The 72,089-nt window shown below is 45.1% G+C and overlaps 3 protein-coding genes across 3 annotated transcripts in view; 1 reads left to right on the top strand and 2 right to left on the bottom strand.

The window, feature by feature from the left end:
* LOC142790048 (uncharacterized) overlaps window positions 1–20 on the bottom strand; it is a 1,552-nt gene extending 1,532 nt beyond the window's left edge. Inside the window, exon 1 of the mRNA XM_075885081.1 lies at window positions 1–20. This exon is cut by the window's left edge and continues 414 nt beyond it. The gene's annotated coding sequence lies outside the window, so the exon portion shown is untranslated.
* Window positions 21–11,584: 11,564 nt separating this feature from the next.
* On the top strand, window positions 11,585–39,712 carry LOC119169839 (NADH-cytochrome b5 reductase 3). The gene is made up of 3 exons (XM_037420852.2): window positions 11,585–11,793; window positions 36,718–36,983; window positions 39,462–39,712. The coding sequence occupies exons 1-3, from the start codon at window positions 11,608–11,610 to the stop codon at window positions 39,673–39,675; spliced, it is 666 nt and encodes a 221-aa protein (XP_037276749.2). The 5' UTR covers window positions 11,585–11,607; the 3' UTR covers window positions 39,676–39,712.
* Window positions 39,713–43,091: 3,379 nt separating this feature from the next.
* Window positions 43,092–43,649, bottom strand: LOC119169838 (palmitoyltransferase ZDHHC20-A). Its single transcript, XM_037420851.2, has one exon. The coding sequence runs from the start codon at window positions 43,647–43,649 to the stop codon at window positions 43,092–43,094; it is 558 nt and encodes a 185-aa protein (XP_037276748.2).
* Window positions 43,650–72,089: the final 28,440 nt, after the last annotated feature.

Below are 72,089 nucleotides of genomic sequence, written 5' to 3' on the forward strand. Positions count from 1 at the left end.
AGGCTTCTCCACCGGCTACAAAGATCTTCACGGTTAACTGTCGCCACTGATTCAATACAAGTGGCTGCTAATGCACATATTTGAGTTTCAGTCAATCATTTACATGGTGCAGCTGGTTGCACACTGGGAACAGCCATTCTTGTAAGCCTTGTGTGCCCAGGGTTCATGAAACTTTGAGCAGTAAAACGGTCGCTACATACCCTGTGCGTTGCGTACAATAGGCTGGCCGGCTTACTAAGGAGATCATCGCGTCCAGCATACTGCATCTATGCTTTCATCCTGCAATGGCAATGAACTATCAGCTGAAAGGGGAAGTGCTTGAATAGTGATTTTTTATTGTTACCCTCACTGAGCAAGTACGAACAGTAAGCCTAAAGACATGCAAACCATACAAAAGCTTTAACACACCTGCCGTCCCGTGGTATGCGGAAGAAACTCGTCCCAGGCTTCTTGTGGGTTCTGCCATTGTTGAAGCACCACGATACACAGCAGTAGCTGCTGTAGCTTGGACCGCCGGACGGCATGGCGTCAGCGCGGTCTGAAAATGTTAGTAAGTGGATGCTTCGCTGTGAAATTACGAGAAAGATATGTGCACGTCATAAGTGTACCAACAAACCCCTTTGAATGATTAGCTAATCGATGCACAATACAAAACCAGTGAAACATCTCTGACCCATAAAACTCTGACTTGCAAAGATATACGTCAGGACCACTTACAAAGACCTTCAGAAGTTTCCAGGCCGCTATCCCTTGTAATGCAATGGTATCGCGGCCTGGGAACTTTAGAACATCTTCGTACGTACGAAGTATCAGCAGTACCTTGGGAAGAAAAATCGTAGTTGAAATTTATGCGGTAAAATTATATTGGAAACGTCAAAAAAATTTGTGAGCAGCTTGCACTAGTGGCACAAGGCTAGCGAAACAACGAAGATGATGGCCACTTGGCTAGTCCAGATTTGCCTCCGGCCCACCAAGAATTATTCGTGTTCCGAGCCTTCGGGAAACGCGTCGTGAAGCATGCGAGGCCCAGCGAATGCTTCTCAATATTTTGCACCGAGCCTATGACCTAGCTGCCCAGCTACGCTCAGCGCACAGACGCTCGCGTCCGTGGCAGACGCAGCACGCGTCGCCTCGGCTTGACGCCGTGCCGCCTTTGCTATACTGCATACATTGCACAATGTTCCCGTCTAGCCGCCGCATAGAGCCACAAACTTTCTTTTTAGCGAACGTCCCAGTCCTTACAAGCTTCAGAAAAAGGTTACAACTGCGTGAATGAGACGCCACGTAAGAAACAAACTCGCACACTCGAAGCGCAACGTGTGTGTGTGCATCTTTCTATGTTTGTTGCATGGTGTCTTATTCGCGCAAGTGTAACCGTTTTCTGAAAAAAACACCCAACAAGACCAACACCATGTCATTCAACAAGCTTCGCTTGAAAACGTGCCTCACCTGTTATCTCACGCACGAAAACGCCGACGCAGCCGACGTTGACGAAAGCGACGAAAGCTTCTCGCTGTCAGTCATGCATGGGCTTGTCGCTGGGTAGATGGTGTTTATGACAGTACGGCTGAAGAAAAATAATCACGTAAGGTGTGTTGAATGAATTGTTTTTATGTATAAAGAACATACCAAATTTGGGCGTATAATTATTATTTTGTAAAAACGATTCCGTTGCAATGATTATAACTGTTTTTTTTTGCGCTTGCGCCCTTTGACGTTTGGTGAGAGCACTAGTTCGTTACGTAGTCGTGACGCACTTCCTGAGGCCAGGTTTTGCGCAGTGTCCGCTCTTGTCTTCTTCTTTCTCTATGCTAGCAGTGTGTACTTAGTCTTACATTTTGACTTCCAAGGTGGTGCCGGTGGGAGAATTCTTCTGTGCGTTGTTGAACAATAAAAAATTCGCAGCGTGCGCGTTAACTAAAAGCCGAATTCTCCTGTCTCTCATTCCCCCTTAGCAGCCATTGGCATGTACATTGAGCACTATCTGACAAGAAATGGTTGCTACGTTATACTAGCTGGGCGTAACCTCCTTGGTTTTAGAAAGGTTTAGCGAGTGTTGCGACACAGTGCCATGAATACAGAGAAACTAGTATATACCATGAACTCGAGGTGGTTAAAGGTGAGAAGTAGACACGAAGCGCAAGCCGTAAGAAAGTATGTGTGTGCCTCTTCTCGTTCAGTCCTTGGAATTTCCGCTGGATGGCGGTGCTTCTATACGAGGAATATATGATGAAATGATGCGAGATGGTGGTACTTCGAGTGTTGAATAGGTGGACGAACGGACAAACTGACAGATGCATGGACGGACGCACGGATGGACGCATGGACGGACGCAGGAGTGGATGCATGGACGAACGCAGGGATGGACGCACAGATAAACGTGCGGACTCACGAACAGACGCACGCACGGACGGGCGAATGGACGCACGGGGGCGACACAGGCGCACGCATGAACGGACGGAAGCAAGAACGAATGATGCTTCACCCTACTCTCTATCATTCACTCCGTGGATATGCTGCCATTTTTTTCGTGACGGAGAGACACTGGACGCGCTTCAACGTGCTTGTGTTAAAGCAACGCAGCGCGGCGCGCGTTTGCGAGTATGTGGCAGGACCGGCGCCTCGCATGGCAACGCCGGCGTGACGCGACGAAAGGAACGCCGGCGAGCACGTGCACAGCGTCACGTCGAAGTGTATTGGTGCCTTGACTGGGGCATGTAGTTATGTTCTCACATTACACGCATCTTATGATTATCGTGTTTGCACTAGTCACATACCTTCGTCATCTATTGACGTCACGTAATAGCAAAGTCGGCATATGTAGAGCTAGCGAAACGGCCGCGAGCGCATCAAGAGCGTGGCATATAGTCATGTTGTTACAAAACACGCATGTCATGATTTTCATGTTAGGGTCTGTTGATTGTGTTAATCATGCAATCATGTCATACCATACCAGTTTTACAACATGCCATGTGAACAAAACGACCGCAAGAGCTGCAGGACCATGAAATGTAAATCATGACATTCATAACACATGTCATGTTTTTCATGTTATGACTAGTCAAATATGTTTTTATACAGTCATGTTATGCCATACCAAGTTTAATATCAATACCATTATTGAAACGGGGCGGCTAGATAGATAGATAGATAGATAGATAGATAGATAGATAGATAGATAGATAGATAGATAGATAGATAGATAGATAGATAGATAGATAGATAGATAGATAGATAGATACGCTCAAAATCACCGATGTTCGCTAAGAAATGCTTCGCATTTAAAAGCACGTCGCATGTGCGCAGCAGGGCTCGGTCTCTTTCTGTGGCCGCGTAGCGTTCACCACATCAAACGCTTGACAGTCACACCGGCACCATCACAGCCTCGAGTTGAACTGGGGCCTACTCAGAATCAGCGAGTTTTTATCCGAGTTCACGCGTCCATCTCTTTGAGAGACGCCCGTGGCGAATATCGAGTCCGCCCACCACTTTTGCTCTTGCCGAGTAGCACTGCCCACGCCGCGACGCCAGCGAGCACACGGTTCATCTACCAGCTTTATCGTGCAGACTATGCATACACGCACGCAGAAGTAAAGGTTGTGTCCCGCCGCAAGCCCTTGTGGTGCAGTCCCTCCCACTGCGAATGCGTCGTAACGCGAGCAGCTGTTCGTGTTCGCGGCTCACCCGCAGAAAATTCCAACTAGCGCGCAATGATCGCGGCCAGCGAGACCCGCGAAGTGCTGTGCGTAGCTTCCATGCATTTAGGTTTGTGATCAGGGCGAAAGTCCCTAGACTCTTCCGTAGGGGGAGCAAACGCTATTCTAAATCTCGTATCGCACCCGCAAGTGAAGCAACGCCTGCAACACTTGCGAACGTTATTCTAAAACTCCGTACGTCTCGTTTCCGATTTCACCGTGCTCATGACATCCAATGACAGCCGCGTTGCCGACTAAGGTCTCTAGATGAAAGACGTTTCTAAGGTAGTGGCACCTTTTCCTTTTCTCCTCGCCCATGTTCTTGGAGCGTCCCCTAGAAGAATCGAACCTTTCATCCAAAAGCGAATGTTTGGGTTCAGTTGGTATGGTGAATAGGTGTAAATGAATCAAGGTGAATAGGTGTAAGTAAAACAAGATGAACAGGTGTAAATGGAACAAACTTGAACAAAATGAGTCGTAGAATAAACGGTTGCCTTTAAGGACATAAACGGTATAACACAAGAGCAAGCAGAATGTGTGTTAGTCAACTGACAACTTTGCGCAGTTATATATTTTGCACCATTAGCCATGCATGGCGTCTCACATCGTACATTGTACTTCATCCACTTATAACTAGTGCAGTTTTTCGAATGTGTTTTGTTGGTGCTGTGACACAGCGAACGCACTTCTTGCTGGATCCTGTTAGTGACCACAGGACGTGACGTTGGGACGAGTGATTACAACCCACTTTCGCACACACAAAGAAAAACCATGGCCAGACTAATACGAACGTTTGACTCGCAGCACTCGAACGGTTCTTTAAATATGCTCATTTTGACAATCGTGATGCCAGGTTTTTCTGGTGCAGTGTGGGGATTTTCCTGAAAAGTGAGAGTTCTACTGGTGAAGTGTCTCGAAGAAGCACGTTTCGACTCCTTTATGCCGCGTGGTCGTTAACTGGTCAAGCATGAAATGTTGCAGAAGGTGCATTATTCACATGCTCCTGCTGCTCTGTATACGTGCATACGCACAAGCATTTGCAACAACTGACATGCAAAAGATGCGGATTAGACGCGCTCCTGGCGTTTCAATTAAAAAAAAGTGACAGATAAACTCGCTCCGCAGAACCGCGTTGACGTACGTCGACGGCGTTGCACGAAAGCGTTTGCGTGAAATGTTTCATATAGCTTCACGGCGTGCTTAATTTCGAATAGCACACGGTAAGAGAGCGAAACTGTTTTATGTTGTTTGTGGCAACGAAGCATTGTTGAAAAACTCGTATATTGTATTTGACGAGCACCGCAAAACAAGCTTGGCCGATTCAGAGCCAACTGAAGCGCTTCTCCTCTTCAGGTTATGTCCGGGCTACGACTTCGTTTTTGGTCACGGTGAAAATCCAGCTGCAGCCATGGGCACATGCGTACTCGTTTTGAACCTTTTGCATAATAATAAATAACACCACCAGCTACTTGCAAGATCACGTGCAAAGAATGCGCCAATTACAGACGCGGATTTCAGAGGGGTAAGCGATAGAGCGAGGAGGACGGCTCGAGAACAAACAGTGACACTATCTTGGAAACTTGCTTCATCTAGGGACCTTGTTGCCGACAAGATGACCACCTGTCCATACATTTGTACGCAGTACTTCATAAACGCGAAACGAGCAGCACGAGCGTGCTGCGTGTGCAGCTTTGCTGCCTTCGAGAGTGGAAATTTCCACGCTGCTGGTGGAGCGAACGAACCTGTTCGAAAGAGGACATACGCACATGAACACGCCTGTGGAAGGCGCGTGTTGAGTTGGCAAAAATACAGCACGAAAATCACCCTGACGTCGCTGCACTGTTAAAACGTTGACTGACTGGCGGCGCTGACGTATTCTCACGCGGTGTTCTTTTGATAACCATGACAAATATCCCACATCCATTTCCAACGCCACGCGCGTTCATGTAAGCAATTTTATCAACGCTGCTACAGTCTAAGCCGAAATTCGGCAAAGTTGTACTAACCGCTGTCGTTAAACCAACGGACAAACGGTTCGTCCAACAAGGACTAAATGCGTGACAATGCGTGTCGTGCGCAAACGCCCGGCAATGAAGAGACCAACGGGGAGGGCAACTGCGCCGCGATCGCCTCCTGTCGATGCTGCATTGCAATGCTCGGCGTGGTCGGCGATCATGAAAACAAGTTATATAGGCTGTACGCCACTGTGAAAGCGAAGCACTATGAAACGAATAGAAGATGTTATGAGAGACACGTAGTACAACACGTTGTCAGTGCATACAGCAAGCGCCCTCGCGTTTCTACCATGCCGGCACGAGCGGGCCGAAACTAAGTGAAAATTGCCGAACACGGGCAATGCGAATAACTAGCTTTAATGTGCTGAATTAGTTCGAACTTCGATGAACACTGACAACGCTAATAAAAGTAAGCTGTTCATCAGCGGACATGTACCCACACAGTGACCACAACTTAAAAGCGATATATGGAAAAAGTAGGCTTCGTATGTCATCGGTATTAAGCTGGATGCCGGTGTGAGTGAATTCCCGGCGCAAGTGAAGGTAGCATCGCGTACACATTCACAGAATATGTAGCTCAAACAAACTTGAGTGATTTGATGATTGATATCTGGGGTTTGATTTGATTGATATGTGGGGTTTAACGTCCCAAAACCACTGATGATTATGAGAGACGCCGTAGTGGAGGGCTCCGGAAATTTCGACCACCTGGGGTTCTTTAACGTGCACCCAAATCTGAGTACACGGGCCTACAACATTTCCCCCTCCATCGGAAATGCAGCCGCCGCAGCCGGGATAGATATCTGGGGTTTAACATCCCAAAACCACTATAAGATTATGAGAGACGCCGTAGTGGAGGGCCCCGGAAATTTAAACCACCTGGGGTTATTTAACGTGCACCCAAATCTGAGCACACGGGCCTACGACATTTCCGCCTCCATCGGAAGCGCAGCCGCCGCAGCCGGGATTCGAACCCGCGCCCTGCGGGTCAGCAGCTGAGTACCTTAGCCACTAGACCACCAGGGCGGGGCAGACAAACTTAAGTCTTTTTCTCCACGCGACGATCGTTATCAAAAATTAAGCGTGCAGGCGATTGCAGATGCGACTAATCGTGCGGCCGGCGGTGCACAAGGAGTGACTTACTAGCACGATGAAAGAACCCTGCCTGCGAATGGTCTCGTCACTGTAAGTATACAGATATCTACATCACTCCGTAAGACACCGCGAACATGGGACACTTACCTATTGTTCATTTGTGACAATAAAATAATGACGACACAAAATTTCACGCGAGCCGCATGTTGCGATCACCGGTGGGCGTTTAGCCGTACTCGTCGTAAGCCTAGCAATGCCGTCGGCAACCAGACACGGTATGGCAGCGGCGGGGCACCTGGCTCATTCGCCAGCTTTCCTGCATAAGCGCCGCTGCTATGTTTGTGTTTGCGGACACGTGCGCCAGCACTGCGAGCGATGGTTCGGCCGACATGATCGAATCCCAGCTGATAATTCGTATTCTCGGGCTGGAGGCATGCTGAAGATTAGATGGATTCATATTAAAAGATCGGTGCGCATCGGTGCGCATCGGTGCGCATCGGTGCTACGAATTAGTCCATGTAAATTTTCGCGTTATGGTGTCAATGTTTATTGTTTTCTTAAGCCGAGTAAAACTCGCCCACTGGCAATAGATGGGAGGTCAAAATACTGTGCTATATATACACGATAGTCTGTTCTTTGTAGTATAGCGCGGGCAGTCATTGTTTGTGGTGTTTTACTTTAAAATAATGGTGCATATGTGTATGTGTGTGTGTGTGTGTGTTTTGCATGAATAACATACTATGTTTTTCGTACTATGCGTACTATGCGAATAACGCACTATGCTCCACAAACGCAGTGTCGCCATTTTTTGTCATTGGTCCAGACGGTTCAACTGTTAGTCCCACTGGAGCATTCTACTGGGACCAACATTTAAACCAAGTGGGGTAAGTGCTTGGGGTAACAGTTGAACCCTTGCAGTTACTCCCGCAGTTAGTCCAAAATTGGTCCAAAATCTGTGGCAGCGCATTTAGTCCACAAATGGACCAATGGCATACCCCACTTTAGTCCTTTTCAGCTTAGAGTGTATGACGCGCTCCGCGCTGTCTTCATGTCATGGCCACTGCTGAGCAGGCTCGGAACAAACTGAGAAGCTCGGGCCATCCGGCATCGCACCCCTGGTGTGGGTGGAATTGATTGCGAGTGAAAGATCGCCGTTGGTCTGTGAGAGAAAAGTCTGGATTGGTGCGATTACTGCAAGTGACAAATAATCAAAACCGGGTATTTGAGATGGCCTCAAGAACAGGTCTTCTGCATCGTACCAAAGTATTTTAACGCAAAGCCATGCCCGCTGCGCGCAGACGCGCGCCTTGCGGGACCACAATAAAATTTCGCAACCAACCGACCGACAGAGCCACGCCTCTTCTTGCAACAATTAAAAAAAACATACAGGCGGGCCGTAGTGCGAGCACAAAATGTAACACTATCACATCATGGGTCGAACAATTTGCTCAAGCACTTTGTCGGAAAGCGTTTAGCATGAATGTTTTCCTCCTGCAGTGCACAATTTAGGCATGCAATTTACTTGTCCTGCCCGATTGGCTTCATAGAATAGCTCAAATAAACGTGTACGCAGCTGCTTACAATCCGACCCTTTGGTCAGTGCCAATGGCGCAAGTTAGGCAAATATATATCACTTCAAGTATACCAAAGAGGGCTGCTGATTACACCGAAGCGACAATCAGTTTATAGTTATACTGATAGAGATTTTAGGGTCTGTGTTGTCATTTCATTTAAGAAATATGAGCATTCATGTGCTTCTTGCAAAATAATAAACCCTAGAACTGAAAAATGAAATCACGTCTGCCCTTTCTCCTTCTTTCCCATGGGCACACCGAAATGCATAACAGCAGAGTTTTTGATCGTAGAATCTGCCAAGGTGGTTTAGTGGTTACTGTTCTTGGCAGATAATCCAAAGGTCACGGGATGTAATCCCAGCCACGGGGGCCCCATTTTCGATGCAGGTGAAATGGATTCAGGACCATGTAGAAAAATTTATATGCATGTTAAAGACCTCCGGATAGTGGAACTTTCTGGAGTGGTCAACATGGCGTCCCTGATTATCACATTGTGGTTTTAGAATGTCAGATATCATCAATTATTAATGTAGATTGCTGGAACATCTGGAGCTTCCTTGCGGCAATCGCGACAAGCTGATTGCTGGGCAACTCATGTTGCCATTAGGTTTGCTTATATTTGAATTTTCATTTGGGCAGGATCATTTTATGACATGAATAGTGTATAAGAAAGGTCGAAAATGCTTGTAGGAATTTATGGTAGGTATGGTGGTTGTCACCCAAAAGACGGTGCTATATATAGTGTTCAAGTACGGCCAGGCCGAATCGAACATCTCAGCCAACTGTCATAACTTTAGTCTGCAAAAAAAAAAAAAACCTTGAGATTCAAAAAACCAAGTCTGGTACCTATCTTGTTCTGTCGCTTCCATTACAGTAGAATTATCTGCATATGTACTATCATTTCGTACTGCAGTGCTTTTCCCATCAAGTTCAACAGAACACACTTTGTATCACACGGTTCTCGGTTTAGCACCGTCGAACAACACCGCGATATAGAAAACGCAAGAACGCCATCTTGCTAATGCCTCGAATTTTCCGTTGTTCTGCATCATGCATTCGCGGCACACTTCAAGCAGTGAGCGCCATTCTCTATCAGCATTTGTGCTTCCACATTATTGCTACAATAATTCATCCGTCGAGGTTTCGTCACTTCAAAACTTCATCATTGTCTAAATTTGCGTCCAGGTTAGTTTTTTTACAATATTTTTATTGCCCACTCTTGCTCTGTAAGTCATGCTTGGTAATTTTGTTTGTAAATATCATTTATCAAGCAAACCACAGATATTAAGGATCCCGCATGTGTGTAATCTTGCTCTTTTGCAGCCTTTTCGAAAGCGTCAGCCAAATATGCCGAATAAAAGACAACATAACAAGACGGAGCAACCCCCTTCGCCGTTTCGCGATCGTCGCTTCATAATGCGTCACCCGCAGACGGCTGGCTCTTTTCACCTTTTAAAGCGTGCCCGTGGCCAGCTACCACTCGCACTCTTTTACTAGCACCTTGAGGATATGAAGCGTGGGGTGATGCTATTGATTCGGTCTTTATCTGGAGCCCAATAGTAATGGTGACGGTAGAAATTCGCCCATAGTGTCAATATATTTGTTATCATGATGACTGCTTCAATGCCAAAATTTCTGGAGCCCTTTACTTCGGCATTTATTATAATCATGTGGTGGTTTTCGGACGTTGAACCTCGACCTTTATTTGTTGCATTATGCATTTTGTCTTGCTTTATAATTCCTGTCAATCCCCTTTGTTCCCGAGAGGTTAACTAGAAAAGCACTTAGCAACAGTATTTATAGATATTGAACTTTCACCGAATAATGATACTGATATGTTTTAGGGGCGAAGCTCCTTATAGTGGCACCCGTTCGTCCCTCGAAGCCGTTGTAGTGTGTAACAAGTATAACATTTTGACCTCCAAGGTGGTGCCGGGGAGAGATTTCTTCTGTGCGTTGTTGAACACTAAAAAATTGTGCTCAATGTACATGCCAATGGCTGCTAATGGGGAATGAGAGACAGGGGCATTCGACTTTAGTTAACGCGCACGCTGCGACCCCCATTAGCAGCCATTGGCATGCACATTGAGCACTATCTGGCAAGAAAGGGTTGCTGCGTTATACTTGCTGGGTGCAACCTCCGTAGTTTTAGAAACGTTTAGCGAGCGTTGAGCCGCAGTGCCATGAATACAATGAACTAGTATATACGATAAACTCGAGGTGGTTAAAGGTGGGAAGTAGATACGAAGCGCACGCCGTAACAAAGTAAAAGCCGAATTCTCCTGTCTCTCATTTCCCATTAGCAGCCATTGGCATGTACATTGAGCACTATCTGACAGGAAAAGGTTGCTACGTTATACTCGCTGGGCGTAACCTACTTGGTTTTAGAAAGGTCTAGCGAGCGTTGGGACACAGTGCCATGAATACAGTGAACTAGTATATACTATGAACTGGAGGTGGTTAAAGGTGGGAAGTACACCCGAAGCGCGAGCCGTAAGAAAGTGTGCGTGTGCCACCTCTCGTTTAGTCCTTGAAACGTCCGCTGGATGGCAGTGCTTCTATATGGGTAATATATGATGAAAACATGCGAGAAGGTGGTACTTGGAGTGTTGAATAGATGGACGAACGGACACCCAGACAGATGCATGGGCGGACGCATGAATGGACGCAGGGGCGGATGCATGGATGAACGCAGAGACGGACGCACGAACAGACGCACGCACGGACGGGCGGACGAACGCATGGACGGTCACACAGATGAAAGATTGGACGGACGGAAGCAAGAACGAATGGACGGACGAATGCTTCGCCCCACTTTCCATCATTCACTCCGTGGATATGCTGCCAATTTATTTAAAAAAGTTGGTCACAATTTAGAGTATTTGGTACAGTGCTTGGGGGAGCATAAGCTGTCCCGTAAGCCTCGAGCTAAGTTGGTTCGTTTCATAATAGTGCTTCATAGTGCGATGTTCTAGCTCGACCACTACGCGAGGGGTCATCATGTAAAACTCTGCCGCTGACATCATGTGTGAAAAAAGTACAGCCCACACGGAAGGTTAGTACCAGAATTAACATTCTCATAGAACTTAGTCTGTATTGCTACTACTCTGAAACTTTGTAGCCTTTATTTGCCGGCAACATTCTGAGCTTGTAAAAGGACCCCAACCAAGTACCACAATTTCATTTCATGCATGACAGAGACTGGGTGTGCGTATCGGTGAGCACATAATGGTGCGTGCACTCGTCGGCCACCGGCTCATCGTGCGGCCCTACACTCCCGTGAGTCCTTGCGACCGGCGCGGAACCTTCGACATCATCGTCAAAGTGTACAGGGCTGGCGTGTGTCCCCAGTTTCCTCAGGGAGGAGTGATGTCACAGTTCCTGGACAGTCTAAAGCCGGGAGATGATGTCCAGGTATGCTCGCTCCTTTCGTGTTGATGAAATGTGAACTTTGGTCTTGTCATAGCAGCACATGCACAGTGTCGAAGCAGCCTCAACAGCGTATAGCTCAACTGATCACGGTTGGTGGGCGGGTGAGCTCTGTGTGATTTTGCACTTCACAAATACGACAGGAGGCCGGGGGAAATTCTCGGTAACACGTCCGGCAAGAGTTTCAGAACGTCGTGCGGCGTCTTCACAACTCCTTCGATTAGCCGCTGGTTCACGCGAAAAATCCCGCTCTCTTCACAATGTCACATGAATTTGCCGGGAATTAAATGTGAAGCCACCAGTCTTGTAGTTGAGCGTGCTACCACTTTTCCCGCAGTTGACTGTCTAGGCAGGAGAACGGAGACACGTAATCGTGATTTCCCTTTTAACAGGATCGACATCCATGTACGCTGAATCTATGCGATATCTTTTTAGATCTTCACACACAATGCGCACAACACAAAACGTTCAATGAAAAACGTGTGGTGACATGCCACGGTTGCACCTAATCACTCCACCCACCCCACCTAAAATGATCTGTAGTAGGCAAGTCGAGACACGTTACCATATTTCATGTTCACACGTAATATCAATGAGGCCACTATCTGATCAAAGATTGTGGAGAACCTGGACAGTGATCGATACATAGTCAGCATTTCCCTATCGACTCCAAAACTATGTAGGGTCATTGGAGTTGCCATGAACACTGAGTGGGAAAGGTGGTGACGACGCAGTCCCCTACCTGACTTCGTACCGCAATTAATGGATGGATGGATGGATATGGCTGTACCCTTTAGATCGGGCGGTGGCTAGCGCCGCCAAGCCGTAATACTTAATGAACCAAAAACTATATTTATTTTTTTTTCTTTAATAAGTGAGTTTGAGGATTCGTACTTTGCAGTGAAGAGTTTAATTTTCACTCGTACCTTGACTTTAGCCACCAATCAGATAACCTCCTTCTAGTTAAGTCTACCCACTTAAAGTATATTTTGCCCTCCCAGTCTTTAAACCCCAGTGCTTTGAAAAACTCCGCGCCATCATCCTGAGCTATAGGGTGAAGCCCTTTACAGAACAGTATCAAGTGTTCGGCAGTTTCTTCTTCCCCTCCACACGCACTGCATACTGTGTCTACCCCTTCGTATTTGGCCCGATATGTCTTGGTTCGCAGTACTCCCGTGCAGGCCTCAAACAGTAGAGAACTCCTCCGAGTATTATCATAGATCCTTTCTTTGGCAATTTCCTGGTTAAAAGTTCGATAGATCTCTAGTGCGGACTTCTTAATCATGCCCATTCTCCACATGTCAGTCTCTGTTTCCTTCAGTTTCTTCTTAACCGATAGATCTTTTTGGTTTGGCCACCTGCTGTTTTCTAAGTATTTACCAGTCAATTTCCTGGTTCGCTTCCTCCATTTTGTATCGACATTCTTCATGTACAAGTAGCTGAAAAACTTTCTAGCCCAACGCTCCTCCCCCATTTCTCTCAGTCGCTTCTCAAATTTTATCTTGCTGTTAGCTTCCCTGCCCTCAAATGATGTCCATCCCATATCACCTTGTACTCCCTGATTTGGTGTATTCCCGTGAGCTTTTAAAGCAAGCCTACCTATTTCACATTGCTTAATTTCTAATCTTCCTTGAACTTCTGATCTCATGCACAAGCCCGCAGTGCCGAACGTCAGCCCAGGAACCATGACCCCTTTTCATATTCCTCTCACAACATCATACCTATTGTAATTCCACAGTGCCCTATTTTTCATCACTGCTGCATTCCTGTTACCTTTAGTCGTCACGTATATTTCGTGTTTCTTCAGGTACTCGGTCCCATTTCTTATCCATACGCCCCGATATTTGTATTTATCTGTTACATCTAGCGTGACCTCCTGTATTCTAAGCTCAATACCTTCATTGTCATTGAAAATCATGACTGCTGATTTTTCCTTACTGAATCTAAAATCTAATCTATCTCCATCGTTACCGCAGATGTCCATCAATCTCTGCAAATCTTACTTGTTGTTGGCCATTAGCACTATATCATCTGCGTACAATAACGCTGGTAGTGCCTGATCAATAAGTTTTCCTTGTTTGACGAAAGAGAGCTTTAAGCCAAGTCCACTTCCCTCTATATTGGCTTCTAATTCTTGTAGGTACGTCATGAATAACAAGGGTGACAAAGGACACCCCTGCCTAAACCCCCGTTTCACCTCTGTGGACTTGGATACATGTTTTTCCCACTTTATAACTACCTTGTTACCTTTATAGATATCCTTTAAAAGATTAGTGACTATATGTTCCACGCCTAGTGTGTCCAGTATTCCCAACAATTCCTCTTGAACCACGCTATCGTACGCTCCCTTGATATCCAAAAATGCTAGCCACAGGGGCCTGTGTTCCTTTCCTGCTATTTCGATGCACTGCGTCAGTGAGAACAGATTGTCTTCCAACCTCCTGTGTTTCCGAAACCCATTCTGCAGTTCCCCCAGCACCCCCTCATGCTCTATCCATGTCTGCAGTCTTTCCTTTATAATCTGCATTTCCTTTATAATCTGCATGTACTCTAAATAAGTACTGCCATCTAGCGGACATTCCAAGAAATAAACTCCCCTGTGACACATACCTCAGATAGGTGCATGTTACTAGAGAGAACGATCGGGTGACGCCCTAAGGAACTTCGCTCTTTGAAAAGAAAAAAAAAAGTCCATGGCTCACTGCGCTATGCGAGTGGCGTCGTGAGTGCGTACTTTCTTAGGAGCATTGCGTTCAGTTAGTTGGGTGGCGGTCCCTTTAGTGTAGATGGTGGGCGGCTAACGTAAGAGCTCACGTGTCGCGGAAGCTTTTTTCTTTTTTGACCGACGGTCACGAATCAGGCATTGATGGTCTGGGCGGCTGTGGTGGGAACGACGGCTGTCGTCTTTCTACCATCTGAGACAGCGTCCCGAGGCTCCAACGAGGTGCCGTGGAAGAAAAAGTTTCTTAAAGGCCCGTAAACCACCCAGAAGTCGAAATTCAGTTGTTTTGGGGAAATTGGGCACAAGTTTACGACGAGCACGGAGCCGTCAGAATTTTTTAACGCTGCAGTAATAGCAAAATTAGACGCGTTTCATTATTGAAACCACGAAGACCACTCATTTACCTCTCTCAAGCGCTTCCCTCCACTGGTATCTTCTGCCAAGCTGATTTGCCGTCTCACTGAGCGCCCCTATCCACAGAGTCCCTACCAATCTCGTGTGGCATGCGTCATCGCTTACGCGCTGCTTGAAACGCCCTCTACTTCCGGTTGCTGCGACTCCAGCCGTGGACTCCGCCAGTTGCGCTGTAGCCGTGTGCTTGTTGTCGAACCACAGCTGCCGTAATTGTGCCGGTATAGCCGCTGCATTGCGGGCAGGCCTTAAAAATATTGTCATTGTGATGGACCCGATGGAGACATGGTTACTGCAGTAGCTGCTCGTGAGTGGGCGCATGCATGCGGCAACATGACGAACGACAACGTGGAGGGCTGCTTGGAGGCTGACCGGAAGTCGTGGGCTCTTGCTCGATCAATCAGCATATTTGGCTGGGCGGGTCAGAGATATGGCACGGCGCGTCACGCGGAGTCTGCTAAGTGGTTATAGGAGAGAAAAGAAAAAAAAAGCGGGCCCCGTAACTGTCTGCTTCAGTGAGCGACACCTCAACAGTAGCTCACAAGGGAAGGGGGTAAGGAGGGATTAAAAGGGGGGAATGAAGGTGTAGAGAGAGAGAAAAAGGCGTGAGGTGGTAAGCGATAGAGCGACGACATATCGAGGGGTCTAGGAGAGATAGAAAAGATGGAAACACGGTCACAGAAGTCCGACGACGGGGCGCCACTTGCGAGAGCTCTTGTCGGCGTCAGTAGATTTCGTAGAGCAAGTCCAGTCGGTCAGAGCTACGCTGTCGTCGAAGGTCGCCGGCGTCAGGAGATGACGTAGGGCGAGCCCAGTCGGCCAGAGCTACGCTGACGTCGGAGATTGCGAGGACACAACCGTTCGGCACGGAATCAAGCAAGTGAGTCCCCGTCACGCAGAGTCCCGAAAGGCTTGGAAAGGGGGAGGAATTGTTTCTCGGAATTTGTGGTGCACCGGCGGCTCGCAGCACTGCCACGCGTAGAATAGTTCATCGCGACGGCATTCTGCACACAATGCGTGTGTTTAGTTAAAATCTTTGCAAAAATATCGGAGGTATTTTACGCGCCCTTTCAGGACAAGTTTAGCTTTGAAAGGGAGCCAAACAGTACCACCAAAACATGGAAATGGGCGTTTAAAGTGAATGCTATTTTGTTTTGAGAATGAAAATTCGCGCTCGGGGCCTCTGAGTTGTGTATGCGGTGGCTGTTCTAGATGTCGGGATGACAACCATTGATCGGTTGGTAAAAAAGATAGAAATGAATGACAGTAGTACATTAAAAAGACTAGTTACACTGCAAGACGGAAAGATATTTTCAGTTCTTTAGCCTTTCTCGCAGTTACAGGGCCGCCAAATCTTGGAAAGTAGATTCTCCTTGAGCGGTCACAACGTGGTTTATTTCGACGTTTCGGCCTATAGTCTGGCCTTAATCAGGATTGAGGGTACAGTTTGTTGGTTCTCAGCTTTATACAATCCTGAATCATAGGGTTAGAGAGAGAAAGAGAGAAAAAAGCCAAAAAAAAGAAAAAAAAAGAATAAAGAAGAAAGAGAAAAAAAGAAAAAAAAAACAAGAATAGAAGGTGGACTCCCCTGGGCGTCCCCTTTCACTCTTCCTTCATCTTCCATCTCTCTCCCCTTTCTCCTTTTCACCTTTAGGATGTTTGTGGGCTGTGTTTCCTTCCTTTTACCAACGCATTGTTCCAGACCAGATGGCGCCTCTTGGCTCTGGTGGTTCGAGCAGCACGCCCTCGTCCAGCAGCATGCTTTGGCAGTTCGAGCAGCATGCTTTGGCGGTTCTCTCGTTACCCTCGTCCAGGTCGCTTCTACATCCTCCCAAAAATTCATAAACCCGGTAACCCAGGTCGACCAATGATATCAGGCATTAGTATAATTACTGAAGCCATTTCCGGGTACGTGAACAAACTAATAAGCCACATTCCATGCACCCTCGCGTCGTACATAAAATACACCACATGTTTTTTTCGAGATATTGCAGGTCTGTGTGTGCCGAAAAACTCGTAATTAGTTACTCTTGATGTCTCTTCATTGTATATAAAAATTCCTCACGATGACGGCATAGCTGCATTACGAAACATGTACACAGACCATAGACAAACTAACATCCCAGATTTCTCTGCCATCGCAACTTTGACGAGGATGGTCCTCGAATTAAATTCATTCGAATTTAACCAAGAGTATTTTCGACAAATCAGCGGGACCGCTATAGACACGAAAATGGCACCCAATTATGCCAACATATTGTTGCGCATGCCTGGGAAGAAAACGAAGATAGGTGAACATGCTGGCTGCCCCAAGGTGGAGAAAGAAGGAAGATGACGACACTGCAATCGTCAACCTGTTGGCCGCTCCGGCGCTTCTCTTCGCGACCAAAATAAACGGCCCCTTCAGCCGTAGACGTCCTGGTCCTCCTTGTGCGTAACAGATTGGTGGAGGTGCTGGGTAAGACAAGCCCAACGATGGGAGCTTCACTAACTGGACAACGCCGCAGCCGCCGCCTTGCCGTACTCCCGCCTGCGCCGATCGTAATGGCCTAAGATCAGCCATCTAACGCTTCAAGGCTAACTGCAAAGGGTTCCGTGCCCTACTACCGAGTCCCGCCAACCTTCGGAGGAAAATTGGGAGAGGATGTCGACGCGTGACTCATCCAGTACAAGCGAGTCCGCAAGTCCAACGGCTGGGATGCCGCCGCTCAGCTCAGCAGTGCGGTCTTTTTCCTTACGGATACTGCGCTCGTGTGGTACGAAAACCACGAGGACACACTGACGACGTGGGACGTTTTTGTTGCAGAGCTGAAAGCGTGTGTAGGCGACTCGAGCGTCAAAAGGAAGCGGGCAGAGCAGACATTGTCTCAACGCGCGCAGCTTCCAGGTGAGACATGTACCACGTATATAGAGGATGTGCTAATGCTCTGCAAGGTGGTCAATGATCAGATGTCAGAAGACGACAAAGTAGGACATTTGCTGAAAGGCATAGCCGAGGATGTCTATAATTTTCTCGTCAAAAAAAAGCACCTGAGCTCGGTGTACGACGTCATTCGGCTTTGCCGAACTTTCGAACAGCTGAAAATGCGCAGGATTGCTCCAAAGTTCAGCCGGCTGACAAATGTTACAACGGTTACCAGCATCGACACGAGCACCTGCCCAGACCTGGCCTCGATGATTCGAGAGATTGTTCGCGAAGAACTTTTTTGCTGTAGAGAACAGACGCATTCAGCAGTTGATCACCATTCTGTAAACGACCAACATTTGGTATATGTGCCACGTGAGGCTATGAATGCGCCACCGCATTCTACGACCCCTTGGCAATCGATGGTTAGTGCAGCAGCTGTTGAGTACAGCGCACCCCCACAGCCAAGGAGAGCACCACGCTTGCCAGCTCCTCGCCATGACCGGCGCCCCCAGCGTCCGCCTTATTCGCGACGCCTGGTCTATCCCTATGATATACGGAACGAACCGACCCACTACGCCAGGGAAGACGATGTTCGATTCATCGACAAACAAAGAGAGTTTCGACCTCTCACAGTTTGCTACTCCTGTGGTGTACCAGGACATATTTCGCGATTTTGCAACCGTCGACGTGTAGCCCCACGGTATGGCTACCCACCACAGTTAGCACGGCCTTCCGAACGACTTCGCGATGACCCGGGAGCAACGTATTATGGCCCACCACAACACTTCACACGATCGTCTGATCGACCGTATGACGACCCTAGGGCAACACACTTGCTGCTTTGCGACGACTACTGGACACGCAGCTTCCGGAACCACTCCCCTACATGTGACAGGAGCTTGACGCCTCCACCTCCTCGTGTTCCCCGTTCTCCTTTACCGCGGCGTCGCAACACGTCTGCTTTGCCACAGGAAAACTAGCAAGCGCGGCCAATGGAGATGAGGTCGCCGGAGACGTGCTATTATCAAAAATACCTCCTGTGTTGATGCTCAAGAACAAAGTACGTGTTTTTGTTGACGATGTGCCTGTGATGGCTTTGCTGGATACGGGGGCAACAATTTCTGTCATGAGTGCGTGTTTTAATGATACCATGGGACGAAAGGTTTTATTTAAGTGGAATCAAGCTTCGAAGTTTTGCGGAGTGAGTGATGAGCCCCTGCATCCTGTTGATGTGTGTCAAGCTGACGTGTTTCTCGGAGGCCACGTTATCCCAACGGAGTTCGTGATTATTCCGCAGGCAACACATGATGTTCTTTTGGGTATGGACTTTTTGAGGCAATGTGGTGCGACTGTCGACTGCCGCACAGGGACAATATTTTTGAGTAATCACGTTCCGTCAGCACTCGTGAAAAACCCGGTGGATGGTGAGACGGCATTGTGTGTCTGTGGCGACACTATTATACCACCGTTATCAACCGTTCGTGTATCTGTTCGTTGCAGCGACAGCTATTCCGCAAACTTTGATGCCAACGTTGAACCAGTGTACACCAACTGCATGTAAAAGAATGTGTTGATCCCACATTGTGTGGTGTCGCTCAGACGTGGACGCACTGATTTATGGACTGTAAATTGCTCTACAGAACCCGTGGTATTACCAGATGGTCTAAAGTTAGCCGTCGTCAGTGGACAACACGAGGCCCTACTGATGACCGAGCTTGGAGATGCACCGGAAGAGCAACGTAGTCACAGTTTGGAAACGGCTCTTCTGTCAATGGTTAATAGGTTGCTGACCACAAGTGAACGCCGAACATTAGTGAATGTACTTTCGAAGCACGTTTCTGCATTCACTTTGCGCAGAAAGACAAAGCGCCCTTAATTCCTGCTTCTCGGACATGTCACACCATCAACACTGGTTTGCCAATCCGATTAGACAAAAGCCATACCGTTTTTCGCCATCCGAGCGGTGGATAATTAATGAGCAGGTGAACTAAATGATTCGAAACGGAGTCATTCCAAAGTCGGCGAGTCCATGGGCAGCCCCAGTTATTCTCGTTAAAAAGAAAGACGGAACCTGAAAATTTTGAGTTGATTATCGCCGATTGAATGCTGTAACAAAAAAAGACGTGTACCCACTTCCACGTATTGATGATGCCATAGACTGTCTACAATCGGCCTCTTACTTTTCCTCTGTAGACTTAAGATCGGGCTACTGGCAAATTCTCATGCATCCTGATGATAAAGGAAAGACAGCCTTTGTAACCCCTGACGGCCTTTTCGAATTCAACGTGATGCCATTTAAACTGTGCAACGCACCGGCGACGTTCGAGCGATTTATGGACACTGTTCTTCGTGGCTTGAAGTGGAGCATTTGCATGTGCTATCTCGACGACGTCGTCATCTTTGGCCGCACCTTCAGCGAACACAATTCACGCTTGGATACTGTACTGACTTGCATAAGAAACGCTGGCCTTGTTCTGAACTCAAAGAAATGCCACTTCGGAGACCGACAAATCCTTGTTCTCGGACACCTAGTCGATCAGGATGGCATCCGTCCAGATCCCCAGAAGACACCAGCCGTTTAAACGTTCAGTGCGCCGCGCTCTGTTAAGGAGCTCCGCAGTTTTCTTGAGCTTTGCTCCTATTTTCGCCGCTTTATACCTAAATTTGCCGATGTCGCGTATCCGCTGACATGTTTGCTACGGAAGAATACTCCTTTCGAGTGGACTGCGGAGTGTGAATCCTCTTTTCGTCAACTGATGTTCTTCCTGACGTCGTGGCCTGTTCTACAACACTTCAATCCATCAGCTCCAACAGAACTGCACGCGGATGCCAGCGGCGTATGAATTGGTGCCGTCGTAGTCCAACGTTTTGGTAACCGCGAGCACGTGATCGCATACGCAAGTCGTTCCTTGAGTAGACCCGAGCAGCATTACACTGTCACAGAACAAGAATGCCTCGCGGTAGTACTTGCGATTCAGCGGTTTCAGTCTTACCTATATGAACGCCCTTTTACAGTCGTCACCGACCACCCCTCATTGTGTTGGCTCGTCAACTTTCGGGACCCTTGTGGCCGCCTAGCGCGCTGGGCACTTCAGCTCCAAGAGTATAACTTTATAGTCTCGTACAAAGTGGTTGACGACACACCGACGCAGATTGCCTTTGGCACATGCCACTGAGCTCTACAGAGTGTGACGCCGATGACCTCGACCACCTCGTAGCTTCTGTGTCACCAAAGGTTCCCGACCTCAGTACTTTCAAATATAAACAGCGAAAGGACACCAGGTTACCATCACTCTGCACAGCTCCTACGGCATGCCATTTCTGTGTACGTGGTGGACTCCTGTATAAGATGAACTTTTCCAGCTCTAGCGCACGTTTCCTCCTGGTAGTGCCGGAAAGCCTTCGAACAGCGATTTTAAGTGCTATGCACGACGATCCTACGTCCGGACTTTTAAGTTCTGCGTGGACGCTTTACCGTGCTAAGGAACGCTTTTATTGGCCGGCAATGCGACAGTCAGTCGAGGTGTATTTGGCCAGCTGCACGCAGTGTCAACGCCACGAACGCCCATCTACTGCTCCGGCTGGTTTTTACAGCCCTTGCCACCTCCGAGCACACCTTTCCAACAAGTGGGCATTAACCTCGTGGGCCCTTTTCTAAAGTCGGCTAAGGGCAATCGCTGGATAATTGTATGCGTCGATTACCTCACGCGTTACTGCGAGACGGCCGCCATACCAACCGCAACTGCCAGCGACGTTTCTGTGTTCCTGCTGCAGCACGTTATCTTTCGACATGGCCCACCTCACGTGATCATCAGTGATCGTGGACGACAATTTACGGCAGATATAGTAGAAGAGCTGCTTCCATTGAGTGAGTCCCGCCTTCGTCACTCTTCGCCATACCATCCGCAAACAAATGGGCTCATGGAGCGCACCAACCGCACAATTGTAAACATGATCTCTATGTATGTGACGTCTGAACACAAGAACAGGGATGACGTGCTACCTTTTATAACGTGCGCACTTAACACCGCTAAGCACGAAACAACAGGCTATAGCCCCTTTTTCTTGATGTACACACGACCGCCACGGCACACACTCAACACAGTTTTGCCATTTTCGGCGCACGAGAACCTTTCAGTCACTGAAATCCTCTGCCTTGCAGAAGAGGCGCGTCGTATTGCTCGTCTACGCACTATGGCATCACAGGAAAAATTGAAGGCACGCTACCACGCCCGCCACCGACCTGTAAATACCATCCAGGCGACTTAGCGTGGCTCTGGACTCCGGTACGAAGACGCGGGTTATGCCAAAAGTTCTTGGCCGCATATGAAGAACCGTTTGTTCTCTACAAAATCGCTCAAGTCACGTACACAATAGCTCGCCTCACGAGAAGTGGTAGAAGAGTCGCTAAAACCCAAGCAGTCCATGTCGGTCGACTGAAGTTGTACACACCAAGGTGAATCAATCACCTCACCCGGCGGGCTTCGTCTGTGAGAGGAGGAATGAACATGCTGGCTGCCCCAGGCTGGAGAAAGAAGGAAGACGACGACACTGCAATCGTCAACCTGTTGGCCGCTCCAACGCTTCTCTTCGCGACCAATATAAACGGCCCCTTCAGCCGTATACGTCCTGGTCCTCCTTGTGCGTAACAATATTTATGGGAAAGCTAGAATCGGAGTTTCTTGCACAAAGTTCCTTGAAACCTCTGTTATACAGAAGATACATAGAGGACATCTTTCTTATTTGGACCCACAGCAAGGATGAACTTCTCAGCTTTATCGACACTTACAATGCTGTACATCCGAGCATACACTTCACACACACCTACTCGCAAACAACCGTACATTTTCTTGATGTTACCATAACGATAGAAGACAATCTTTCTACAACCATATTTTGCAAACCAACGAATCTACAACGATACTTCCATTACCAAAGCGATCATCCGCGCCACTGTAAAAACAGTATTCCATATAGCCAGGCTCACCGGTTTAAGTGAATCTGCTCAAGAGACGCTGATTTTGACACGAGCTCACAGAGGCTAAAACTTATGCTCGATAAACAAAATACTCCTCACATGTAATTGATGACGCCGTTCAAAAAGCGAGAAAACTGAAACGTGATGACTTACTTATGAAGTGACCACTGCAAGAAGATTCACAACGAACAAACCGCTGCTTAACTTACCGCACAAATTTCCCAAATGGAAAAAAAATCCTTAAACGACATTACAACATTCTGGAACAAAGTGAACGTCTGAAACGTGCATTCCCATCCGCTCCTGGCGTCGTTTACCAGCCACCACGCAACCTCAAAGACACTTGTTCGCTCTCAAATCACTACTTCCCCTCCCCTAATAATTCATGCTGACCTTGTTTAAAGTCACGATGTCTTTTATGTAAAGCGATGCGAGAAATACACAAAGCGACCAGCTCACAATCCAAGTTTTCGATTAACATACGAGGAAACCTAACATGCGATTCCTTTATTGTGGTATACCTACTCGAATGCAACGTGTGCAGTATGGAGTACATCGGACAAACAGAAACACCATCCAGGATTTGCTTCAATAATCACAGAGCCCATTCGAAATCAGCCTCAAATCTACCCCTATCGAAACATCTCAATCCTCTGCTACCTCTTATTACCTTGCAATTATATATTTGTCGATGAGTGGCCGGAAAGATTAAGGTGTATCAATAGAGATATATTATATATTAGGGACTGATTTTGCGTGGGCTCTGCAATTATTGACAGCACTATACTAAACGGCGTTTCAGTTTGTCCGATGTATTGCATGGCGCACACGTTGCATTCGAGTAAATCTGTCACGTTAGAAAAGTCACATGTTAGGTTTCCATGTATGGTAATTGAAAACTTTAATTGTATGCTCGTTGCCTTGCTTCTCTCTCGCATCGCTTTGCATAAAGGACATATCAATGCTTTATACAAAGTCGACACGAACTGTTGGAAGTTTAGGTATTGATTTGGGAGTTTACAAGTGTGTCTTTGAGGTTGCGCGTTCGTTGGTAAACGACGCCAGGGGCCGATGAGAATGCGTGTTTCAGACGTTCACTTTGTTTCAGTATGTTGCAATGTCGTTTAAAGATTCTGTTAACATTGGGGAAGCTGGTGCTGTAGGTTAAACACAGGTGTGTCTGTTGTACGTTGTGTTGGGGTGGCCGCTTCATAAGAAGGTCATCACGTTTAGGATTTATAGCTTTTTAAATAGCTTCATCAAATTCCTGTGGAGGATATTTTTCTTTCAATTTATTGAGCGTAATTGGGTGGGGAGTTACTTATAGAGAGAGATATACAGAAAAAGGTCCCTTAGTATAAACACTGCAATAGGACCTCTTGTTATAAAATACACAAAGAAAAATAAAAGGAGGAGCAGTATCGCGTAAAATAAACTTGAATATGCGTACAAAATAATAATAGAGGCAATATTGTATGCAATACCATAGAGAATATTTAACATTGAAGTACACAGAAAAGGGAGTTTGAAAATTGAAGTTAATACAGTGCAAACTAAGAAATCTCTAAGAATAAACACTAACAAATATTTCAGAAGAACAAGAAATGAATACATATGGATGAAAAAAAAACATGAAAATGTATGACAAAAAAAGGTAAGGACAGTAACCACCTATAAGTCAGAAGGTTAAAGAAGGATTCAGATAAAGGCGAACTGAATGTTTAAAGGCATTTAACGAGGGAGAGGTTTTAGGCTCAAGGCAGAGCGTACCATACCTTGATGGTGGAGAAGCTCACTGTTTTTAGTGCGTAATTAGTGCGCGCCTTGGGCAATAAGATATTGTTTTGATTGGAGAAACGTGTATTATTTCAGGAAGAGGTAACTTTATTGCCTTCAATACATAAAAGATCCGGATTATGTACCAGGCTGTAGGCAACTACAGCTAAGTTAAAAATTGTCATATTTGCAATCGGAAGAATATTTAGTGAAGAAAACAGTGGAGATAAATGGGCATATTATTAATGGTGCGTTATTATGCGGAGAGCCTGTTTCTGAAATTGCGCTAATGGGCTTACATAAGTTTTATACGTGAGTCCCGAAGATTCAATACAGTAGTTGAAATGACTATAAAGGAAGGCAAAATAGAGAACAGATAGTGTAGGAAGTGCAAAACATTGGCGGGCCCTTATCAGAACATGAATACCGTAGGCGTTTTTTCTTTTTATTAACTCGATATGATGGTTGAAGTTCAAAAAACAATCAAGTTCTACACCAAAAAATGTACATTTTTCAGAACAAAATATTTCATAGTTTTAAACATATACCGGAAGTGCGTTATCTCGCTTTTTTTTTTACCTAGAACAGAAAATAACAAATTTTGTCTTATAGGGATTAATAACAATTTTGTTGTTAAGGCACCAATTAATGACGCTCTGAAGATCACTGTTTAGCTGGGAGGTTAGGGCAGAAATGGAGTCGTGAGCACTACACATGGTGGTGTCGTCTGCGTAAAGCAAGGATTCTGTGTGAGTGGATAAACAGTCTGTCAGGTCATTTTTGTGAATAAGAAACCGATGAGCACCTAATATTGATCCTTGTGGGACTCCTATAGTGGTAGCTTTGGTGCCTGAGAGTACGCCTGAAATGAATACAACTTCTGTACGATGCAGTAATTAACTGGAAATTAAATTTCGTGGTGGACCAGGTATACCTTAGGAAGAGAGCTTGTTTAAAAGAATACCATGATCGATAGAATCAAAGGCTTGACTGAAATCAATGAAGACTGATCTAAGGACTTTTTCGTCATCAATTTTGTTTCTGATATATTCAGTAAAAGCAACTAGTGTCAGATTAGTGGAAAGCCCTTGACGAAAGCCAAATTGATGGGGCGACAAGAGCTGAAATTTTTCGATGTATTTTGTAAGGCGGACGGAATATAATTTTTAACAACCTTACTGAAAAAAAGGAATATTAGCGGTGGGCGTATATTTGTTAATGAGTGACTTATCATCTTTCTTGTGAACAGGCACTATATTGCTTTTTCTTTACTTCGCAGGAAAGATAAAGTGCGTAAAGATAAAGTTAACGATATGGGCAAAAATAGGGGCGATGACAACAACATTGTCCTTCATGTATCTGGCGGATATGTTGTCAAGTGCAGCGCTAGTTGTTTTCAAACCTAGAATAGTGTTCCGGACTTCAGCTGGGCAGCTTGGAAAAAGATAAAAAGATTGAAATGAATGCCGTTTGTCCCCGAGACATGATTGCCCGGATTTAGCGCTGATACTTGAAAAGTACTGGCTGAAAGTATTAGCAATGGCAACTGAAATTTGAAAGGTCTTTTCGTCATGACATGTTTCAGTGATACAAGCTGTAGCTTTATTTTTATTTAAAATGGAGTCAAGTATACGCCACTGCTTTCCCGTATTTTTACCAGCTTGTACTATTAAATTTTCATTGTAATTTCATTTCGCTATTTTAATACGAGTTTTGTTATATTGCTGTACATTTTGCAACGTTCCCTCAAAACCATTATATAAGGCTTTTTCGTACGTTGTCTGTATAGATTGTCTTTTTTTCGTAAACAGGCGAAAAGTCCTGGTGTTAACCAAGGGTTGTTGGGTAGTGCGTGCTTTCTTCGGCACAAAACAGTTGAAGTCGAAGAAGTTATAGCATCAGTTATAAGGGTAAAAATTCTCTATAAGCTTTCTCAGGGTCAGTGCAAGAGGTAACGTGAGACGAGTTTATTGTGCCTATTGAATCAGTTAAATTTTTCTTTTCAAAGATTGACTTGGAGAAACAAGTATTTGTAGGAGTATCCACAAGATGAGAGCCAAGTACTACAGGAAACTGGTCGGTAAAAGTGGCACGGACGATAAAAGCCTCAGGAGGGGTCAGAAGATTCGTTAAGGCATGATCAATTGAAGTACCAGAAGTGTTACCTACACAGCGAGTGGGTTCGTTTAAAAGGGAGTCGAGACCATACCCAAGAAAGGAATGGCCGAAAATATTGATGTCGATGTCACCCATAACGACTATATTTTTGTTTTCTTGCGTGAGTGAATAAAGCAAGGCGTCAAGAACAGAGCAAACGTTAGCCATGAAAGAGCTTGGTGAACGGTATATGCAACCGAATACTATTTTGCGTGAGTTGCTATTGAAATCACGACAATTACGTTTTATCCAAACTGCTTCCCAATCGAGTATATCAAGAACCAAGTCTGTTATACGTTTGTAGCTAACATTGTTAAATATGAACATCATGGTGCCCCCGTGGCACGAGGATGCACGGTGGTTGTACTCTGCGTTGTAGTTCGGAAAGGAAAACAAATTTTTATCAGAGTCGGTAAGCCAAGTCTCTGAAACACAGATATTAGGAAAAGGAAAGCGTAAACTGCAAAAAAGGGCGTGAAAAACATTGAAATTGTTGCGAAGGCTGCACGAATTAAACGGAATTATCGAATTATAGGTCTGGGATGAAAAATAATGAAGGTTATCAGTATCAGTGTAAGGCATGGTAACGTCAGGATATGAGATTAGCTTAGTTCGAGAATACGCTTAGGTCAGCTTCGTCTCGAATTCAGAATACGCGGCTGTCAGTTGTTTTGCGAGCCTTGATCTGACAATCAACAGTTCACCAAAATGGCCACTTTTTTTCCAGGCACAGGGCCATCGCGAAAATTTTCTGTCGGGCCAGGTGATCATTTACATTTACGGGCCGCACATCATTTCCTGAAAAACCAAGATCGCTTGTCTGCAGCCGTGTTTTGCTTGCCTTGCTTACGAACTGAGCTTTCCTTGATCGGGAACAAAAGCGTGTTATTAGATTTTTTTTATTCGAGTTCGAAGGTACGCGATGAGCTATGTCAACGTCAGAGTCAGAAAGAGGGCATTGAATTTCGTTACCGATGCTCTTGAGAATTGCTAGGCAACTTTCACCCTGAGTGAATGGAACTCCTTTGATTTCTAGGTTATTCTTACAGGAATATTGTTTCATCTCAGCAATCCTTTTTTTCTAATTCAGAGTTTCGAGCATTCAAATTCTTGTTTTCAGCTAGCAAACGATTCTGTTGTGCTTTGAGCTTTTCAACTGTTTCACTGAGGAAATTCGTAGCAATCTTCATTTCGTCGATTTCTTTTTTCAACTTTTCTATTGGCTGGCCAAGGTCAGCATCCATCCAAGATTTCACGCAAGAAACAACATCAGCAACCAAACCAGGTTTACCTGCAGCACATTTTCTAACACTTCTAAACGTTTTGCAAGCTAAGCGCACGTAGGCATCACGAAGTTGTACAAAATTCCAGAAGCAGCAGCAGTAGCGGCATAAAACAAAATAATGTAGAAAGAAGGTGGGAGTCGCACCTGTAGGCAGAAAGCACTTTAGTAGGCCATTCGTAGCTGCATCTGCTGCTGCAAAACTGGCTAGCAGGAAGAACCTGCAGGGCCTTTTATTCAGGAATCCGGTACCACGAACCGATGATCTGCGCAGGTTATAAGGATGAGCTGCCGAAAACCACCAAAAATCCTCACGCAGGCGCAGCCTTTGCGGATCCAAGATCAAGGGCATGGTAGTAGAAACCAAACAGCTGTCTTGATTGGTTTGCTGAATCAACCTGCAGGCACAGAGCACTTAAGTAGGACATTCGTAGCCGCACCTGCTGCTGCTATACTGGTTGCCAGGGAGAACCTGCAGAGCCTTTTATTCAGGAATCCGGTACCACGAACCGATGATCTGCGCAGGTTATAAGGATGAGCTGCCGAAAACCACCGAAAATCCTCACGCAGGCGCAGCCTTTGCGGATCCAACATCAAGGGCATGGTGGTAGAAACCAAACAGCTGTCTTGATCGGTTTGATCAATCAACTTGTAGACAGAAAGCACTTTAGTAGGCCATTCGTAGCCGCGCCTGCTGCTGCTAAACTGGTTGGCAGGGAGAATCTGCAGAGCCTTTTATCCAGGAATCCGGTACTACGAGCCGATGATCTCTGCGGCTTATAAGGATGTGCTGCGAGAACCACTGAAAACCCTCACGCAGGCGCAGCCTTTGCGGATCCAAGATCAAGGGCACGGTGGTAGAAACCAAACAGCTGTCTTGATCGGTTTGCTGAATCAACTTGTAGGCAGAAAGCACTATAGTAGGCCATTCGTAGCCGCACCTGCTGCTGCTAAACTGGTTGGCAGGGAGAACCTGCAGGGCCTTTTATCCAGGAATCCGGTACTACGAGCCAGTGATCTGCGCAGGTTATAGGGATGTGCGGCCGAGAACCACCGAAAATCCTCACGCAGGCGCAGCCTTTGTGCATCCAACATCAAGGACATGGTGGTAGAAACCAAACAGCTGTGTTGATTGGTTTGCTCAATCAACTTGTAGACAGAAAGCACTTTAGTAGGCCATTCGTAACCGCACCTGCTGCTGCTAAACTGGTTGGCAGGGAGAATCTGCAGGCCCCGCCGCGGTGGTCTAGTGGCTAAGATACTCGGCTGCTGACCCGCAGGGTGCGGGTTCAAATCCCGGCTGCGGCGGCTGCATTTCCGATGGAGGCGGAAATGTTGTAGGCCCGTGTGCTCAGATTTGGGTGCACGTTAAAAAACCCCAGGTGGTCTAAATTTCCGGAGCCCTCCACTACGGCGTCTCTCATAATCATATGGTGGTTTTGGGACGTTCAACCCCACATATCAATCAGGGAGAATCTGCAGGGCCTTTTATCCAGGAATCCGGTACTACGAGCCAGTGATCTGCGCAGGCTATAAGGATGTGCTGCCGCGAACCACCGAAAATCCTCACGCAGGCGCAGCCTTTGCGCATCCAAGATCAAGGGCATGGTGGTAGAAACCAAACAGCTGTCTTGATCGGTTTCCTGAATCAACCTGTAGGTAAAGCACTTTAGTAGGCCATTCGTAGCCGCACCTGATGCTGCTAAACTGGTTGGCAGGGAGAACTTGCAGGGCCTTTTATCCAGGAATCCGGTACTACGAGCCGATGATCTGCGCAGCTTATAAGGATGTGCTGCCTATTACCACTGAAAACCCTCACGCAGGCGTAGCCTTTGTGGATCTAAGATGAAGGGCACGGTGGTAGAAACCAAACAGCTATCTTGATCGGTTTACTGAATCAACTTGTAGGCAGAAAGCACTATAGTAGGCCATTCGTAGCCGCACCTGCTGCTGCTAAACTGGTTGGCAGGGAGAACCTGCAGGGCTTTTCATCCAGGAATCCGGTACTACGAGCCGATGCTCTGAGAAGGTCATAAGAATGTGCTGCCGAGAACCACCGGAAATCCTCACGCGCAGGCGCAGCCTTTGCGGATGCAAGATCAAGGGCACGGTGGTAGAAACCAAACAGCTGTCTTGATCGGCTTGCTGAATCAACCTGTAGGCAGAAAGCACTTTAGTAGGTCATTGCAGCCGCACCTGGTGCTGCTAAACTGGTTGGCAGGGAGAACCTGCAGGGCCTTTTATCCAGAAATACGGTACCATGAGCTGATGATCTGCGCAGGTTATAAGGATGTGCTGCAGAGAACCACCAAAAATCCTCACGCAGGCGCAGCCTTTGCGGATCCAAGATGAAGGGCATGGTAGTAGAAACCAAACAGCTGTCTTGATCGGTTTGCTGAATCCACCTGTAGCAGAAAACACTTCAGTAGGCCATTCGTAGCCCCACCTGCTGCTGCTAAACTTTATTTTATCGAGCAAGAGTTTTTGCTTTTGTGAGCTTGTGTGAACATCAGCGTCTTTTCAGCGAATTCGCCTAAAATGGTGGGCCTGGCCATATAAAATGTTGTTTTTACAATGGCGTGAATGATCACTTTGGTAATAGAGGCGCTGTTATTGATCGGTTGGTTTGCGGTAGAGGGTTGTGGAAAGCTTGTTGTCTACTATTTTTATGGTAACGTCAGAAAACTTTACGGTTACTTGCGAGTCGGTGTGTGGGAAGTGTATGTTTGGATGCACGGTATTCTGAGTATCGCTAAAGCTTAGCAGTTCGTCTTCGCTGTGAGTACAATTGAGAAATATGTCTTCAATGTACCTCCTGTATATGACTGGTTTAGGGTAGTTTGGGACAAAAACTCGGTTTCTACTTTTCCGATGAAATTGTTAGCATAGTTTGGTGCGAGTTTGGAACCCGTGGTGGTTCTGCTAATTTATCAAAGTACTCTTGGTTGAACTCAAATGAGTTCACTTCTAAAACCAGACTTGTCAGGCTTGAAATGACAGACAAATCTAGGGTGCCAGCTTGTCTATGGTGCGTGTATGTGTTTTTTAAGGACGCTATGCCATCATCGTGGGGAATATTATTCCCGAGGATGATGATATAGCGGCATTAAAACACACACACACACACTCGCGCGCGCGCGTGCGCGCGCGCGCTTATGTGCATTTTGCAAACACACATGCACTCAAAAATAGGAATGGCTTGGATGTCAAGCTTTGTAACCTGGAAGTGGCACAATCTTGACCTTCACCGAAGCTGTCTGGTGCGAGCTTCGAACACGCGTTCTGGCTAACTGGGGCATGAATCAGAACTTAGCGATTTCATTTCCCTTCATAGGCGTGAACAAAGAAAATACAATTTTATGAATTGAACCTATAAGTATGGCTATCTCCATTCCGATTGCGCTTGCAAAATGTAGATAATTTTGCTACTTCTTTTGAGTGCCCGGCTTCGTACAACAGAAAACACGCACGTTCTCAGAAGAAGTGTTAAGTGCGGCTAACTGTTATTCAAGTTATCCCCCGAGAAACTGCCCGTCATGTTCAAGAATCTTCGTTGAAACCAGAACCACAAAAGTGTGTGTCCGTTTGTGCATCTATTGTATGAAACATCTAATGAAACGTTTAAATAAATGCTCCTAATGTTGTGTCGTGATGTTGTTTGTTCTAATTTCAGTTTTATTACTCCAGTTGATGGATGGCACCTCTCTCGGCAGCCATGCGAGGTTTGTTGTGAGAATTTAAAGGGGTATGACACAAAATTGCGGGGCCGAGATAGCTTGCGGGGTTGACTCTAGTGAACATTCGTATATCATCTGCAAAATAACAACAGCGAAGACTGCTTGGAAGGTATTTTAAAATAATTTTGAGGTTTGCGTGAGCGACCAACTTCATAGCGGAATAGACACTCTCACAGGGGACCCCGAGGGGACCCTCTGCTTCCCTCACGTCACAACGCTGCAGTCAACAAAGCAAGTTATGATGACATCATTACCGCCATTTTTCTTTTGCCGCGTTAGTTGCTGAGGTCTATACTTCTCGGCAGCTGGTTGCGAGTGCGTGGCCATGGCACATGCTGGCCGTGCCACCCCATACTATCTCTTGGAGCAGGGGCTGGTTGGCAAGAAAGTTCCGCCAGCAGCATCATTCTGCCTGGAGAAGCTGCGTATCTGCATTCCTTCAACAGAAATTTCGACATTGCTATGCTCTCAAGTCACAGTTTTTGAAAGAAGGGGGTGGCGGAATGGTCACTGCTCATAGTGTGGAAATTTGCTCGTCGCAGATGGATGGATGGAGAAACTTTATTTAGAGCACTGAGAGACGCGACTAGCACGCAGTGGGCTTAACCCAGGTAGATTGCAGCCATAAAATAATCTGAACTTTTTCGAAAGCGAACGTGTTGGATGTACACGGTGACTGACACTTTGAGAAATATTGGCATGACATGGATGTAAACATAATCAATTTTCATCGTGGCATGTGTAATGCAGTTTTAAACGAGGTACAGCATTGGCGGCAGCATAGTTTTGAGCTGTTGTGTGTGAAGTCACGGATAAGATTCTCACTCATTGCGCAAATTTGAGATCAATGATGAATGAAAAAAAAATAAGAATTTTTGCCGTGCGTTAGGCTGAGGTTCACGTCTAGTGAAAATTAAAGTGAAATTCTGCTGCTGCGTTCCTCAATAGGGAGTTTTTGAATAGGGGCCCTAAGAAACAGCGTCAAGGCCAAACAGCGTCAGGGCGCGTGCATGTGGGAAACCCAAACCACGTTTTTATTTCTCGAATATAGCGGGAGCCCCAAAGCCTCCCCAAAAGTTTCGGGTCAGGCAAACGTGACGGCACCCACTGAAGCAACAATTTTCGGCCAAGATTACAGTGACTAAGAAGAGGCGGAGTTTCGATATAAGAGCGGCAGACCCTATTCGAAATCTCATCGCCCCTGCTCGACCCAAAGCGTCGGTACGCAAAAGGCTTTCGGGCCTCAACCTTTGGGGCACCTTATTAGAAAACTCCCTAATAACCCAGCGAAAACCTATACGACGTAAAATTCGACAACTAAATAATACATTATATTGTCTGGAAGAGTTACCTTACTGCATTTGACACCCATATCATGTTTTTGTACCTATATTGCTCCTTTAGGCTTGATACAAGAACTTCTAATGTGCATTGTCACTTCATAAGGTTGGAGCCGTATAAAAGTACAAAGTAGATAAGAAACTAAAATCTCCGATGTTTGCAATAACACGTCTCAGGTATCCGAAATACGAGGTAGAGCCGTGGTGAAGCGTATTTGCAGATTCAGCTAAGCACACACACACACACACACACACACGCACACACACACACACAGAGCCGTCGTGAAGTGTATTTGCAGATTCAGCAACGCTATAACATGCTTATAGCTTATGCGTAGTCGTATATATCCACCGGAGATTATGCCCTCTTATTTTTTTTTCACGACGCGCATACGCTGTAATGTACCCACTCGCAGATGACAGCGTTAAACGCATTTTTATTTTGACTAAAATATGCGAGATCATGAAGTTTTATCGACAAACGGTTACTTCAACCGGCCCACAACGAATATCAGTGTTTTCGCAAACAGGGCGCGTCGTGTCATTCACACTGCACACACCACGCACAATATTCCCAGTTTCACCATCCGTAAAGGTGAATCAATATTCGGGAGCTTTAGAATAACGTTTGCTAGCCCTGCGGGCATTGCGGACATAGCTGGTGCCATATGAGTTTTAGAATAGCGTTGGCCCTCCTGCAAGCCGCAACGCACGATCGCAGCGGCACCATACCCTCGAAACCAGAGTTCGCGGGCAGCATGTGGACCGAAAACCTTAATTCGCGGATTCTACACACAGTACTTCGTGGGCCTTATGGGCCGTGATCACCACACGCTATAGAATCTTCTGCGGGCGGGTCGCGAACGTGAATGGCGGCTCGCGTTACGACGTATGCGCAGTGGCAGCGACCGCACCGCAAGGGCTCGCGGTGCGCTATTCTAAAAGTCCTTATTGTCGATGGATTTCAACGCACTCTACACGCCACAGTCAACACTGCACGTTTTCGAAGACCATGCCGCTGTTCCTCACACAGGCCGCCACGTGTGTTCACTCCTCCGACATCAAGAGCCAGCCAGCATGGCAAATATTTTATCACACACTTTACCACACACCTAGATGTTCTCTGATGTTCTCTGAAATGAATAAGAAGCTTTCAAACAAACCAACAAAAAGACTTGCCTCAAGCACCGATTAGCTGCACCCCACTCAGCCACCGGTGGGAGTGACGTGCACCAGTGACGTCATGCTGTGACGTACCCCGGCAAAGGTCTAATTGAAAGTAATTCGTAATGTGGACCGTAGGAGAGTGCGTCACATTTCTGTGCGCTGACGAGGTCAAGAGCTGCACACGCACGTGGTGACAGTTGAACCCAGTTTTTGGAACTCTCTCAAAGCGAAACTGACACTGATTGATAATGAGGGGCATGTAGTTAGTTATCTGTCGCGTGTATCAGCAAACGTTGTGTCATCTCATGATTACAGGCCTCCAGCAACGCATTGAAGCAGAAAAACGCGAGGCCAAAGTGTTTGTGTCAGTACCCCTTTAAGTCAGACTGTCGTGTTTAACGAATCACGGTGATAATTTCCAATGTAATGTAGCCAGGCTGTGGTACACAACCTCTTTAGCCAAATGAGCCAATTTACGAAGTCTTTCTGTCAGCGAGAACAGTCACCTATAGATTTATTAAGCTTCCTTTTCGAAAACTGTGCGCTCGCTACTTACACGCCAAGAGCGGCATGATAGCTCCCACGTCGCTCGCGACCGGGAATTGCCGTTCCCGTGGCCAGAACAAAAGGAAAGCACGCAACCTAGATGACGATCAGTGTTGTGTCACAGAAAGACACCTATTTAGGTATATATTTTCATACTTAGATATTGCCAGCACCGCTAACGATGTTTGATTGCACCGACAGTGGTTAAATGAGTTTATCTGTACTGTAAACTACGCTTGCCGCCTGCACTTGCGTAGATAGCAGCGGACATACAGGTAGCGACAGCATTGTCCGTCTGACACAGGACTGCCCCATTGCCTGCGATAGCTTCGGTCATGATCACGCTTATTTGGCGACACCGAGAGGGTAAAGGTTAGCTGACAGGACGTCAATCGTCACGCGGCGGCCAAAACTGAATGCATTTTTCCGTGAAGTCGGGCGTTACTATAATAATAATAATAATAATAATAATAATAATAATAATAATAATAATAATAGTAGTAGTAATAGAAGTGATATTTATTGCTTAAAAGGCAACAAGAAGGATGCAAAAGCGTTTCATACGCCTGAAAAAGGCATCTGCCCCTCTATTTCATCACAGATAAACATATTTTTTTTTGCAGATACAACTAAACATAAAGCTCTAACACGTAATGTACCACATGCGCGCTCACTAAATAAATACAGTATTAAATACAAGCAACACGTAACAAATTTAACAGGATACAAATACGCACATCTTACACGTAAAAATATAAAAAAAGAAAAAAAACAACAACAAAGCAGGAACAAAACTGAGTGCCTAGTACACGACAATGAAATGACACACTCTCCAAACACTAGGGGTTATGTCACGGCTCAATTCCACCTACTCTTTGTTTTTATAAATATAGATTACTGGTTACTAGTTAATAACTCTTTATCAAAATTATTTTCCCTTTTTAAGAATGTTTTGCTGATGCCAAACTGCAAACCATATTGAAACCGAATCACCATTCGTCGTGATTCTTGATGCCGCACTTGTTTTCTATAATTTGTCCTCCATGGTTCTTGGCAAACGCTGCAAGTTCTTTTAGCAAGATAACGTTTGGCATTTTTTGTTCATACCACTTGTTTTTGTGCACGTCTTTATTAAGCAGTTAAAAGTAAGATACTTGCTTTTCCTTTAACATTTTAGTTAATGAAAGAGCACTGAAGTGCGGAAACGGTTTACTCTACCCTGGTAAATTTCATAACAGCGAGGAGTTTAATTTTGTAGCATTAAAAGTTTCTTATAATGTTTACGCTTTTGTCATACCCCATACTAGTACGCCGTAACAACGTCTCGAATAAAGTAGGTCATTGTACACATTTTTCTTTAGCCACTGAGTAATGAGGAAACCAAAGCTGTACATGTATCTTACCATTCCCGCAAGTTGCCCAACTAAATGAGCAACGTGGGCTTAGTACAACCAAACAGTCTGAGTGCATATTAGCGATGAGTACTGTCCTTAACATAGAAATAAGATCGCGGGGGAAATACACCATGGTTCCGGAACGTATACGGCAATTTACGCTGGAAATTCGTTTAGTTTGATTACAACAATCGACACATTGAGCGACGGCAGACAGTCGAAAGTTCCGATAGGTGTGGTCTCGCCTCGCATCAGGAGGCTCGTCTAAGATTTTTTAGCGGGTAAATTCTGGCCACAGTTAAAGAAAAAAACAGCTTTGTAGTATATAGAAAAAGCCTACAGTGAGTTTGGCTGAAAACCTTTACTTCTAACATCAATTTACCGTACTCGAACTCTGTCCTAATCATTGTGTGCAAAATATTATTCTGTCGATTTATCTGGTTTAACAATGAAGTGGAATAAGCGCAGACGTCACCGTTCTCTCATCATAGATACGGGGTCCTCGAGGAATGTTCGTCTACGAGGGTCACGGCACCTTCGTCACCGCACTAGGCGATCGACTACCGCCTGTCCAAAAACTAGGCCTAATTGCAGCTGGCAGTGGCGTGACACCGATGCTGCAGCTGCTGCGCAGTATATTTGCGGACAGTACAGACTGCACGCTTGTGCGCATGATTGACGTCAACCACAGCCCGAGTGAAATCATCGCTTGCAGTGAGCTCGACGACTACGCCAGGACATATTCGTCAACATTCAGGTAGGCTTGTCACATTGGACCGTGATGTGATTGTGGTCTAAATCAAACCTCGAACAGATCTCAAATGTGGGTCACTTGCAATACTCAGATCCAGTGTTCAATGTTCATGCAGTACCGACCACTAAACGAAGGCAGAAAGCGAATCACTTGGGTAACAAATGCATGAAGAATGTGAATCACTCAGTATTTAGCCTCGCTGTGTGGAAGTTTGGGGGGGGGGGAGGGGTGCTAACAGCCCTTGTAAAGTTATTTGCGCCGCGTGGCACACCTGTCTCACGCAGAAGCCGAATGCTGGGTTCACAACTATCGAGCGGTAGGCAGCGTTGTGCCCGCGACCATTTTTTACCACGACCATCATCATTATCATGGTTAGTGCGTACCGCCGGCAGTGACGCCTGGTGGTAGGACTGGGTGGCGTCGCTCGCGACACCAGAGATATGAGTGGTTCTTTTTGGCTGTTGGCGCTTGGCGCGAACGGTTGTCTGTAGTGGTGCATCCCGGTACGCGGCACCGTGGGTTGTGCGCCGGGGTCCCTCGTGGAAGACAGGCGTTGGCGAAACCACCTTGTGTGTGTTCTTCTGTTGTTTCTGAGTGCTGTGTAATATTGTGTAAAGTTTTTTAACAACTGATGTGTTATAGCTCGGCTGACGTTATGATCGCTCTGAGAGTAGTTAAATAAATGTGTGTTGTTTGGTTCATTGCGACTGCGTCTATTGTGTCCGTTCACTCCAAGAACGTGGCGCTCTCTTCATTTCGAGACTCCACAAGTTGCAAATATCTTTCAAAATTTCCGCCTATGATTTTCGTGGCCACGTGTTCGCAATAATGACAAATTTCGTCAATACCCACAAAATTTTGTTCATGTTACTTCAAATCTGCTTCAGAAGTGTCGAGAAGCGTCACTTGCATGTTCTTTTGTTTCGCTTCAAGGGACTTCCGTGCACGTCGTCGAATAAAGGAAACACGCATACCACTTGAAAGCCAAAGCAAATAACTGTACCTATATTTTACTCAAATGTGCACCTCGTAAATTGTCGTTCGGTAGAGAGAAAGAGTTTTCAGCACCCTCATCTGATTACCGCTGCATTTTCTGTACACTAAACTGTGCAAAAAAAATTTAAGGCAGCCTCGTGCTACAATCGAGTGCCAAGCCTGACCAAAGAGTGGGCTGGGCGTTCTTCTTTGTAACTTTTAGACCTTCTTTCGTGCGTCCTCTTTTCTATTCTTTTCCCCTTTTCCGTTTCTTTTTTCATCGTGTTATTCCTATTTCTTCATCTCTCTCTCAATTTTTTCTTTCTTGCTCCTCCTGTTTTATCTATGTTATCTTTTCTCTCGTTTGTCTATTTTGTGCTCACTTCCTCTGTTTTTCTAATTTTATAAGCAGTTTTGCCAACGTTACGCCAAAAGCACTTGTTTTCTTTATGTTGTTGAGATGACAAGTGTTCGTAATCAATGTGCTCGAAGAACAGCAGGGAAAATACTTCTCGGCACAAGGGCGCACTCAATGCGTTACATGCACATGTAGCATTACGCCTAGTCACGATGACAGCGTACTATAGATTACGACAGCGTGTGTCATGCCAGCCTCCTATAGTGCTGCGCACTTAAACAGCAAAGCTTATGCTAATCTCTCAAGGATGTCTGCAAAAGTCTTGTTGGTCCTAGGTTTTCACTAGGCTTTAGCTAGGTGGTGCTAAATTGTTAGTAGGCCGAATTTTAGATAATAGAGGTTTGTTGTAAACCACAGTTGTCAAGCGTGGTTTGGATGTCCAAACTGCAAGGATAGAACCTAGCCCCGAAACCAAGCGTTTGCGCCTTTCATATATCTGCGGGCACGTCGTCTTCCTCGTGTGGCTTCCATTGCGTGGGAGTGTCTCGCTGTCGCCTATTACCTAGTGTTATCTTGTTGCACGTACTCAGCATTTTCTGCTCTACACTGAAGCCATTTGCTCAATTCATTTTTATTGGATCAGTGGGTATATATTAGTGGAATTCACCCAATTTCAGTGGCAAACACTCAACCATATAGCTTTAGTTCGTTTGAAAAAAGAACGTTTCAGTATTCTCGTGTAATAACTGTTGTGTCACTTTAGCAACACAATATACGTTCGACGAACAGCTGGGTACGCCTATGTGATCGCGTTACACATTACAACACTATGCAGTTCTCTTAGGCAACTTGTGGGCATGAGGTTTCAACATGTTACTTGTGAACTCTCGTGCTAATACTGTTGATACCACGCAACGCACTGCATTTTAGTCGGGAAGCAAATACGAAACAATGGTCATGTCTTCTCAAGGTGGGCGTTCGAGACTGCCCAGGTGCATATAATAAAAATCAGCGAAGAATGCGAAGGAAAGCTTGCTGTTTGATAATGGTTTGTCAGAGAAACCCTCCAGTGACAGAATGGTTTGACGCGATACTAGGCACTGACAATATTTGCTGACAGACCGTTTTTTTACACTGTACCGTTACAGAATATGCCATGTGTTGTCCGAGGTACCTTCGCTGGAGATGATGCCAGGTGTTATTCGAGGACCACTGAACCGCTACATTATGGCTGCGCACCTTCCCGCGCCAAACTCGAAGTCTCTAATTTTATGCTGTGGTCCGCCATCACTCATCAATGACGTGTGCCGGCCAGCACTTGCAGACATCGGCTACAAGAGTGAACAAGTCCTCTTTTACTGAGCCGGTGACAATAAAACATGACATTCATTGACAACAATCTTTCGCGCGTTTTTCAATGATTTGTTGGTTCATCGATGACGCTCTCAATTGAGAAATTATATTTTAGTGAAGATAGTAAGACCAATAAGAGAGTATATGATTATCAGGTGTATATTATAAGCTTGTATAATGGGCGATTTTTTATTGGGCACAGGAATAAAGCTCTTATATTTCTCTCGTGTTACTATATTTCGAGCTTCACAAAGTTCCCATCACCCTCAGAGACGTCTGCTATAAGCACCTTTGTTGTAAATGAATTGATACAGTAACAAAGTTTCGAGTAACAGGAGCGTTTGAGACCGACAGAACTGTTTTACCCAGTGAATAGCACGAACAATGGCAAATTACAGAGAACCGCGTTCAGACTGACGCTGTATTTAGACTACTAGGAGCCTTGGCAATCACAGTAAGCTTGTAGCATACAATCGTGTGGTGGCAAATGCAACATGACACAGATGTGGCAAGTGTTTATTAAAGACATACCGTCGAGCTTTTCAGACGTCCATGTACGAAACCCTGCCTGCTCCTCATCAACTTTACTAGGGAATTAGTCAGTACACCAGGGTGCTTGCACGGCCACCATGCTTATATGGCTACCATCGGGCGACGTTTCACTGGCTTCTTCTTTCAGATAGCTCGTGCTTCTCGACTTCACAAGAAGGATGTGTGGCGATACGATTAGCATATGTATTCACAAGTTATGTGATATACGCCAAGTTTTTAGTTTCTTTTCTTGTTTTCTTTCAATATTAGTTTAGTGAGAACAATATGTATACACAATTGTCCAAGTAGACATGACAAAAAGTGAAAATTGCCTGACTGGGCCGTGCCACCCATACCACCCATACAGCAGCAGCGGCAGTGGCGGCGACGGTGGCGGCGGCGGTGGCGGCAAAAAATGCACGCACATCTCTCGAGCAGAAAAAATTCGCATTATAATAACAAAAAACAACTAGGAACCACTTGTATCACCATCAGTCCACATGTGAGCAGATAAAAAGAAAGAAAATGGAAACAGTATATAACAATTCATACAGAACCATGATATTTTTCATATGCTTTTCTATGAAGATATTATTTGTTTTATTGTTTGTTGCTAGGCCCCGTTCCTAATTCCGCATTTGAGAAAATATATGGTAAAGGTATTGTCATTGAGAATAATAGGAATTTGAACAGTAAGTTTTTGTTCTCCGTAACTTGTTCTACTGTGTGGTACGGACACAAAACTATTCCTGAAATTGTAGCCTACATGTCGTTTTCACACTGTACTTACTCTGGAAGGAATGCTTTTCAGACCTAAATTGCCACATAATTTCAAAATAAAGTTTATAACTGCAGGGTTCAGGTATCTTTGATATTTTATTTTTGGAATAATATATTTGGGTGCATATCATACGTCCCAAGTTTTATATTGCATGTAGCGCACAATTTTGAAGCACTTGAAGATACTGTGTTGTAGTTGACCAAACTAGAAGACAGTACGTTAAACGAAAATGTAAAGTGTGCTGTAGATATGGTGCTTCACTATTTTTGGTTCTAAATATCGCAGATTGTTCAATGCACCAACAGCACGGGCAATACTACGCTTGAGAGAGTCAATATGTGGTGACCAGGACATCTTCACAATAAATATAACTCCTTAGTATTTCAACGAGCTGGACTGCTGAATATTTACTTTTTGAAACTGTAGCTGAGGATTACAAGCCGTACTCGTTTATTTTGATTTTAAGAGCAAGCATTTTTTTTACTTACGTTTATTCGAAGTTTGTTTACATTAAGCCACATGTCTAATCTTTGCAGCTAGGTGTTGGCTTGTTGAAAAATGTTTGGGATCGCCTTCCTGAGAAGAACACGTTCGTGGCACCGGCATATATTAAAATGATAGAGTAGCTCTTAATCTGTAAAATCTCATTTATATGCAATATAATGACAACAGGTCCTAAAACTGAACCTTGGGGTACGCCGCACGTAGTTCCCACGATTTCCTTACCTTGTATTCAGAAAAATCTGCATTCAGCAAAATCCTCCACCTCCAGGAAAGGAATCATGAGGGAATGGGAGTGCGTTTCTCGCACCAAGAAAGGGTACAATCGCCTTCAGTCGTTCACCTTTACCGACTTCTGCCATTGCCTTTAGAAGCACCCAGCCAGCGAACGGTCGAGAGTGAGGTGCGAGTGTACGGTACAGTGGGGCGCTAGTGTTCTCGGCTCAGCGTTGGGGTTTCACAGCGGCGTCTCGAGCATACATTTATGAAAGTTATGAGAGGCGCCCAGCCAGTGAATGTGCGAGAGTGAAGCGTGAGTGGACGGTAGAGTGGAAAGCAGGGAGGAAAGAGAGCGAACGGCGAGTGAAAGCGGCAAAGCAGTGCACCCACGCTCTCCTATACTCTCTCACACCAAATGCTTCAGTTGCTAGGAATGAAGTTAAGCGCACGCACCCGAAGCTGTTGCTATGGGAGAGAGATCGAGAGTGCAGATATAACATCTGCCGGCACGTGGAAACCGCCGCAGACAACGCCGGATGCCTGACATAGCACGACTAATAGATGGATTCGCATTTAAAAATGTAATTTTGCCTATGAACCACCTGACCCGCTTTTGCGGATGTACACAGTACTGTTGCTAGTGCACACGTATTGGTAAAGAATTCGCGTGGCTTTTTTTTCTCGGCGTGCGCTTCAAGAAGAAGGTGCACATAGTTCCAACTTCGGCAGGGGCGAACAAGTAGTGGCCTCCATGACGCTGCCTATTTCTCAGTACCAAGCCTCGGTTCCCAGACCTTAAGACTTAGCTGCGACCGTTGATGTAGGGTCCACTCGCTCCTACAAAGCCGCACAGCCCAGCCGCGGTGGCCTAGTTATGGCACTCTACTGTTAAGCCGAAGGTGGCGGAATCGAATTCCAGTTGCGGTGGCTGCATTATTGAAGGCAGCGATGTTTCAGGCCAATATGCATATATTTACGAGCACGTTAATGAACCACAGTTAGTCAAAACTTCTGGAGCACTCAACTACGGCGTCTCCCATAATAATTTTGTGGTTTTAATACGCTTAACTTCATATAATATAATATTACAAATCCGCACTGTGACAAAATCACGGAAAGTATTTCTTGAACATGCGTATGTAAGCGATCTTGAATAAGGCGCCAGTTTGTTTACATCAATAATACCATCAAGGAAGTGGAAGATTCTCGCGCTTTTGGTAATTATATCGGGACATGTCGATAACTCGTAAAAAAGATGCAATATGGAGGAGCCATTTGGCCTAATTAACAGATGACGACTTTTGGCAATAAACTTGGAGTTTACTAAAGACCATATGATATAAAATACAGTAATGCTGCACTCGAAACAGTTTCGCCTGCACATCTCAATTGGCTATTGCACTATATTCACGCTCGTTGATCCGACATTATGGCTTGATGAGCCCGACGAGTACGTGGCTGCAGAGTAAGTTGCCATGATGGTTGACGGCAGCGACTCGACAGCGCCTCGCGTGGGGTGCAGCCTGGTCGCGAACCGGACGCCGTCGCCGACGCTCGTGAAGATGGGAACCATCCACAGTGACCGTCGTGGACCGAACACCTGCACGAAGTTCTCGCAACGGTTGCCGAGGTCGAATGAATCTCCGGCTTCCAGGAAGACCTCACTGCGCAACCTCTCCAGCGTCGTTTCATTCCTCGACACCATGGACAGATGCAGCACAAGGAAAGAGCCCAGCCCGATGGCCAACGTGGAGCCCAGAAGAAAGGTGAAGCCCACGTGGAAGACATAAGGCTTCAACAGCGATGGATCTGACAACCACGCAATCAAGTGGGCTCCTTGCGTCGCCACACTGTAGATGCACAAAGCCACCGCATAGAAGAGAGTGAGCAAGAAGAACTTGTAGGTGTTGAAGCCGACGCAGTTGTTGAACCACGGGCAGTGATGGTCCATTTTCTTTATGCATCTGCGAGTGTATTCAGTAACCTTTATTCGCTGTTGTGCTCGTATCGTAGACACGCCTGTAAGCTAAAGGTGTTTATAACGTCACAATAAAGTAGTTCTGTATGCGGTATACTCCTTAGAAATTTGCAGCAGTGGCTTGTTGAAAGAGTAATCTTGTGGCACCTGAGAGCGAACGGGAAAGCCAAAAAAGTAGAATGTAAACACAGGTAGACAGGTGGTACTCGCCATCACTCTCAAGACCACCTTTGCTTGCCTCTGTTACTAACTAACGTGTTTTCTTGAGATACCCGCGTTCTAATTTAACATTTCGTCGATGGCTTAAGTTTTGGCCCTTCTATACTAAGTTATTTGGTTTCACCCAGAAACATTGAGCAACGTTAGATGAAGAAAATTAGCAGATACCGCGTACAGTGAGAATGGACGATATGCGAAGCACGGAGGAAGTTTGATATGTCAAGTTAAAATCAGCACAACGTTACGAGGCGGAAATAAATTGTGTCGTACATGATTCATGTGATTATCCTGTTTGAACGTTTCATATACGTTTGTCAGCCATTCACGTCATGTCAGGCCAAATTTGGTATACATTCAGCTAGCGAAACAGCCGTAAGTGCGCTATAGACGTCAGACTCTGCTTAGCTCTTTCGTTACAGCGCTAAACAGGTTGCTTCCATATGTTTCGGGAAGATCATTTTTGCCACTTTGAAAAGCACTTCGGCACACATTGTAGCATACCAAAATTAGCAAAACAAAATGTCTTTCCAAAAAAATATGTCTTTTAGAGCTACAAAACTATTTTGAAGGAAATAAAAATGTAAAAATTGTCAATTTTTTGGTCACCAAACGATTAGCAGTGAAATAAAAAACATATATGTGGAAAAATATTCAGAACAAAGAAATTCAGAATATACAATTTGTAGATAAATAACTCCGATAGAGTATAAAAATAATGTATAAAATGTTTCTCTTCACGCAGACAAAGAAAATCAGAACTGAGGTGCTACTTTGTTATTCGTGCCTTGCGGTGAAGCTATACTTGTTTTTTTTTTTTTGTGAGACAAAAGTTTACTCGTCCACTTTTCTTAGTAAATTTTTGTTGTGTTGTGATAAAAGTGTCCAGGTGTTCCAATAGAGATTAATGCACGTGATGTGAATAATCCCTCTATAAATGAGATGTCCAATGATCTTCACTATTACATCTAGCGTCATATCTTTCATGAGCCCTCTAACTTTGTATAAGTTGGCGTTCCAATACGTGCGTCCAAACATATTTCTTTGAATTTTCGCGCATTCCATACTAAAAACAGAGAGAATCATGTACAGTTTTAAAACGTTTCGCACTGCTCTGTAGCCAGAGCCAAGATGTGTTACGGGGGCCTTTTTGTCGTTACGGGAAGCTTTGCAGCCAGCGCCAGCACACCAAGCCCCAACAAAGTGTGGACCACGCGAATGATCAGAGCAGCTATAGCATTGTGCACAAAGATCAAACACTATACGCGCTTTCGGCGCAGGAAACAATTTGGAGGTGTAAACAAAATAAACCCATCAATGGCTGCAGATGTTTGAGGCTGATGCAAAACATTGTCGCCATAAAACTTGAAGCTGAGGTGCTGTCATCCTTAAACTCTAAGCTTATCCTCCCTAAATTCAGGTGTCGTTACATGGAAGTTTCGAGCAAAGCATGTGTTTTGCAGCTCTGGTGCACAATCATGCGCGCGTGACGAGGACGTCATACGAGTAACTAGTGACGCTAGATGCGACCTTGCGTCTGATATAACAATAAAGGCAAAACCAGAGCTACTGGAAACTGGCAGAGGAGGCCACCTCGACACTTTAAACATTCGGCGGACCTTTGTAAATATTTTTTTGTCGAAAGAAGATTCCCTGAACCCTAGCAACTGCTTTCTATTGAAGAGCTGGCAGAAATTTTTCGCAAATATTACTGCTTAGCATTTTCAAATTGCAAAGCTGAAACTTCAGCTCGATGTATGGCTTTTAAAAGTTCTTTTCTTTACAGAACTTCAATGTTGCTGTAATATAATTACGAGAGCGTGCACTTCTGTCAAGTGCGCCAGCCTAGTGCACTTTTTCAACAACACACGCACGTTGGTTCACGCAAAGTTTGGTCAAAAGTAACCACACTGCCGAAAGGGGCGCATTTAAATTGATTCTGAAAGTTGAGTGGCTGGACAAAGTACTACGAAGTGTTGGGTGCACAAGAGCGAGAAATAAATTTATTATGCCAAAATCACCATCCAAAAGTGTCAATCACTGGTGATCGATTTGAATAGGTGTGGGAACGTAAGAGTTAGGCGGTGCTGAGAAAAACGCCTCCATCCGCGCGCCCCATCGATGCGCCGGTCATAAATGGGTAGTGCAAAAGGACCGCGAGTGTGCTATAGACGTCAGACTCTGCTAAGGCGGCACTGCGATAAACGCCGCCATCAGCACCCCTAGCGCCGCCCCGGCCATAAATGGGTAGCGCAAAGCGAGCCGTCCGCAAGCGGACTTGCACAGGCCTTCCTGTTTTGTTGGCCTTGAGGCACGGTTTCCTGAAAATCAAGTTCATGGCAAGCAATTCAACCTCCCGTCAGAAAAGTATAAAGCTCATCAAAACAAACTGTGGGTACAATGTGAAAGATGCTTCAGTTATTTCGGCGTACTGCAACTACCACTTCAAGCGGAAGCGAGCATCTCATGATATCGAGTTACCGGCAAGCACTCCGACGTTTGTTCTGTAACGCCTAATTGCGTTAAACTTGGGCGTATGCATAATGCCAAAGCGACGAAGTGCATACAAGAGCAGTGTATTATACCATAAGTAGTATGAAGTTTACTTTATTTGGCACAAATATCTCTGGCTATTTTCGCCACTGATTTTGCATTCTCCACTAATCTATCGCTTCCTGTGCGTTGAACTGTTTTATTACGCATGCTAATGTTCTGTTGACGGTTGTCGTCAGTTTCTATATACTGCGAACGGGAATGCATGCTTGTCCACTTTCTCGGTGTACAACGAAAGGCGAAACCGAGGCCTGAGAGATAGTTCAGGCAATGGCGGAGACCAACGGCAAGAAAAAAACTTACTGTGGTCAGGATCACTTCAAAATTTACCGATATGACGTGCATGTTCGCATTTCATAGATAAAGCCTGAACTTAGAGTCTTGAAAGCCCTCAGGCGTAGTGCTGTGGAGTTTCAGGTTATCGGGAGTCGTGGCGTGCACGATGTTTATTGTGCGCGTCCCCTGTCTACTGCTGCACGGTACGCACCGCGGTCAGAGGCTCTTATAAGCTTCATAATCAAAGTTACTATGGTTGTCCTTGATTTCAAAGCTACTCAAAAAAAATAGAGGAAAGCTACATTACCAAATTTTCTCATGCGAATGGCTTTAGACAACGCGAGTGATTCGCTTACCCAACAAAACAGCCCATGTCCAGTGCTCTCGACCTTCTGCTTCCCGAAAGCTGCGAAAACCAGCAAAACAAAGTCTTTCACGTCCGTAGCAATTGACAACGCAACGGCAGCATCGGATGGTGTCTTTTTTGTAGACCGCGGAGCTGTTACGTCTGCTCTTGTTTTCACCGTCGTTCTGGTGAGTGAACAAGCAAGCACTTCACGGCAGTTCGGTGACGCGCCAGACTAGCGCAGTGAAAACTATTAGCTCTCTTTCTAAGAGTTCGGTGCTCAAATAAACCTAATATTTAGCTCAATTGCTGTTTTTCACACTGCAGTTGCACTTGGTGGAGCCGCAAACTGTGCAAGCAAGTCGAGCTTTGCGCTATTCCAAACTTCGTCGACATGTCTGCAGAGTCAGACGTCTAGGAGCGTAACACATAGTCATATTTACATGATACGCATAGAATTATTAGCATGTTTGGACCTATCATTTATATTTGTTGTCCATTCACGTCACGTAATACCACATTTGGTAAATGTGGAGCTAGTGAAATGGCCGCGAGCACGCTGTAAGCATAGCATGTAGTCATGCTTTACATGAAACGCATAACTTGATTATTACGTTTGGACGTGTCCTTTACCTTCATCGCCTACTCATGTCACGTGATATCAAGTTGGGTATATGTGGAGCTAGCGAAACGGTCGTGAGCACATCGTGAGCGTGGTATGTTGTCATGTCCTCACATGACACGCGTGTCATGATCATCATGTTTGCACCAGTCATATACCTTCGTCATCCATCGTCATCACGTAACACCAAATTTGGTATATGTGTAGCTATAGCAAAACTCCCGCGGGCGCATCATCAAGCCCCCAATGTACTCCGACCGTAACGGTGACAGGCGCACGATGGGCGTAGCGAAGCTACGCAAGGAAAACATGAGCACGCTATGGGAAGCCAAAGCAACGCATGGTGGTGCTGCAACTCTGGACAGGCAGCGTCATCTTTGGTAGAAAAGTAGAAATCGGGGATGTATATCGGGCATTTTTCCTTCCCGCCAATGCGCTGCCGCTCGTTTACGTGATCGTGCAGAGAGCGCGCGCTGCGTTTGAGTGACCTTACAATGCACTGTCTGCAGTGCGGCTTCATAAAGATCTCTGAGCTGGACCAGCACTTCCGAGAAGCGAATTTAACAGAACGAGTTAAGCTCGTTAATCAAATATGTGATGTGGAGCAGACGACGGAAGACGAATACGCCCGAGTCACTGGAAAATGCATTTCCCGAGTCCTCTGTGATAATACCGTGTACAACGAGTGCCTCGAGGTAAGTCTCATTCTGCCGACATGCAGCCATGTACTTTTTGAATGTGCTATGTTGACGTTTATGAAAACCAAATATTTGTAGTTTATATGTGGTAGCTAGCAGTAGCAGCCTTGTACTGTCATGTGCAAACGTTTGCGGCGCGATAAAAATGAATAAAATTAAAGTTATACAATCATGGCATTAAAATGTCTGATAAGTTTTAGTCATGTTCTCCGTGGCATGGGACAATGACTGCTGACGCCACCGCGAAGCAGCAAGCTGAATTTTAACCGCGGCGAGTCAAGTTGGAGTGCTCGCATTGTTTTTTTTTTCAGCTCTCGTGTCATGCCTGCTCTATCTACCACCAATGCGGCTGTGTTCGCCGACTGTGACTAGCTGGGGAACTAACACAGATTTACGTGGAGAGCGTGGAGAGCGCCCCTTGGTGTTTTCTTCATTGTGGTGGCAGCCCACAACACAACAATACTTCGGACTTTCCGACGCTTCCTTGGAGCCGCTTTTCCGGGGACGCGCCATAGACGCCACCGGGAGTGGCCGCGTTTCGCAAGCGCTCCGGCAAAACTCCTGTTTCTGGCTGCTTAAGTCATTCAAGGGCAACATGAACACATGTGAAGCTTTCTACGGTATAGACCACATCATTTGAACTGATTTCAAGTGAGTGCTTCGTATTTCGCGTCCACGAAGATCGACTTTTTGGCAGCGTTTGACTACTTCGGTGGGCCTACCAGCTATAGGTCTACCAACATGCTCAACTACGAAGCAGAGGGAAAGGAGCTTCCCTCCGCTGAAGCTCTCGACAATGATGAAGGCAGCTCTCAGCGATGAAGGCAGCTCTCGGGGATGGTGAAGTCAAGTGTATGCTAGGGCCAGAAAGCCCGCTTCATCCCCGAACAAATCGATGCCTGCCATCAACACTTCGCAAGAAGAGTCACAGAAAGATCTCGCATCGACTTGTCGCAGTGCATCCAGACCCCCTACACTTCCAGCGGACGACTACAAAATAGTACTGTGAATACGTGGAGGCCTCAGGTGGGCTGACACTCCAATTCCGAAGCTCATACATGCCGTCCTAAAAGCGACAGCACTCACAAGCTCCCTACCTGCCCAATATCGCATCAACTCTGTAAGCAACATTCTGCTCATAAGCACACCGGACTCGGAACGCACCGAAGCATACCATCGTATCAAATCCATAAAGATGGATGAACGCAGCTTTGAAGTTGCCCCCCCACATTACTGATCCATCGAATACCCACCGAGGGGTCATCCGTAATGCTCCTATAGAACACGCACCTGAAACCATCTTGTCAAGTTCATTGGAGTATGACAGACTACGCCTTATCCTGACCAGACGTCGCATAGGTTCCACAGCGTCCATCTTGGTCACCTTCAGAGGTACGCGCGTGCCTTTCTACATAAGCTATCAGGGTGGCATTACCAGATGCGTACCCTATCATCATAAGACGGAAGCCTGTAATCTCTGCCGCAAACTTGGCCACAGGCCAGACGTTTGCCCGAGCGCCCCTCCGTCTTTATGTCCAATGTGTGGCATTCCGCACCCGCTCCTTGATCACGAATGTGAACCTAAGTGTGTGGTGTGCAACAGTGACCACCCCAACAGCTTCAAAAATATGTTGAAATACACATGAAAACTCTACCCCTCGACACCCCAATAACTACTCTCGACTCCAAGGTTCTCCATATGTGGGAAGCAAAACAGTCACTTCTGTGACGATGGAAACACCAGTGCCACAACAGGAAACTCCGCGTTAGGTTAGTGAAGCTAGACCAACAAACGAGCGATACGCGACTCAACTGGGGGCACAGTACTGGGGTCAGCTTTGGAAGGAATGCATGACCACCTCAGTAATAAACGAATGTGGCAACTTCTTAGACATCTGCTAGACTCCAGTACTTCTCGCGCACGACACTGCCACGCTATCACTAAACTGTTACACGTGCACAGTGACCATGTATGACAGCTCTCGATAACCTCCACACGTTGCATTTACCTGAATTACAAAATTATTCTCTACCATCTTACACAGGAAAACCTAATGAGTCATTAGATGCGCCGATTACGGAGGCGGAAGTTCGGCACGCCCTCGCAACATTCCGTACCACGTTCGCGTCAAGCCCCGACTGCGTTAACAACAAAGTAGAAATATTAACCCTATTTCTACTAAAGCTTTGACTTAGTTCTTTTACGACTGTTTTGACACAGGTACCCTTCCACTTTCGCGGAAAGATTCCAAGCAATATATATATATATATATATATATATATATATATATATATATATATATATATATATATATATATATATATATATATATATATATATATATATATATATATATATATATATATATATATATATATATATATACCTAAACCGAACAAAGCTCCCTTAGTAGAAAATCTGAGGCCCATTTTCTTAATATCGTGTCTCGGAAAGACTATGGAGCATGTTGTGCTTGCACACCTCCAGAGACACGTGGAGGACAATGAACTACTGCCTAAAGAAATTATTGGCTTTAGGGCCTCACTTTCAGCGCAAAATGCGATGCTTCACCTTCAACACGACACAATAACTTTTAACCAGAGCGAGAATACTCAGGCGATCTTGGTCTGGACATACATGAAGCATTCAATAACGTAGCCTACTCAGCTATATACGCTGGCATCAACCGCATTTCTTGTGGCCCTAAAATGTACTCTTACATCAGAAGCTTCCTCACAGACTGCACAGCTACATTAACATTAGGTCCTGAACATTCCTCCCACTATACACTAGGCAGCTTCAGGATGCCTCGAGGTTCAGTGCTCTATGCAATCCTCGAGGTTCAGTGCTCTATGCAAACCTGGCTATGCTACCTGCACCCAATGCTTTTCAACGTATCTCTGACTTCAACTTCTCCATTCATGCTGTAGATATCACCTTATGGGAGACAGGAGGCTCCGATGGACACATTCAAGACACCCTACAAACAGCTGAAAATATAATAGCAGCACTAACATCTTAAATGAATCTCTATTGCATACCAAGTAAATCAGAGTTACTCCTTCTACCAACTCATCGGCGAAACAAACACGTTTCAATGATCGAAGTACACATAATGAGTGCCTCATTCCTGGAATATCACGCATTCGCGTGTTATGTTTATTTATCCAAAACAACTGACTTACTACGCACACACTCGAAGCTTTACGCAATACCATTGAAAACACCCTAAGAAGGGTCTGAAGAATCTCAGAGATAAATGAAGGGCTCCGAGAGTCAGAGCTATTTCGTGTAATACGAGCTTTTGTGATTCGTAAAATCACATATACTCTCCCTTACCTTCATCCTAAATCAACAGAAAACGAATCAGTCAACAGCCTCCTCCCCAGAGTTTACAAATACGCGCTAGGCATTGCAATCCCTACCTCTAACGCACGACTCCACCTGACAGGAGTCATAAATACCCTGAATAAATCCTTGAAGCCCATTTAACAGCTCAATGCGCAACGCTCGTGACCAATAGTGCAGGTCGCTACATTTCATCGTCTACCAGAATTACCTTCACCTCACTCACCAATGCTAAATGCAAAAATCCCGGTCACATAGACAAACAATTACTCATACCACCCCTTCCTAAAAACATGCATCCAACATATACTAAGCGTCGAATCCAGAGAGCAAAAGCTCTTCAGAAAAAAAATTGCATAGAGCGAATGACGTGCTCTATGTCGATGCGGCAGAATACCCATCCTCCTCATTCTTTGCCCTCTCTGCTGTCGATTATAACGGAAAGGTGCACACAATGGCACCCATCACTGTCAGCTCTTTGGAGGAGGCAGATGAGGCCTGCCATCACTTTAGGGCTATCCATACCCATTATCACTACGATTGTAAGTGACCCCGAAACTGCCATACGTAACTGCAGTGCAGGTCGCATCTCATCAACTGCCCTTTCAATTCTTAAGAGACATCCTCCCATGCAAGACGTTGCTCTTATATGGACGCCTGCGCATGCGGGGCTGAGTAGCAATGAGGCGGCTCATACCTGTGCTCGAGGAATGACCGGCCGAGTGCAGGCCTCTGATGGTGCCTTAGACTACGCGGCTTTTTTCAGCGCGAGAGATCGTCTTTTCACCTTCCACGATATAATAAACCACTACCGCCAAAAGCGCACTAAATACCCCCCCCCCCCCCCACACCATGGAGCTTCCCGCTACCATGAAATACTATGGCGCCAGGTACAGACGCGTACGTTTCCTACCCCACCTTTTCGCCATCTTATACACTCTGCGATATTACCCTCCACTTTGTGCATTTTCTGTCAACAAAGAGCTAACCTAGACCATATCATGTGGGGGTGTACCTGAAACCCACCACCCAATTCTCTACACATTAATAGTAAGGAGCAGTGGGAGGCTGCTATGTGCAGCTCAACGCCCGAGGTCCAGCACCAGCTCTTGGATTAGGCAAACAGGGTTGCGGAGACCTACGCTGGGTAGGCTCCTCTCACACTCCACCACCACACCCTTTCCTCTTGGGATAAATAAAGTTTTCCTCCTCCTCCTGCTTCTCCGCCGCCGCTTCTTGCATCGTGGAAATGCAACTTCACACAGCGAGCGTCTCCACAGAACACCTACCAGTTTAGAGAACGGAAACTGTACCTTTGGGCTGTTGTATCAACATTACATGCAAATACGTAGCGGCGGTGTACTGAACTGCAATACTGGGAGGCGAGATGGCGCTAGTAGTACTATCATCATCAATAAACAGACGCATTTTTTTCGCTGCAGGTGGGGGGGCCCGCGGCTGGTTCACTCTGCTCGCTTCCTCTGTTTTTTTTTTCGTTGCCCAATCGCGTTTCGCGTCTGTAATTATCGCCAGGGGACCTAGCTGGCCTTTACTGGCAAAAACAACGTCAATCAAGTAAGGCTTGCATCGTTTATTGCGAGTGTCCAAGCCGGTGCAATCAATGTATGCGGTCGGGTCCGAACAAAACAAGTCACTCATACATATCGAAAGCTTTCAACCTATGTGTAAAGACTCTTGAAAGCTAACAAGCATATGCATATAACTGAACATCGAAATCACTGAAAGAACGTCGCTCTCATTGTGTTGCGGCGCTCGAGTTTAATAGCGTGGCTTCACGACAAGGGTCCGATTCTGCCGTCAGATGTGGCACTTGCCCCGTAGTGTTGATCTTGAAGCGAATGCATGATGTGGAATCGGGAAGGAAACTTGCACATTGCCGATAGGTAGCTCGCGCAGTTAGAGCAATGTAGTTTTGCTAAGTTTCTTAAATAAGTAATTGCGGAAGCGTGCATTTCTGTATCATTCTCGCTCTGCAGTGCTACATTGAGTTCTTCACAATTCTGCAATGTCGCATCGTGTCGAGAGGGTAGGCAGTAGTTTTAAGAATCAGCCGTGAGCCCATATTATATATATTATGTATTTAGGGGCTGGGCCTAAAATATTTCAGGCTTTCTACATTTATTGTTAGAGTTAAGTTACAGTTACCACAGCTAGAATTCTTGTTGCAGGTAATGACCAGTCTGCTGAGTATGCAGCGAACATGTATATGCTAAAGGGACACTAATATGGTGTGTGCTCACAAATCGAAAAGGCCCAATTCTAAGAAAATAAGCTTCAGGTATGCAGTGTACAATTTTGTTGTCTGTACATCTTTGTTGGCACTCTTACATCACACTATCTGCTCAGCCCTGAGCACAATATCTTTTTTTTGTTGCATAGACATATCCATAGAGCTTGAGTACTCTCTTGCAAGCAAGCACTCCTGAAATCAATTGGTGGTACATGATGTGAATCTATCCGAATACTAGATCAATAAAGGTCACATTTATCACACACTTGTTATTGTGTTTACTTTTTCAGTATACTCGTGCTTGAAAATGAAGTTGTTTTCTCCACGCTACCTATAGAGGTTAGTACTTGAAATACGTGCTATATATCTTGCAGTGTGGCTGTAGATAAGTGAAGATTATGTATGTTTCAACTACCTGTGCGATTTTCTAGATTTTTTTTCATGACCGTAGTGCACAAAATTTCACTTCGTAGTGGTAGACACTATAGTTATGACAACTTAATTTAAACAGAAGCAGATGTGCCCAAAGAAATCTGGAACGTTTTTCTGCCAAAAAAAAAATCAGCACCAAATGCAATGAACACAATCTTCCTCTTCGTGACAGCATTCACGTCTTTGAGGAAGCTGTGCAGCAACTGCTCCTCATTTTTATGATTTATTATTTTAGGAGCCCATTGAACATATGTGCAAAGCTAGAGAAATTGAGTGCAACCTTATGAGCTTTGGTGCATCTTTTTGTAAACTTGTTTGAGCTAAACACAGTTAATTAAGACAAAACAGTTCTGAATGTTGTTAACAGGTAAACTGTCACAAGGCACAACTAAATATCGGAAAGCCTGTTAATGTCCATCACTGTGGGTGTGTTGATTATGTAATGCAAAAAATAATTTTTGACGATTCACATGCCAACTATGAAGTGATCGTGAGTCGTACAGTAGTGGGCAAATTTAAATTGATTCTGGCTTCCAGGGGTTCAAACAAATGACATTGTAGCCTCACAGAAGACAAGACTGTTTGTCGAAACATTTGCTTTGACCCCTTATGTTAACATATTTTTCATATTTACAAGCTTCCATCTTCTAAGGATCAGTTTAGTTCACCTGCACCAATCTGAACTGGTTCACAGCTGTGCACGAGAAGTTCAGAACTTGTGCGGCAGGAGCTCAGCGGTGCGGCATCACAAGTGAATCACAAGGTGCCGACAAGGTGGAATAATTATTTTTGTTCGCTTAATTTAATGAGGTGCAAACATCTTGGCAAAACACGCCGCAATTATAGGGGTAGGTACAGCACCTACGTCTAATGCTATGTTGTTTGTTAAGCTGTGCGAGCGGCTGCACCAAACCAGCGCCGTCAGAGCAGAAGGTACAGGAAAGTCATGAAATAGTTTTAGGGCTGTACCTCTCCTGCGCTTTTTGCAAATGAATAGCAAGATTTAGAAGATGCCACTGCTGCGCCACTGAAACGAATGGCGAGGGGCAGCATTTTGTAAAATGGATCATGTGGTGCAGGCGAATCGGACAAACCCTTATGCACACAAGCGTCTTAGCGTTTCACCCCCATTGAAATATGGCTACAGTGGCTGTGATAAAACAGTGGGTTGTTCAGCTCAGCAGCGCCACACAATATAACTAATAGTGTTACAGTTTCAACATTATTGAAGTGTAGACTCCATGCCACGGTAGGCAGGCAATGCTTGTAGCCAATCTAAAGCACCTCTCCACGATATGCGCGGTAAAACATTCACAAATACAGCATTACATGTGTGAAGTTAGAGATGACCTGTTGTAGTGGACATTCAGATGTTTCAACGAGCTTGCAGTGTGGACATTCGGGAGTAGTCATCCTGTCATTGCATTACAGTCTGGAAAAACAAGTAACATCACCAGATATCAATGCATGAAATCAATGCATAATCAATGCATGAAATTTTCCAACGTAAACTAATAAACTGAGTTAATTAGTAAACAGCAGTATTTTATACATATATGTAGTGGTACCTCATAACACGTATATCACTCAGGGCTGCTTCTTCACAAGGCACGTCATGTAGGAGGTTCCTTGCTCATTGTACACATTTGCTTCAGTGTCAGGTGGGCCAGGACGCTGTGGCAGAAAAAGAAGCATTTCTCATTTATGTGGCGCTTCCTTTGTCACACTATATCAAAACCAGACCCATAAATGCGATGTTTCTCAAACGCGACTGCAGTAAACTATTAACTAGTAGGTTTTTTGCACTAATATATGGGCTAGCTAAGAAGACGCATGCGAGGCGACAGTGATTTATTTGCCTTCTTTTATCGCAACGGCCTGGTTGGTGTTACTTGGTGATAGAATTTCAGAATTACCAATTAAGTCAGCGATTCGTTCCCACGTGAAGCCATGCACGCCGCAAGTAATGCAAGTTTTTCCGGTTACAGATTGAGACGTTCAACAATTTTAAAATTTAATACTGGAATGCGCTGCCACCGTGTGGCGCCTACGCAGTCATTGGTAAGAAAAACTACATATGTTGAAATGAACCAACTAACCCCACAAGCAACCATCCTTAAAAAACTGAAGTGGTTTCTACTCACCGACCCAGGCTTGCAACGGGTGTTCAACCGATGAAAGCTTCAACGGTAGCTTCGTTTTCCGAAAGTCACTCGAATTCCCTTCGCGAAAGCATTTGAACGAGTCCAAATAACCAGAATCAGAAAGAATGTGTTGATCGGCAGAGGCTCGAAATATTTACAGTGAAGTGAAACAGTCCGAGACACCTCCGAACGTACCGCGAGCCGTTACCTGCCGTCGCAACCGTTGGCCGCCGCAACTTTGAAATGAGGATAATGATGTCGATAGGCTGCTACTGACATCGAGTCAGCTGGAGCAAAAACTATTACAAAAAGTTGATGACGCAGCACACGTTTAAGAAAAACTACTTGTTAGAAGAACAAAATGTTTTTATGTGTAGTGGTACGCAAACATGTAGTATTTGATCATTTTAAAGTAAAACTTGTCCCCGACGAAGGCGCCTCTACAAGAACGTGCAATAGCGCGAGTGGCGAGAGAGGTTAGTAGATCCACTCCGGGTGTTTGAAGCAGAAACGCGCCGCGGTAAAGTCCCTGAAAAATAAACTAAAGTAGCGCCAACCACACCCCTTCGCCTCTACCTCCTCTCCCAGCAGCCACAGCAGCGCCTCTAGAGTGTCCACCAGAAAACTACGAATGCGAAAGCACGCGGGCGCACTGGATGTGCAAGACGCTTGGGCAGCTCGGGCACTGCTGCGCCGTGCGTTTTTCATCGAACGGCCGTGTCTCGCGTATGCTGAAAGGGTACGCCGGTGGCGTCTATTCGGGGAGCGCGCGCTCGCTTCACAGAAGCCAAGTCTGCGGCGGCCATCATTCCGAGATTCTTCATCGCTGCTGCAGCGTGTGTGCGGCGTTGCCAGTATTTCGTATTCGTTACACTTCCTTTGCATTTCATTCGTCGCTGAACAGTTCTTTGTATCGTTAGTGTGGTGACATTACTGGTTCGTTCGTTGGTCGATTTGAAGGAATAGAAAGCTAGCTACCCCTCGCAAAACAGGCAATGGATCGTTCTACGTTTTCAAAGCAAGCGTTTTGTGCGAAGAAGCCAACCTTTCTACTGTAGAAAAAACTACGAAAGCAACTATGACTTTAGCACGCTCTTCTTGGACCGGCGGTACCGAAAGCTTTAAAAGGTCGCCGCAGCAATATTTAATACAGCTCCGTGCGCAGCCGAAGGAAAGACTCAGATATACGTTGTCGGCGCGGGGCCGACCAGTTCGAGTTCACCGTCGATTGCATGGAGCGACTGCGTGGGTGAGTTAGCCCATGTGATACTACTGGCAAGTGCTGACAAAATCAGGTCACATGGTCATGCTGATACTTTCTTCGGTGTGAGGTTATACGCATTATTCGATGTACACTGATTTAAACAACTACTGCACATCGTGCGCGTGTATTGACAGACGTGGCTTGTTACAGTCCGTATAGAAGGTATATTGATATGTAAACTAGTGTAAAACTGGGTGAGTTCGCTCATATTGGAAAAAAAAAACAAAGCGCGGCTGAGGAGGCAATAGAGTCCATAGAAGTATTACGTAAGACAGGCGGTAAACAAACGAAATACTATCTGAAGAATACAAAAAAAGGTAGCGTTCGCGCATGCATAGTGCTTTTTAGCATCTCTCTCTAGCAGCTGAATGCGTAACCGAACAAATAAAACATATATGAAGACTGAACTTTGTCCTTTTTCCCTGCATTTCTCTTCTATCTGCCAACGTGTTTGAGAGTTTAACCTCCTCGACAGGACCTAAAAATCTGCATACAAGTGGTGCATGCAGCCCGACCGTACTAACATTTGCGATTGCTGTAAAACATATTCCAATTGGAGACTTGCAGTTGTTAGTTCAGCATGTGTCCAATGAAATTTTCTACCTATGCTCTCGTCCATGCCTTTATTCTTTTAATGGGTGTGTTAAAATACAATAAATAAAAATGAGTAAGCATAGCTTGCTCCATAAAGAATAACACATCTGAAGCTACTTGGTTGTTATTATAAGGTACGCACAGCTCGCATTTCATAAGGACAGAGGTTGGGGTAGTGCGATAATGTGCATAATGTTTCTCCTCTGTGTTCTGGTGAGGTCCATAACGTTTGTGTCCAGTGTTACATGAAGTTCCTTCTTTGCACATATGATTGTCCCCATTGTTTAGGCAGAATACATCTCTCTTAGAATGATGTTTTACACTTACATACCGGCTCTAGGCCACTCAACATCCCTCACACCTCGGTCTTCCCTGGCATGAATACATAAGAATGACTGCGTCTGGGAAGGCAGCATTGAGTACACACGTATACTTGGGATGTTCATGGCATGACATGTTTATGCATATGCCATTATAATAGCATGCAATATGTCGAGCGAACAAAAGGGCCTGGTAATCATTAGGAAGCGCCATTCCATAATGTCACTTTATTGATAAACACCAAAGTTCAAGTACAGTTGATTCTATGCAAAAACTGAATGAAGGGCGCAAAACATGACATTTATTCAACATTTCATGAAAATGCAGGACTGCCTCAATCATACATGATAAGTATGCAGTGTACACAATAAATGACATGAAATATGTGTTAACGGTGACTTGTTGCTATACGTGCACATCACAATGACAAGAGTAAAGAAAGCGATGGCATTCGTGGTGCACTCACAACTAGCGACAAGTGAACGCAATTTGTGCCAAACAGCTTTATCAAGATTAACACTCCACATGTAGAATGTAGCGAATGACATGAAGTACACATATTGAACTTTGGAAAGCACAGGAATAGGAAGTAGACATGAAAAGCCCCTACTGGGGATATGCAAAACATATTATGCAGATATGTAGGCATGAAACAGGACATACACGTAAAAGACATAATAAAACAGATGTAATAGGCACAGCAAAACCACGGACCTAATCATAGACTAGTGAGGGTAACAACAGCTGTATCTTAAGAGAAGAAAAGCGAAATTAGCCACTAAAATAGAGGCCAACCCACATGTAGTTGGAATAAAAACACACGAGCTTATAATTGCCCTCAACAACAAGTGCAAAGCTGTAAAATCATAGGGCAATAATAGCTTCAGCCTCAAGAAAACAAGAGGAAAATCAGCCACAGGCCAACCTAGCAGAAGTCAAAATAAAAATACACGAGCTTAGAATTGCGTTTGGCAAGAAATGCAAAGCAAAAAGAGGAAAAACGAGAAAACAGACACAGAGGCAATGAACAAAACCTTTACTACACTGACATCTGAAGCAGAAATTTAAGGCGGTAAACCACCAAGGCAGAAAGTGAGCGAAATTTCCCGAGTGACGAGAAACATAATGAAACACAGGGACACTTGACACAGAATATTAAAAATAGGCTTAGCTAAGTTAACAAAGCTTCTTACTCTAGTCACACAGAATTACAACGTAAATGAGATCGAGACACCACCCAAGCTACTTAAAGGGAACTGCTTATAAAGGACCAAAATGTACACACTGAAACAAACAGGGCAAACGTGTTAGAAATTTCAATGACATTATGACGGCAACTGAAAACCTCTGCTATGAACTGTACGGATCAAAGATAAGTAATTACTGTTGAAATGCAGTCACAATAGGACAAAACACTGCAGTTCCTCATGTACGGTACTCGGGGATTCAAACGCAACATCAATTTTTGGGGGATAACTGGTATGCACACCTGCTCGAAATAACCACGTCATGCCGTGATAAATATAGTCTCTAAGAATAATTTTGGCTCTGATATACACGTTCTAGTTGAAATTACGCCAATATGACCCGAACGTAACGCAGTGTCAACAAAAGTATGTGCGTTACTGAGACCATAATTCCTTCATTTCAATCCGTGAGTACTGTACCTACAGACTAGGTTAAGAGGCCATACCACATATGCATCATAGAAAAACGGAAGGAAAACATGAAAGAAATGAGGCATACACACTATTTTACATTGGTTGCCTGCTTTCCAATGCTACGACTACCAGTTTTTGCACCTTTAGCTTCATCAGCTGCCAAACGCATATTCTCTTTCCGCAGAAGAATGTTAATTCTGGTTTTAAAAAATGCTCTCAGCAACCTCTCCTGAATGTTGTGGCAAGGTGGAAAACAATTGACAGCTTGCACACTGTCATTAGTGGTGGCCACAAGTTGACCAATCGTAACTTCATTGCACAGAAGCTTGTTGCTATTCACTCTGAACATATTCTCAGCTGTTTCGAGCAAATGAAGTACTGCTGGCCCTGGTGATACGAGCTTGCTGTCATCAGTGTAGGATTTTAACTTTGTGAGCACACTAGCTTCGTTCCACACTGTGGCAGTTTTGCACTGCTCACAAATCCCTGTGTGCTTTGCAACACTCTTTACCACAAACCCAGCAAGGTAAATAAAAGACTCATGCTACATCATGCTTATGTCGAGAAGATCACTGGGATATTCAACAGCTTCTGTATCATTGCTGTTAGGAGCTCTTGCGTGGCAATTTTCGATGCCAACTAGGGAAGGAGCATCGTCGATAGCATAGCTTTCACTTCTACTGGGCCGAAAGAACTCTGCCAAAGTAGCAGCTCGAATAGCACTACGAAATTGAAGAGCTTTTGGTACTGCATTCTTTGCCCTCAGAGTCGAGAACAAATTCTCAAGATCATCTTGGGCAAATCGGCAGAGCAAAACAAAAAAGAAGCCCTTCTCATTAAGATAATAATGCTGCAGTTCCAATGCAACTTTACACACCAAAATTATGTCCGTTTGCACAGGCTTCCACACGTGTTTCGATGGAGAGCCTATCTTCAGATCTGTAAAAAAAGTTACTATATCCTTTAAAAAATCAGTGAGTGGTCATATTTCTGATCATATTACTTGCTGATGCCAAGCTTCGTTGTACGTGATGTCAGTACTTTGAACCACCTATAAATGGTTACTATGAACCATGCTGTTGTCAACGCTTCTTGGGGCAAATCTCCCCTTTGGACAAGGAAACGTAGTGCAGTTGCAGTATCGTGATTAAGCAACGAAAATGCAGGCCCCACTTTCATTTTCTCATAGTGTCCTGGATCCAAGAAGGATGGTTTCAAGTTTGGTGCTATGTTTAATTGCAGTTCAGAGTCTATTTCTACCAGTTTCTGAATCGGCACAAGGTTATCCTCATTCGAAGGCAGCTTGTGCTTTTCGACCACATTTTCGGGAAGGAAAATCGATTGACCACGCGTGAGGTGGTTCCTCAAGTTCTTTAGCAAATGTGCAATGTGTGCCATAAAATAAAGCTTGCGATTTTGGTCAACAAGATGACAACAAGAAACTCTTGACACAGAATGCTTTCCCACAACTATGCCAAAATCTCTCCAGAGCACCATATTCCCACCACCCATGTCGCTAACGACTGCATCTGTACGAGCCCCGATTGTTTCACATTCTTGAGTAATTTCAATCAACTGTTCTTGAACTGCAGCACTGCTGAACGAGTTTCCAGTAAGATGATAAGCAACTGTCTGCTTCCATCTTTGTGTAACCCCACTCAGCATGAAAAGAAGTCCATGCATTGCCACTGCATCATGTGGCAGAGAACCATCGGCCAAAGGTAAAGCTGGCCTTCCAATAACAGTGCCAGTCGTTTGGTCAAACGCAAGCCCTGCGCTCAACTGTATTTCATCGAGCATCAGAATTGCATGCCTCTCATGCTCCTTCATGGTGGTTATCTGAAATATGCAACATGCATTAGGGAGCAAAGGGAATAGTAAAGACATTTAAAATACAATGCTTTTAAAGAATAAACAGGCAGTGCACAGTGCAAGCTGCATTTCGATGTTTGCATGCAAGAAGATTATCACCAATTGAAATTTATGTGGAATTGTGCCTAGTTAGAGGACCTGAAGTCATAAGTGAAGGAAAGGTGAGAATATGTTGTGCAAACTTTACGAATGGCCGCTAAAACGTGCACGACAAAGAGTGCAGTGACAGGCACTAACACTGGCACTAGCAACACATGAAAGCTTAATAAATATTAGGGTTTACGTGCGAAAACCATGATACGATCATAAGATAGGGCACGGCGGCACCTTGGCCATGCGGATCCCTAACCACTTCGTATTCCTTGTGCAGTTTCTACTCGGCCTGCTGTTCCCACCTTGCACCAGCGCTACCGGAAAGCCATTTTTGGTTAGCGCCACTCGGAAAGCGACGAACAGCCACGTGCCAGAGACAGTTGCAAGGATCGCCCTGGATTATCAACGCCATCAGTACTCGTCAACACTCACGGATTCCGGCGCATGCGCTCACCCGTGGTCGCCCCTCGCGGATCAGCCTATAAGTTAGTCACCCAGGAGCGCGGCGGCCATAGGGCACGGCGGCACCTTGGCCATGCGGATCCCTAACCACTTCGTATTCCTTGTGCAGGTAAGGAAACGTTTCGGTAAATGTATCCGCTCTAGTGACCGATGCCTGTTGGTGCTGCCGTGCCCCCGGCTGTGTGATCTGTTGTTTGAATGCTCATTGTTCGTGAGAAAACTGTTGTTGCTCGGCGGTGATGTAGAGACCAATCCCGGACCTGAGCTCTCTCAAATCATGAAGCAACTGAATGTAATTTCCGCAGATATTAAGGAAATTAAGGAACAGAGACTAGCGGGTATTGAAAATAAACTGGACGCTCTAGGCGCACTAGAAGAAAAACTTAAAGCCTGCAACGACCAGATTTTTGCCATGAATAGCACAATTAAAACGCTTGAGCAAAGAGTTGAGGAGCTTGAGAACCGCAGCCGTCGGTCAAACTTAATTATTTATGGCCTAGAAGAAATGAAAGACGAAACAAGCGATAAACTGGAGCAAGCAGTTAACAAAGGTATAATAGAAAGTGTTCTTGGGCTGGAGCCGGTTCAAATTGAAAGAATTCATAGATTAGGCAGATATGCGCTAAACAAGACACGACCAGTGATTCTGAAGCTTCTTGACTCGAGACAGAAAGGGAGTGTTTTGAAGAATTGCTTCAAGCTCAAAAATACTGGCCTCTCTATAGGGGAGGATTTCGCTCGCAAAACCCGTGAGACAAGGAAAAAGCTTTGGGACAGCGCCAAAACTAATCGGGAAAAAAAAGACAAAGTCGCACTAGCATACACCAAGCTTTATATTAACGATGTCGCTTTTGTCTGGGACGACGAAAAGGGTGAAAGGGTTCCAGTAGAAAAAAACGACATAGTAAACCGCCCGAATACCCGACAACACGCCCAATCAAAGAAATAATGTTACTAACCGTAAACGCCCGCAGTATACTAAATAAATCGGCAAGCCTTGAACAACTACTGCTTGATCAAGAGCCACACATAGTCGCCATCACGGAAACATGGTTGACGCCTGATATCTTAAACGACGAATTCACTCCCCCAGAGTACGCTGTAATCCGGGAAGATCGTCCCACACGTGGTGGGGGTGTGGCCCTGTTGATAAGCAAATCGATTCCTTTTGCCGTGCTTCCCGAAGTTATAGGAGCAGAGGCGGTATTCTGTAAAATTCATTGTGATGGAATTAGCATAGTAACCGGGTGCGTTTACAGAAGCCCCTCATCAGACAACAAATGTATTATAGCGATCCAAGATTATCTTCAAACTCATGCCCATAACTCTCGACTAATCATCATGGGTGATTTTAACCTTCCCGACATAAATTGGAACATTATGCAGTACACGTCACAGTCATCGGAGACACTTATGAATTTAATTTTAAATTTCAATCTACAACAAGTCGTGCTTGCGCCAACACGTATAAAAGATCAAACAAAAAGCGTACTCGACCTTATATTGATTAGTGGCCAGTTCCCGTTAAATAAATCAGTCGTCAATGTGATTCCGGGGATATCAGATCACCGCATACCAATCTGTCAGCTCCAACTTGGATATGACATAACACCACGTTCATCAGTAACTACTGTACGAAATTTTCCTAAAGGTGATGATGCCAGCATTGTAACCTACTTAGCTCACGAATTTGAAAACTTTTCAAACCTTGCTATACATCCAACGACTGATGTAAATCATCTATGGTCGTGTTTCAAGACTATCGTTGTGTTCTGCGTTACCCACTTTGTCCCACTGAAAACAAAAAGGCAAAAAAAAACATAATCCTTGGATAACCCGCGAAGTTTTACACGCAAAGCGAAAAGTTAAGAGGCTACGCCAAGCAATCAAAAAGAAAGGCAAGAATCCAGTAACAGTATCTAACCTAGCACGTGCTATTACAGACTTCAAACAAAAAGCTAGCTTCGCCAAAAGGCAATATTTTACTACAACGCTTCCGTGTTACATAAAAAACAACCCTCAACGATTCTGGAAACATTTTCGCTCTGCCGCTGAAACAAAGACGTGTTTAAGCGATAGCGATAAAACAAACCAGGCCAATATTTTCAACGATTATTTTCAATCTGTCTTTACTGATGACAATGGCACCACTCCTGCGGCCTTGCCCACAGCTCGAATTCCCATTGAACCATTTGTTATAAGCGACCCCGGGATTCTTAACCTACTTTTGAATCTAGACACGAAGAAAGCCAGTGGCCCCGATGATATTGCAAATGAATTTCTTTTTCGATACGCAGAACCGTGTAGTAAATACCTCGGCATAATTTATCGCAAATCAATAGAAACAGCAAAACTGCCATCAGAATGGAAAGTAGCAAAGGTGATACCCATACACAAAACCGGAGATACTGCTGTTCCTTCCAATTTTAGACCTATATCCCTCACCAGTACGTCATGTAAGATACTAGAGCATATAATCGCTAAGCATTTAACTATTTTTCTAGAAAACAACAATCTCCTGTCCCCCCATCAACATGGCTTCCGGAAAGGTTTATCAACAATCACGCAGCTTACCGAGGTTGTCCACGACCTTGCACTCAGTATAAACAACCGTGGCCAAACTGACGTAATTCTACTTGATTTAGCAAAAGCGTTCGATCGAGTGTGTCATACTAAACTGATTTCGAAATTGCAGAACATTATTGGGGATGGGGAAATTACGAACTGGGTAAGAGACTTTCTTATAAACCGGTCACAGTTCGTGGTTTTCGAAGGAGTATCGTCGTGGACAGCCCCAGTTAAGTCAGGTGTTCCCCAAGGCTCCGTCCTAGGGCCATTATTATTTCTAATTTACATAAATGACATCACTGATAACATAGACTGCAAAATTAAACTTTTCGCAGACGACTGCATTATTTATAGAGCAATTAACAGTTCGGATGATCATTTATCTTTAAATAATTCATTGAGTAAGATTGCTCACTGGTGTGAGCAGTGGCAAATGTTAATTAACCTAACAAAAACAGTTTGCATGACGGTAACTAGGAAAAAAGAACCCTCCGACTTTACCTATACAATTAACGGCGTACCTTTACAAAGAGTTACGCAGCAGAAGTATCTTGGCGTCACCTTGACTTCCGAATTGAGATGGGATGCGCACATTAACAATGTTACAGCATCGGCTTTGCGTAAACTGTTTTTTCTACGAAGGCGTTTACCCTTCGCGCCGACAGATACTAGGCTCCTAACTTACACCACATTCGTGCGACCAATCTTGGAGTACGCTAACACTGTGTGGTTCCCGCAAGGTGTTACTAATATAGCAAAAGTTGAACGGGTTCAAAGGAAGGCCATTAGGTTTATACATAATAAGTACAAACGCACCGACTCACCCACACACCTTTTAGAAACCTCCGGTCTACCCACTCTTGCAACAAGAGCAAAAATCGCGCGTCTCAAATTTTTACACCACATTCTGCATAACCACAGCCGGATCGATGCATCCAGGTACATATCTTTGGCAGAATCACGAACACTACGACATAAACATGCATACACTATCAAAGAATACTCTTCCAACAACGACTGTTTCAAGCAATCCTTTTTCCCCCTGTCAATCAGCGAATGGAATAGGTTAGATCCCTCCATTACTAACGTAACATCACTGGCAGAATTCACTTCAAAAATTGAGAGTATACTTTGAGACAACGGCTTTCTTCAACCATGACCTCCAATATTGTTTTCCAGTAGTATTTATTTGGATGTATAAGTTTACACAATGCCTTCTCTGTATAAAACTGTATTGATTTTTTTTTTATGCAGCAAAGATTTAGTTTGCTGCTTCCGAAGTGTGAATATTTGGAGTGCATAAATACCTATGTCTAATGTTTCTATGTAACTAGGATTATTATTACTAATTTTAAAATAACTACAGTTCTGTATGCCGCCTGTAAGAAAGTACTTAGCATTCATTGTATTTTGATACTCATGCCCTCCTGCTTTGGTCTCGTAAGAGACTGGCAGTATTGTAAATAAAATAAATAAATAAAATAAATAAATAGACATGCCATAGTGGAAGGCTCTGGAAAAGTTTTCACCTTTTGCTCAAAGTGAACTGCTGAAAGAGATGCTCACGAGAATAAATGTAACAAATATATTCAGTTACACCATCCTTTCACCTTTAAAACAAGGGACTTCAGAACCTCATGTAGAATTCCTGGTGAGAACTTGTAGTTTTCAACACGACGTTGTAAAGTTCTTTCACTCGGAAGGGGTACAGCAAGCTCCCTGACCGCATTGTAGCCTCTGGATCCACATGCCAAACGGAGCTTGAGGCCTTTCTGTATAGTCTCTGTAGACCATTGCTTCCCTCGCATACTGGAAGTGCACATGCTTTGCAGTTGATCTGGTGACAGCTACTTCTTGATGTTTCGTGTGAGTTCATGGTTTCTACGGTTTGCTCTGCTTTTGTGTTGTTGCAATGTATGAACTTTCCGCTTCATGTTGTTCAAGCACTCTTCAAATGTAGCTATTCTTTTGTGAAGGGCAGCTACTACTGCTTGATCAGCATCCCAACTACTTGAACTGGAGCCTGCAAAGCAAAGATTGAGCAGGAAGTGACAAAAATATAAAAATTTCACTATTTAACCCAGACTAGCATGTGAGGGAGAACCATAAGAATTTAAAGAAACAAAAAAATCAGTGCCACTCCATATTATTCAGCAAAAAAGTGTAAGCGTAACTTTTTGAGAACACAACAGTGGTTTTAACAAACAACATAAGCTGACACTGTTGCTCAATGAAGAGGGACAAATGGAGCTGCGCAGAACCCGCAATGCATGCAGCTGAACTATTTTTTTGGTGGGGGCGTGTCCTTGATCCGAAATAGGGGCAGGACAGTCAAGTGTGGTCACGTCTCACTTTGTACTCTGTGTGTGAAGGCAGAAAGACATTTTGGGAGCAGCAAGTGTCCGGTGTACCACCTCCTAGCTATGCCAATAGTTAGTCATGAGTAAAGACATGAATATATGGCACGTACTCTCGGTTATGACGTAGGGTTATCAATGGCGGTGGCTATTTCAAACAAAGTGGGGAGAGTGCCATGGTTCCACTGTTCTAGCTTTTTTTGACAGAGTTGCTACAAGACGGCAGCTGATTGCGTGTCACAAGTGATAGTGTGATGATGTTGCGCAGTGTGTAGCAGTGTGCTATGTATTACTGTACACAAAACACAGCTTACATGTTCCTTCAATAAACTTACGTTGTTTGCGACTACTCTCGCTTCAGAGCATACCAGCAAAAGAAACAAAACAGGGCACCAGTACTTGGAGCGCATCCGCACTATTAAATGCACCAATATATCAATCTGTTATGAGCGTGCACGTAATTTCCTGTAGGCGGCGATGTGTCACACTCAAGTGTATATTGCATAGTGTGTGAGAACAATAGCACTGAACACTTACCGGTGACATCAGCTGTGCCCTCAGCAGACAAAAATCCTCCACAGGCAGCACAAAAGTTCTGCTGAGCTGTAAATGACGGATAATCTTAGTAGTACTGAAGACCGGTACAGTCACCAAACCTTTAAATCAGCACAGTTGCAGCACAGGCAATGAGGGATGGCCAGTGACTAAAATTAAAAAATGTATATGATACTGAACAGAAATTTCACTCACACACAACAGGCACCGTCAAAGCTTCAAATGGCTGGAAGCTCGATTCATGGGTGGTTTCCACACCTGCGCACATATGATAGTTGGAACCAACAAAACTATCTGGCAGATACATGCCTATACAAATCTTGAAAAGTAGCACTCACCTGCTGAACAAGCTGTTGAACAAGCTGGCAATGCGTCACATTCGGAACTTGAAGGTACATCTGCAACATGAGATCAACAATAATTTATGTGAAATTTCAAAGCAACATGTCACTGCCATTACCTTCTGGAAAATCCGATGGTGCTGAATCAGTGGCAGTGTGACCTAAAAAAGATTAAGACAAATTGAAGAAGACCATCATCTCTGTTACATCACATTTTGGCAAATAAGCATCAACACTACTTGAAGCATTTACAATACGCACAGGTGCATTACAATTTTTCAGTAATAAGAATGTATGCCAAAACCCAATCGACAATGCTTTCAATGCTTGCAATGTGCTGAACACCATACTGCGGAGAAAAATGTTGTGGATCTGCAGCACACCCCTACAGACATGATTGTAAAATATATAAACCAATGAATACAAGTTACAAGCCGTTACAATGCTTCGACTACATGCAGCATGTGTGTTAGCTACGTTACCTTGTGAAGAACCTAACCCTGCTTGAGTGGCATCACTGTTGGCTCCATAGCCTGCAAATTATAAAACATCAATGAAGGCATAAAGCACGTTTGTAATTACGGTAAGTAATAAATGCAGTAAGAACTCACCATCAACAGCAGCTGGTATCAGAAGCACATTCGTAGCTGATGGGCACTGTGTCTCTTTGGCTTCTGCATAATCCAAACATGTATTAATGATAACCAAGAGGGAAAAGGCGTGAGATGTGCTTAACCGTCAACTCACCATCAACAAGAGCAGCTGCTGTTAGTAGTAGATTAAGGCCACAAGATGAGCGGGCTGAATCATTGCATTCTGGAGAATGAAAAAAATGCATTAGTTATACCAAAGAAAAGCCATTAGCTATACACAAACAGTGCACAACACCTATATGCGCAGACGACATGTTTCAGGTTAGTGAAAGGATGAGAAGTAATTATGGGTGATGCAGAAAACAATGAAGACGGACTAAACATTCTCCAGTTTTTTTAACGCGATTGGCTCACCTGACGTTCGCAAATGCTCTTGACTGAAGATCGTAGGTGCCGCGTCTCTCTTCAACTTTTTAGTACCAAACTTGCGCAGCAGTATCGGCTCGAATTGGTCCGCAGTGAAGTGGTCCTAGGTAAGGAAATATTCGCGGCTACTGTTACACAATGAAACAGCACGCTCTAAAAGAAACTAAAATAACCTTTAGTGTCAACACGTACACGACTACGCACTGTTTGCCATATTCTCTTCCCACCAGACTAGCACACGGTGCGTACAGTATGCAGAAATATGCACCATTTAGCCTTGCGTGTCCTTATTTCATCCCCAGAGCTTCTGAATACTGAGTGCGCTGGAGCACATGCCTAAACGAAATGATGCGACATTCAGGTCGCTGCCCACGCCTTTATATATAGAGTCCTTACACCCATACACACATACACGCGAGAGTCATTTAACTATACGTCGGCCAATAAACAAAGTTTAGTTTAGCACTTGAATGTATCCATTACATTTACTTTGTAACATAGTCGACGATTATTTCTGGATCAAACGAGTAATAATAATAATAATAATATCTGGCGTTTAACGTTTCAAAACCACAATTTGATTATGAGGGACGCCCTTTTGGAGGGCTACGGCAATTTTGACCACCTGGTATTCAATAACGTGCATATAATGCTAAGTACACAGGCCCCAACATTTCCGCCTCAATCGAAAATGCAGCCGCCGCGGTCGGCATGGATCAAGCCAGAGACGACACGTTTACACGGTACTAAACGCGGCACGCGTTTCAACTGGCATGCACGTTCACCATCGACGCGGTTACTCTCTTTGTGTGATGCTCGAGCTTGACAGTACCGCAACACTGTAAACACGAATACAAGCGAAACGATAGAGTTTAGCTCGCCGGTACTCACCTCACAAAGCCGCGACGATAACAGGGTCCAAGTCAGTCCTTCGATACGCTGGAGCCACACTTCTTGCCGAGCGGCATTGTCTTTTCCTCGCGGAAGTGAAAATAGCTTCTTTCCTCAGCTGTACCTGCTTTTGCAACCGCTGGCACAGCAGGTCGGCATCCCGAAACGTGCAGGATTACTGTGCACACACTCACGCGCGGTCGAACTCCGGCTACACAACAATACCAAGCGCGCGCGCCTAGCCACAAACACCGCAAAAGTGGAAAAACAAAATGGCGTTTGCGATACCTTCAGAAAGGCTAGTGCGTCATGCTGCAGATTCTTAGCACCACCGAGTTGATTACACGGACAGCAGTGGCGCTGCCATAGAGAGCGTCACCGCTGAGTGCGACTGCATGCAAACGGTGGGCTATCGCGTTGAGTATTGCGTGCTTGCGGTGATGTCTTTTGCCACTGCATGCCACTTGCTTATATACAAGTCACACCGTCATATTTAACGTTACTTTTTATATTTTTTTCTTTCTCAATCACTCTTTCGGTGCATCGCCTAGAGCCGCAGCGCCCAGATGCACTTTAACGGAAACATGAGCACAAGCTCATCTTTGTGGCCAGGAGCCATACAGCCCCTCAACTAGCGTCGTTTACTATCTGCAATGCACGCGAGGGGAGAGGAGTCTGCACATTGACACGAATGGCGCTACTTTAGTTTATTTTTCAGGGACTTTACGCCGCGGTTGATTTTTTCGCCCCCTATAGGTGAGCACTTGAACTTGAGAGCTTCCGGGGCCTGGCGTCTCGTTTTAGTGCGCCAAACGGCACAGCACAGCGCCGCACCGACTGCAGAACGCGCGTGTCGCACGCGCTCCCGTTTTGGCGAAATACATTGACTCGCCAGTGACCTCACCCACCTCTCTCCTCAAGTTTTCCAAAGTTCGTCGCCAGGTCCAGGTGCGGCGTTGTCGTCGCTCACGAAATAGAGAGCCTTCATGTGCGCGCGTCTTCATGTTTGAGGGTGGTGTCAGCCTTTGACCTACCACTTGCCACCGCCCGCTAAAACCCAATTTTGCCAGTACCGATTGGCACGGTAACAAGCGCCATGTTGGTTCTCGTGGCGAGGCGTTCCTGCTCCATCACACTGCCCAGCTGCATGTTGGTGCGGGCGTGAAAGCTGTGGTATGAGCGAAGTTTGAATAAACCCTAGACCTATAGCTTCCACTAGGACCCCGTCTTCGCGCTAAACGCACCTAGAAGAACATTGGAGTGTAAATGCTAAGGGGCAGCGTGCCGCATTGTAAAACCATTTGAACACTGTCACACTTCCCGACTTGCTCTAGGCGACAGAAACGCTGGACAACACAAGTGAAGCGAGATTGCTTGGAGCCAACTTTTTCTCCCTGTGTTTTTGAGGTGAGTACCCGTTGCATTGCGAGTGAATTGAGTATGCTGCTGCATACTTTGTGAAATTATTGACTTATTCATGCGATGAAACGCAGTTTGAGCAAAGCAAACGCGACCACTTGCACAGCCA

The sequence above is a fragment of the Rhipicephalus microplus genome, chromosome 2 (genome assembly GCF_043290135.1).
Source record: "Rhipicephalus microplus isolate Deutch F79 chromosome 2, USDA_Rmic, whole genome shotgun sequence".
Taxonomy (NCBI): domain Eukaryota; kingdom Metazoa; phylum Arthropoda; class Arachnida; order Ixodida; family Ixodidae; genus Rhipicephalus; species Rhipicephalus microplus.

What these genes read in the sequence shown, in the direction of transcription:
- LOC119169839 (XM_037420852.2), top strand. Translation starts at nt 11,608, where the DNA reads ATGGTGCGTGCACTCGTCGGCCACCGGCTCATCGTGCGGCCCTACACT. An exon ending in AGCCGGGAGATGATGTCCAG is followed by an intron (nt 11,794 to 36,717) that starts GTATGCTCGCTC and finishes CTCTCATCATAG; the next exon opens with ATACGGGGTCCTCGAGGAAT. An exon ending in ACATATTCGTCAACATTCAG is followed by an intron (nt 36,984 to 39,461) that starts GTAGGCTTGTCA and finishes GTACCGTTACAG; the next exon opens with AATATGCCATGTGTTGTCCG.
- LOC119169838 (XM_037420851.2), bottom strand. Translation starts at nt 43,649, where the DNA reads ATGGACCATCACTGCCCGTGGTTCAACAACTGCGTCGGCTTCAACACC.